This window comes from Eschscholzia californica, unplaced genomic scaffold (genome assembly GCF_041429995.1).
Source record: "Eschscholzia californica isolate CP2 unplaced genomic scaffold, dmEscCali1.0.p SCAF_6, whole genome shotgun sequence".
Classification (NCBI taxonomy): domain Eukaryota; kingdom Viridiplantae; phylum Streptophyta; class Magnoliopsida; order Ranunculales; family Papaveraceae; genus Eschscholzia; species Eschscholzia californica.
In genome coordinates, this window is record NW_028238483.1 from 19096571 (window position 1) to 19157518 (window position 60948).

At 37.1% G+C, this 60948-nt stretch overlaps 5 protein-coding genes and 1 pseudogene across 9 annotated transcripts in view; 2 read left to right on the top strand and 4 right to left on the bottom strand.

The window, feature by feature from the left end:
- LOC147532217 (F-box protein At5g39450-like) overlaps positions 1 to 6775 on the bottom strand; it is a 7669-nt gene extending 894 nt beyond the window's left edge. For 2 of the 3 annotated variants that reach the window (XM_086648192.1, XM_086648191.1), the window contains exon 1: positions 4479 to 6775. In XM_086648192.1, the coding sequence (XP_086504318.1) occupies positions 4480 to 6354 (1875 nt within the window). In that variant the 5' untranslated portion in view covers positions 6355 to 6775 and the 3' untranslated portion in view covers position 4479. Of the gene's footprint in view, positions 1 to 2725; positions 2835 to 4478 lie in introns of those variants that run through there. The other variant, XM_086648190.1, reaches the window with a different exon arrangement.
- On the bottom strand, positions 802 to 4472 carry LOC147532218 (F-box protein At5g39450 pseudogene; annotated as a pseudogene). Its single transcript, XR_015227699.1, has one exon. The product of XR_015227699.1 is annotated as an F-box protein At5g39450 pseudogene (transcript).
- A 1749-nt stretch (positions 6776 to 8524) lies between the features above and the next one.
- On the bottom strand, positions 8525 to 11088 carry LOC147532219 (uncharacterized). Of its 2 annotated transcripts, none has more exons than XM_086648137.1 (5): positions 10936 to 11088; positions 10235 to 10454; positions 10017 to 10139; positions 9218 to 9436; positions 8525 to 9116 (listed from the first exon to the last, which is right to left on the bottom strand). In XM_086648137.1, exons 2-5 carry the CDS (start codon positions 10388 to 10390, stop codon positions 8724 to 8726), a joined length of 891 nt encoding a protein of 296 aa, XP_086504263.1. In that variant the 5' UTR covers positions 10391 to 10454; positions 10936 to 11088; the 3' UTR covers positions 8525 to 8723. The 2 variants fall into 2 exon arrangements, with proteins under 2 accessions (XP_086504263.1, XP_086504264.1); XM_086648138.1 differs by having other exon boundaries at positions 10235 to 10451; positions 10936 to 11029.
- Positions 11089 to 30470: 19382 nt separating this feature from the next.
- Positions 30471 to 36355, top strand: RSW3 (Glycosyl hydrolases family 31 protein). The gene is made up of 6 exons (XM_086648139.1): positions 30471 to 32323; positions 33970 to 34243; positions 34340 to 34475; positions 34723 to 34933; positions 35053 to 35259; positions 35753 to 36355. The coding sequence occupies exons 1-6, from the start codon at positions 30701 to 30703 to the stop codon at positions 36119 to 36121; spliced, it is 2820 nt and encodes a 939-aa protein (XP_086504265.1). The 5' UTR covers positions 30471 to 30700; the 3' UTR covers positions 36122 to 36355.
- A 6650-nt stretch (positions 36356 to 43005) lies between these two features.
- On the top strand, positions 43006 to 45604 carry LOC147532221 (Protein kinase superfamily protein). Its single transcript, XM_086649017.1, has one exon. The coding sequence runs from the start codon at positions 43314 to 43316 to the stop codon at positions 45291 to 45293; it is 1980 nt and encodes a 659-aa protein (XP_086505143.1). The 5' UTR covers positions 43006 to 43313; the 3' UTR covers positions 45294 to 45604.
- A 3969-nt stretch (positions 45605 to 49573) lies between these two features.
- On the bottom strand, positions 49574 to 60353 carry UVR8 (Regulator of chromosome condensation (RCC1) family protein). Its single transcript, XM_086648140.1, has 12 exons — positions 59839 to 60353; positions 58613 to 58799; positions 57845 to 57991; positions 57338 to 57419; positions 56505 to 56660; positions 55072 to 55245; positions 54427 to 54498; positions 53053 to 53124; positions 52806 to 52924; positions 51310 to 51395; positions 51143 to 51195; positions 49574 to 50098 (listed from the first exon to the last, which is right to left on the bottom strand). Exons 1-12 carry the CDS (start codon positions 59930 to 59932, stop codon positions 50012 to 50014), a joined length of 1329 nt encoding a protein of 442 aa, XP_086504266.1. The 5' UTR covers positions 59933 to 60353; the 3' UTR covers positions 49574 to 50011.
- Between the last annotated feature and the right edge of the window lie 595 nt (positions 60354 to 60948).

Below are 60948 nucleotides of genomic sequence, written 5' to 3' on the forward strand. Positions count from 1 at the left end.
AACAAACCTAAGTGAGAAGGATAGAGTGTGACTCGAGTGGACAAGAGACACACCAGCCACAACTAACAAAACCGACAGACAAGTTATGATAGGAGGAGGCTAGGTTGGATATGTTACTGTAAATACATAAATTTGTATATACTTGATGAGTAAGGTCAAATGAATATTGAACCTTTGGTGTAGTGGTAGGGCAATCCTCTTATGCCCATGAGGTCTTAGGATCGAGTCTCGGAAGGAACAGTTTATCACCAAGATTTATGCCAAGTAATTTAGGCACTAAATAAAGTAGATGTTGTCGAACTTTAGGCTCTTTGTTGTCAGTCTTCAGGCCTCTTTAATTATTAGTTTAACTTGGACGGATGTAACCTATGTCCTTTTGGCCCGTCTCAGACAAACATTTCGTCGTTAAATTAAAACATCACTTGGTCTTCCTCTCATGTTTCAAGTCCAGTGCTTGTGTGAAACTGAAAACAATGACCTAACAACTAACGGTCAACGTCGGATTTTAGGCTAAGAGAATAGTCTTACCGGAGGAAAAGTGATTTAATAACCAAGAATATAATGTCTAAGTCTTGTCCACTCATTGCTAATTGAATTTCAGTTTAATGGTTACAAACTTAACATGGTATTAAAAACCATATGCGCTCCATGTCACCCAAAAAGAAAATATTTGTGATCTAGTAACCAACAACGTAATTGTTTAGGACATCATCACAAGGCCAAAAGGTGCAATATATTGTTTAGGTCATCACGAGACCCAAAAGTCGTAATGGTGTTTCATTCCGGACTAGAATCTCATAATTGGAGTCAATCGATATTTGTTCAAGACACGCCAAACAACAAGCTTTTTTTATGAACAACAAGCTAAAACAATGCACTTTAAACAATCTATATAGGCTGATATACTCAAGTTTTTAGGATTCTGAATGTGTGAACAAACAACTAAAGACTTCACAGAAACACACAAACGCGCATAAGTATGTATATATATATATATATATATATATAGATGGTAAGGTAAACAATTGGAACCACACAAGGAAGTTCGGCACACCAAAGGAGATACTGTATTTTGTACCAAACCTTACGGTGAGTCGACCGAATTTGCCCAGAAGGTAGCAAATATATTCGTATAAGATCTCGATAAATAGGTGAAGTTCACGATGGGAGGCAAACAAGGAACCCTTTCACCTTTCCTTAAGAGCTCTTGTAGATTGATCCTTTCTAAGGTAATAACATCCCTGGATTCTTCCCAAACAAATGCAAGAAAACCATCCTCCATCACAAATAACGAACCAGGTTTTGAGCCAGGATACCTAAAACCATAGCCATCTGCAATACCCTCACCATTATAAGCACATTTGACGTCTAAATTTAGAAAATACTTGTCCTGCGGAAATGTATCGGAGGAGAACTCGTTGATATTAACAGTAAACATTGCCGAACCATTTGGACGTTGAGCAGAACGGGTACCTTCTAATATTTTTGTTGCAGTGAGAAGCTCTTGGCCCTCGGATTCTTCGTACGAAAGTAAAACAAAGAACAAGGCTTTGTCCTCATTAGGCCTTCCAGGTGGCCAGCCAAAGGTTCCACCCCATAAACCAGCATATTCGTGACCAATTGTTGGTATTCTTGTGGGCAATTTGTATAATACATGTCGATCATCATTATGCAGGTGCGGCCAAGCTCTGTAAAAAGAAAACTCCGTCGTCAAGGCATGTAAGCTGAGACCTAGCATGTTAGATGAGCCGAGAAATTCATCAAGACGTGCATGCTTATATTCGGTACTTGATGTACTATCTCTTGAAGTTACTCGCTTAAACCTACCAAGTATCTCTTTTAGGCTATGCTTAAAATAACCAGCAACAGTTCTCTTACTCGAATTGCGAAAATGAACATTATTCTCGCTAAGAGATCCACTCGGGCGATCGAGACTTTTCTTAAGTTCGCCTAATACTAATTGAGTAGAATCGGAAGAAGTCGTGGATGTTACCTGCCAATTAGTATATCTCTGACATTGCTTATGCATTTGTAGAAGTAGTATTCTTCGCTCTGATAGAAGCGACAAATCGTTCTTAAAACTCCCGCCAGCATCAATCACCCGAGGAAATAGAGGACCGCGAGCTAAATCAGGGACCTTCATACCGACTTCAGCAACAACAAGTTCAAGTAAGTTCCGTCTATCTTCAAACTCCAAACGACTAAACGGAACAAGTGAGTCACTTGATCCAACTACCCACTGTGACCTACAAAGACTACTACTATCACTGTCTGACCTACGAATGCGTCTACAAGATTCCCGGTCTGAATGAGGATGCACAAGGCTCACACCATCTAGCAAATTACCTCCATGACTTTGGTTTCTCGGCTCAACCTCAAGAAGGAGAACATTTGATGTTCTATCAATAAGCTTAATAGACCCAGGGTACATGTAATCACCATCCTTCTCTTGTCCATGAAGGAAGAAAGCCAATGAACCATCCGAATCAGCCATGATCTCAAAAACTGGTGCCCACAGAAGACCTCCATCTTCAAGCCCTAAAGGACCAAGTTCTTGTGGCAAAATCCGGCAACCGACGACAGATAAAAATCCAGGCATAACATAAACAACATTGCCAAGTTCTGGGTTCCGATGAACCCAGATGCCCGTTAAGGGTTTCACATTAAAAAGAAACCTGCAAAGTGATTTGCTAGAGGAAACCCCTTTCCTCCATTCAAAAAGATCCTGAGAATTCACAAGACCTAACTTTTCACACTGTGTAAACCAAATCTTCTCCGAGGCAACCAGAGCTTTGTTGATACTCTTGCAACATAAACTGAGACAACATACATCTCTAGGAGAGAAAGAATAAGATAAAACAGAAAATACATCATCTGGTAAAGAGAGAAATAAGCTAGAACCACAGGATTCAGTGAACATAACAGGCAAAAATAAGAGCAACTCAGGGTTGATCAATCAAATACAAAATTAAGGAGGAACCAAACAAAATTGAGTTCACGATATTAACAAGAGGCAGGAATTGGTAGCTCAGAAGTACGAATTTTGTTTTTATTGAGTAACATCATCCATTAACAACTCAAAGAAGATTAAAACCGTGATAAGGGGGTTAGCAAGTCTTCAATAACTAGCGTAATTAAGATTCTTCTGTGACATAAGAAATCAGAAGATCACAACTTCAGAATTAAATTGATTGAAGAGATATATAGTTATCCGTCCTATCTCAAAATGAACAACCTCGCCATCTATAGAGTGGAAGAGAGAGAATTATGATATAAAATAGAAATCCTTTCAAGGGTTTGTTCATATTTTTTCTTTTTGGAAGAGGGAAAAAGGAGAACTATGCTGGAAGAAGATGAAAAGAATTGGAGTCAACAAAGACGACCAGGTAACCATCAGTTAAATGGTCTAGTTTTTGGAGAATTGGTCTATACTGACTTGGTTTATTGTGAATTTATAGTGACTTGGTTTATTGTGAATTGGTCTATAGTTTTTTTTTTTTTAATCATTTGAATCAGTAATAGAACAGGAGGTGGATAGGCCAGCTAACATACATAGAGCCTAGGGTTTATGTTACATTATACTATTTTCCCAATTGAAAACAAAATCATAAAACGACACTGACATCACAGACTTCATTCTTATGCTCCAATGGTATAACATCCCTTTGATCTCATCCTCCTTGAGTGAATTTGGTCTCTAGTGACTTGGTCTATTTTGTGACAAACTTGCCATTTTGGCTTCACAAGTCTCTGCAGTTCATTTTGGCCCCATAAGTGTCTTAGTTTTCTTTTTGGCCTTAAGTTACTTTTGACTTTCTACTTTTACCTTTCTGATTTTTTATGTCCCAAACTTTGAATTACTGGAGTTTTGTTGAATTATAAGAGCATAGCGTTTCTGTATGTCACATAAAATACATAAGCAAGAGGGAGCAAAAACTAGGCTAAGTTATACCACTTGAATAGGAGGGATATGCACCTCGCTGATCCCCAACCCCAACCTTCCAACTACTTCATTGAAAATCTCAATGAGTGATAAAACTTTATTTCAAGAGCCAAGACTCATAATGGCATTTCATTCTTGACTAGAATCACATAATTGGTGTCAAGGTCTGTGCTAGTTAGCATAATTTCCTAGTTAGTACTTTATATACATAAATTATTATACTCGTATGTTCTAAAAAGTATTGCATCCACCTACATGACACTCCAGATAACAAGCCGAGGACTCAGAAAGGAAACAACAAGTTAGAAAGTTAGCAAGAGTGGTTGACATAAAGAACCTTAAACGATCTATATACGAGGAAAATACATTCAAGTTAATTCTTGATTACACATTTGAGACTTCAGAAAGTCTAGAGAAGCAACTAAAGACTTCATATAACATATATAATATGTATATATTAATAGATGGTAAGTACCCCTAAACAATTGGAACACATAAGGAACTCCAAAGGAGACATTAGAGTTTGTAATGATACCTCACGGCGAGCCGGCACAATTTGTAGAGGAGAAGCCTGTGAATATATTTGAATAAGATTTCGTCAAATATGCGAAGTTCACAATTGGAGGTAAAGCAGGAACCCTTTCACCTTTCTGCAAAAGTTCTTGTAGATTGATCCTTTGCAAGGTCAAAACAGCCCTTGATTCTTTCCAAACAAATGCAAGAAGACCATCTTCAATCACAAATAAAGAACCAGGTTTCGAGCCAGGATACCTAAAACCATAGCCGTTTGCAATACCCTCACCATTATAAGCATATTTTACATCTAAGTTTAGAGATTCTTCATCTTTATCCCACGGAAATGTATCCGTAGAGAACTCATTGATTTTGACAATAAACATAGCCGAGCCGTTTGGATGAAGAACATAATGGGTACCTTCTAATATTTTGGTTGCAATTAGAAGCTGTTGGTCTGCGGATTCTTCATATGAGAGTAAAAGAAAGAATAAGGCCTTTCCGGGCTTGTCTTCATTAGGCCTCCCAGGAGGCCACCCAAAGGTTCCACCCCACAAACCAGAGTATTCATGATCAATTGTTGGTATTCTAGTGGGCAATTTGTACAATGCATATCGATTATCGTGCATATTTGGCCAAGCTCTGTATGTGGATAACGTCATCTTTGACGCATGTAAGCTAAGACCTATCATGTCACATGAGCCGAGAAATTCATGAAGATGTGCGTGCTTATTTGAGGTGCTTGAAGAACCATTTCTTGAAACTATTCGCTTCCCATTTAGTGAAGTAGACCTACCAAGTATCTGTTTTAGGCTATCCCTAAAATAACCAGCAACACTTCTCTTACTAGAATTGCGAAATAGAACATTGTTCTCGCAAGGAGATCCACGGCAGTTATTCGGTGAATCAAGACTTTTCTTAAGCTTGCCTGATACTAATTGAGTAGAATCAGAAGACGTCCTAGATGCCACCTGCCAATCTGTGCATCCCCTAATCCCACCTTGCTTATGCATTCGCAGAAGTAGTAACCTTCGTTCTGATAAAAGTGACAAATCGTTCTTGGCACTCCCTCCACCTTCAGTCAGTTGAGGAAATAGGGGGCCATGGGCTAAATCAGGGACCTTCAAACCCACTTCACCCACAACCATTTCAAGTAAGTTCCGTCTATCTACAAACCCCAGACGGCTAAACGAAACCATTGAGTCGCTTGATCCAACTACCCTGAGTGACCTACTAAGACCACTACCACTATCTGACCTACGAATCCGTCTGAAAGAATCACAATCTGAATGAGGATGGGCGACACTAGGACCGTCTAGCAACTTACCTCCATGACTTTGCTTTCTTGGCTCAACCTCAAGAAGGAGAACATTGGATTCCCTGTCAATTGGTTTAAGAGAACCAGGATAGATGTAATCACCATCCTTCTCTTGTCCATGGAGGAAGAAAGCTGATGAACCATCATAGTCACCCATAATCTCAAAAACTGGTGCCCACAGAATAGGACCATCTTCTAGCCCTAATGGACCAAGTTCTTGAGGCAAAATTCGACAACCAACGACAGATAGAAATCCAGGAATGACATATACAACATTTCCAAGCTCAGGATTCTGATGAACCCAGATGCCAATTAAGGGTTTCACACTAAAAAGAAACCTACAAAGAGATTTATAAGAGGAAACCCCTTTCCTCCATTCAACAAGATCCTGACAATTCACAAGACCTAATTTTTCACACTGTGTAAACCAGATCTTCTCTGAAGCAACCAGAGATTTGATACTCTTAGAGCATAAACTGAGAGAACATACATCTCTAGGGGAGAAAGAATATGATATAACAGAAAACACATCATCTGGTAGAGAGAGAAATAAGCTAGAACCACAAGATTCAGACAACATAACAGCAAAAATAAAATCAACTTGTAGTTGATGAATCTGATACACAATTAAGAAGAAAAACCCACCAAAATTGAGTTAAAATTATGAGTATGAATCAGGAATTGGTAGCTTAAAAGTAACAATTTTGTTCTTATTGAGTAACATAATTCACCAACAACTCAAATAAGATTAAAATTATGAAAAGGGGGTGGTTAGTAAGCAATCAATAATTGACCTAATTAAGAATCTTCTTCTTCTGTGGCATTAGAAATTAGAAAGATGAGAAACCTGAAAGTAAAATTGATTCAAGAGGATTATACTTATGAGTTTAATTTCTAGGGTTTGTCCAGAAATCTCTCTTCCTAATAAGGAAAGAAAGAGAATTACTCGTCCTATATGAAAAGAAGAAGAAGAAATGGAGTCAACAAAAATGAGCAGGTATCAATCTGAGTCAACATATGGGGTCTAACGCCTTATAGGTGTGGGACCCCGAGATGACGGAGATGTCCTTTACGGTAATCATGATTTGAGTGGGTACTAAAGACTAAAATCGATGAAGTGCGCCGTCGTCATGAATCGAGCATCGAAGAGTCAAAAGCACGACCAAAAATAACGTTAGACTCACGCAACACAAGAAAGGATTAATTCTACTTCGGTCCCTGATTTGTTACTAACTAGAAAATTTGGCCCTTTAACCAAGATATCTGTTACGGTTCTCTTATACTAATAGTTTGCATTTCCGAATCATAAATTTTCTTGATGAGAGAGAGAGAGGGGGGGGGGGGGGGGCATAGAGGCATCATTGCCAACAACCCTTGGTTAGAATGTTAAGAGGTTTAGTCTTTCACCTTAGAAGTCAGAGGTTTGAGACACGTTGATAATTTCTTCTATATTTTAGATGAGGGTTACTACGAAATCATACGCTTAAAATACTTTGCATTTTTTATTTGTGACCAACATACTTGATTTTGTTGGAGTACGGAAGTCTTGATTTACTCTATATTTCAGATGAAAAAGAAGAGAAAGGAAGGGAGGAGCGCTAATTCTCATAAACTATTCTTCAACAAGTCATTAGAACTCATTCAAATAATTATGAACATCAAAAGAAAACCTAATCACATTGGTACTCAAGGAACACCAACCTAGCAAAATGCATTTTTTTATGTTTTGACAAATTTGTACATATCAATCTTTTCTAGGATACATCTCAGTCGTAAGATTAAGATGTGAGCCATCTTGACAATTTTTCTTACAAGCAAAAGTCAAACCATATTAACTTCTGAACAATGTGATACACATGTCGATATACATTTTGTCGAATGTCAATGCATATGTAGAATTATCTTTTTTTTTTTTGATGAGAATGTAGAATTATCTTTCTCACTACAAACATTGTACTTAACAGCTTATAGGACAGTTATCACAAACATCACACAATCCAAACCATTTCCACATTAGCTTAACACAAACTAAACTTTTCTTGATTTCATTCTAATAGTTTTATAAATTATTTATAATGCATCGTGTACGTACTCAACTGTTGTAAATTGGTTGATGTTTTTTTCGAGCAAATCACTGTGCAGATGGAAAGGTGAGAGAATAGTCTCAAAGTCATAGGAAACAGTCGGTATAATAGTTGGTGTGGATCGACACTCTATCTATAGTATTTTTTGGATGAAAAAATGGTGAGATAGTGAAAGAAATGCAAAAGAAGTTGAAAGACTATAGAATGCATTTTAAATCGCTCAATGAAAAAAATGAAGTTTGTACATTTTAAATCGCTCAATGGAGCAAATTTCATAATGCAAATGATAATAAAAGAAAATCGATAGATAGACAAATGTTATGTGTACATCTTTCAGTTTCTAGACTACATATTTCGATTTGGTGGATATATGTATTTGATTGACGAATGATCTTGCTGTTGTATTGTATTAAGAGCAATAAATGCACTGTGAAAGGTATCTTCGTTAATGTTTACATTAAGAGCAAAAAATGCACTGTGAAAGGTAACTTGGTTTCATTCTCGAAAATTATTTCAAAAGCACTGAATTCCTTATTTTCAGGTTAGCATGTAAACCCGGGCCATATAGCATTTCTCTCCTTCACATTTTCTGTCAATCCTTCACCTGATTGCTGATAGTAATTGTTTTTTTGAAGAGTACGAAGAAAAACTTCACAAGGATAAAAATTCACACAATAAGATTCAATCTTTTATAGGTTTTCAGTAACAAAAGTTATGAAAACTCTCTAGATTCAAGGAATAAGTAAATGAACTCAAGTTCATAGCATTTACATGTTTTATCATCAGAAACAAGCTAATTTGCTACAGACAACTTTGAGATTTGTGAAGGTGGTAAAACATGGAACATAACAAAATCAACCTTGCCCTATTGTAGTTTTGCTCTTTTACGGGCAAGAAATCGTTCTTTAGCTGCAGATAATGCATCTTCACTTTTTTTATGGTTGTCTTGCTTTGGCTGATCAGCTACTGGTTGTTCAGAAACAATACTTTCTTGTACCGTACTAGTACTCGGTTCTGACTTCACGTCTGGAGAAACAACTTTTTTCTCGGAGAGTGCAGAAGGCTCAACTCGATCTTCATATGTTCGAGAGCTTGAAGGTGCATTCGTCATTGGAAGGACATCTATTTTTGGGGTGTCGGGAATGTCTTTCTTCTCTTCCTCTTTCAGTGGGAGTTTAGATTCGGCTGTTTTAGCTCCAAAAGCAACATTTTTTGTAAGGTTGTAGTAGAATTCACTAATATCACTTTTCTTAGTAACCTGTAAAGAAAAATGATAACGAACCAATTAATGAAATATTTCTGTAAAGAAGATACTCGTATAAAGGAAGAAGAATCTTAGTCTAAGGAAATTATACATACATCGTTTTTTTCCTCACGACGTTCCCTTAACCTTTCTTCTTCTAACCATTTTGCCTGCTCAGCGAGCTTCTCCTTGTAAGCCTTAGTAACAAACTTTTCCTTATCCGCATACAGATGATCCTCTTTGCTCCTTTCTTTTGCAAGTTTCCTATCATAGACTACTTCATGCTCTCGTTCTCTTTCTTTAGCTTTCGCCATCAGAGTATGGATGTATTTTGACTGCAACAAGAAGTTTGAAAATTGTCAAAAGATGAAATGCTTGTTAAAAAATTTTGAAGATCAATGCTAATGGATACTGTCTAGTCCCAAAGTCGATTTTCTTTTATGAGGTGATGTGAAGCCTCAAGGCACGGTAAGCACATATCTCCTGAATTTTCAAAAATCTAAAGAACACCCGAAGCTGACTTACCAGTCGCCCTGACTCAACTACCGAATGACTGGCAGTCTGGTAACTCGGATATCAACTGGACAGATCCAAACTTGGTGGGACACTTTTTCTAAATTTGGGCGATCAAGTGGGGCTCATGTCAGGCTAGCTACCAAACCAGACCTAAAATTCTCAGACACCATAGATAATTACTTTTCTTTTTGGAAATTTCTGGAGTCTAATTACATGCATGAAGCACCATTCAAAAGCAAGTAGTGGAGATAATATGAGCAAAAAAGCCATTTAAAGCACAAAGCAACTACCATTGTGGATGCTCTGACAAATCAGGACCCTATAGGGTGAACGGAAGAACACGGACAAGCGATTAATCAAACATTCAATAATGAAAATAAAGTGAAAAAAGTAACATACCTCTTTCTTCTGTCGGTCTCGTATGACAGGTGCGGCAGTCGCTTCTTTCATTTGATCATAGACCCCATCATAGTCGAAAACCGAGGGATCCTCTTCCAAGGCTTTCTTATGCTGCTCTTCAACCTAAAACACGAAACACAAAAGCAATAATGAATTTCCTAAATAAGAAGAAAAAAACGAAATATAAAGAACCCTAATTTGTTAAAGGAATTACTTACATCCCTGATAACCTTCTTCTTGGTAGCTTGACGAGCAATTTCCCCATCAACATCCTCATCATGATCGTCAGAAAAGATAGCCGGACGAAGAGGAGGCCTAGTTAATTGCTTCTTTTGTTGGGATGGCGGTGCCCTAAGTTGCAAACCATACTTCATGTTAGTTTCTACTTCTCAATGCCTGTCCACTAGTAGAATCCCCGCCAATCACCAAGTTATTCTTCTGGAACAGAAAGAAATTGAAACAATGATGATCAAGAGATAATATAATACACACTTTCTTTTCCAATTCATATGTAATAGGTTGTAATTTCCTTCCAATACCCAACAAAGAACAATTAAATTGGCAGCTTTTTAATACAACCAAGAAGGATTAGAACAACAGAAGATAACCTAATTTGCAGCATCCAAAACACTACAAAAGCCAAAAAGAAACCCTAATTGTTATTTACAAGTTTTCCACAAATTCTCCAATCATCTTTTTGCAAAAAACTTTGTATAATCTAGTTATTAATTGAATAAATCTAATCATTGTTTTTCAAAATCACAAATATTCTATGGTGATAAATTTGAGGAATCGATGATTCGGCTAGACTTTGAAACACCAAAAAAAGGAGAATCCAAAATACCATATACTTATATCAAACGGATTGATGTTATCTTTAAACAAAAACACAAAAGTATATCGAATTTTTAGTGCTTACCTCTCCAATTTTGAGCTCAAAACCCCCAAAAACCTAGCTTTAGACAGGTCGAAATCGCTCGATTCCCTTCTTCTTCTGCTTCTTTTCGTTCTTCAAGATATGAGGATCGAACCTAGATGTAGCCTTGTACTGAAAAGGGATACAATCTGAGCCGTCTGATATTTTCGACGGCCTAGATTATATCACATATAACCACGGATAGGGGAATAAATATGTTCCAAATTAGGGGCGTAAAAGTAAATTAATATAAGATGTAAAGAAGGCCACGAATTTGAGAAAAAAGGAAATTTTGTGGGGAACAAAATTTTCTTGTTAACCCAAAATTTTTGCCACGCCAATTTCTTTTGGTCAACGCTTTGGGGAAAGCTAAATAGTTTCCGGGGTGTGAAGACTTGGTCAAAAATTGGTCAATTTTATTTGACAATTTTATTTTATAAGTTGTTAAGGGGAAAAATAAAAACATCCACCTCACCTCCCTCCACCTCACCTCTCTCTCCACCTCACCTCTCTCCACCTCACTTCTTCTCTCTCTCCTCCATCTCATCTCTCTGCCCCCTCATCTTCTTGCTACTTCACCGGCAAAAGTCGCCGGTCGGCCAATTTTCCGTCCGGCGACCTTTAAACATAAAAATAAAAAAAAATTCATTTCATCTCTCCTCTCTCTAAAAAAAAAAATTTCTTTTTTTTCATCTCCTCTTTCTCTCTCTAAACTCCGGCGAAGGGAGTTTCCCTTCGCCGGAGTTTGTCCGGCAGACCTCCGGAACAGACCATGAAGGTCTGCTCCGAGCAGATCTTGAAGGTCTGCTCGGAGCAGATCTTAAAGGTCTGCTCGGAGCAGATCTTAAAGGTCTGCTCGGAGCAGACCTTCATGGTCTGTTCCGGCTAGGGGTGGGAATCGGTCCGGACCGGTCGGTACCGGACTCTAACTTCATCGAACCGGTCGACTCGGACATAAACTGTTGGTGACCACCTATTTACTCGGGCGGACTCGGACGGTCACTCTCAAGAATTCTTTGTCCATTGACCGTCCAAGACCGTTTATTTTACCGGTCCAGTCGGACACCGGACCGTCTCGGTCCGGACTTTCCAATAAATTTACTTAATTCAGAACTTTATTTTTATTATCACAAACAAAATTACTTACAAATGAAGATGTTTAGCCAAGAAATCAAAAGTAAATATAAAAAAGAAAAAACACAGTTGATCATCATTTGACAAGATATAATTAAGCCATGCACTAATGTTTGGTCTTCCAGAGGACTATATGACTATAGCCAACGATCATCATATATTCATATGACTATAAAGTTCAACGGTCAACTTCTAAAAATGAGGACAGTTTAGTCGGTGAACCTATTCGGTCACTCGTACCGGTCGGTCAGCGGTCGGTCCTTCGACATAGAATTTTGACCGTGACCGTCCGCCAATTCTTTCGGGCCGGTCGGACACTGACCGTTATGACCATCGAGTGTCCATGGACACTTTTTATCTCGGTCGAACGGGTCGGATAACGGTCTTCCGGATCTTTTTCCCACCCCTAGTTCCGGCAGATCTTAAAGGTCTGCCAGAACAGACCTTCAAGGTTTGTCCGAGCAGACCTTCAAGGTCTGTCGGACAAACTCCGGCGAAGGGAAACCCCCATCGCCGGAGTTTAGAGAGAGAAAGAGGAGATGAAAAAAAAAAATTTTTTTTTTAGAAAGAGGAGAGATGAAATAAATAAAAAAAACTTTTTTATTTTTTTATGTTTGAAGGTCGCCGGCCAGAAAATTGACCGGCCGGCGACCTTTGTCGGTGAAGATGATGAAGTGGCAAGAAAATGAGGTGGCAGAGAGAAGAGATGAGATGGAGGAGAGAGAGAAGAGGTGAGGTGGTGAGAGAGAGGTGAGGTGGAAAATTTCCCCATAAAATATATTTCCCTAGAAAATTTTTAAAATTTTACATATTCCCTTTAAAATTTCACACCCCGGAAACTATTTAGCTTTCCCAAAGCGCTGGCCTTTCTTTTTTGTTTTCCCCAAGTTTCCATTACAGTTTTTTGATGCCGGTAAGAGTCTCGACAAAATGTTATTGTCGACGACCATTAATCTCTTTTTTCAAATCTTTCTCTCTCATCTTCTCTTCCTCCGACCACCACCTCCTGTTAACCCAAAAATTTTCATCAGCCGATTACGATCAATAAGTTAAGATAACACCAAACACAACGGGTCAACTCGTGTGAAGTCATCAGAGAGGTTGAATCCGAAAGAGGTATGTCACTCAATCTTAAAACTGGGGGATCGACACGATTATTTGAGGCGCTTAATCCCTGTTATGACTCAAATACAACCAAGTCTGCTCTTGAGTTTAAGAGAAGGCAAGGTCCACGTAAGTGGGCTCGATACTTCAATTCCAAAATATAGTGGGTAGAAGATGTCTGATGCTTTACCGACTTACTCTTGAACCTTATCAAAGATCCTAGTCGATGAGGATATTTTGTATTTATTAAACTTGGGATACAAGAATCCTCCCAGGAGGAAATTTCTACTACATAATCTACAAGTCGAGAACACGATATATCTTAAATATCGAGTATCCTTGAATGAGGAAACTTGCCTATATTGAATATATGGGATAACCCCTAAGAAAAATCCAAATACCTTACAACTACGACATCGTAGTTCTAATATCAACCGGTGGATCTTAGCCGTCTTATCAGCACCGCTTATCAACAGCCGGCTAAAAAGCCTATAAAAGATAATGAACTCGACTCGAAAAAGGCACAAATATAATGAAGGATATGCTCTTTCGGTCTGAAGGAATGTCCTTTTGAAAGAGTGCCCTCCGACCAAGATGACAATGCGCACAATTTATCGAATAGGATAAAGATGACCTTATCTGAAAGATCATCTAATCTGATCGAATTAGGGATCGTAATGCTTAGTTAGAAGCCAACTACGATAATCAGATCACTTCGGTAATCCGCGGCTAACATAGACCGAATCCTACAATAGGCTACACCAAAGAGTGTTATCTTGAACAAAGAGAATTGACTAGAGGGAACTTGGAAAATAGATCGGTTAGATCCAGTTTGATAGGCCCAAAAGGTTCGAAAAGACCCCGAACAAAGATAGAAAAGACCGAGCCCGAAAGGAAAGCCCGTAACAAGTTAAAGGGGCGACCGATGTGATGGTCGGCTGGAGCCTGAAGGAATGGGCCGGCTAGGCCAAGCCCACTAAGGGGGTTGATCTGGCCGGCCATACTAAGGGCAAACCTTAGATGGAAATCCCTTCCATCTAGGAATCCTAGGCAGAAAGGGTTTCTGACTTTATCTTTTCTGTGGTTCATATTAAATCCTAGTTTGGATATGATTCCGACTCTAGAGTTTCTATATAAGGACTAATTAGAGAACAGAAAAGTGTGAAATTTTCTCTAGATAAAATCAATCTCTACAACATCATGTAGAGAAGGATTTTAGAGAAAAGACTCTCAATCTATCTATCTAGTCATGAAGAAAGGAGTTGTTTTTCTCAAACTTCAACAAGGTCCTAGTTGACATTAAATAAGGGAGTTCAAATCAACCAACTCGGTGTATCAAGTGTGGTGGAGCTACACTTCGAAGCTCTTTATCTTCCGAAAAGGCATTGAAATCTAGTTCGAGGGAAAGCGATTAAGGTAATCTTTTTTCTGCTTCTAGTTCATCTTTACTTCTTGCATGTGATCCAGGAAACTAGTGTTAGACGTACTAGACGTCTGAGATTCCGCTGACAACACTAGGTGATGCCAAAACCCAACACACAAACCAACAAGTAAGTCACAACTCCTAAACGCTAGATTACTCAATTATTTAACTGCAATGGCAATCTGACTGTCTTGAGCGCCTGAGAGGTTTCTGAGTTCCTTGCAAATTTCGCCCCCAAATTGATAAGAGCAAAGAGAGATTCAACATAGGGTGGAATTCTGTCTAAAAGCTCGAAAACCGATTCTGAACGCCCAGGTCCGACCAATAAACATTCAGCCAGAAACCCGACATGGGTAATTAATGCCCATCGCGCCTATATATAGTGAGCGGGCTTGGGTTTCCTTTAAAACACCCTTGCCCGAGTGTCTACCCCGTCTATTAAGACCAAGTATGAAGTCCGTCTATAGGCACCACAAAATTTTAATCCATGTATGAAATCTCACGACCAGGAAAGTAGAAGTCTTTAATCCACGTCATTGGATATAGGTCATGGGTTAATGCCTATAAATAAGACATTAACCCCCACTTTCTCCAAAACCTAATCGCCACTGCCACTGCCACTCCCACTCCTTGTTTGTCCACTCTATATATGTGGAGAGCGATTGGGAGAAAAAGAGAGATAAAGACAGAGGGGGACATAATGTGAGAAATATAAAGAGATTAAAATAATTTATTTGTCAAGTACACATTTCCTTTATCTTTCATTTCACCAAAATGTATTATTTAATCTTCATTATGCATGTCTAGAAGAAGGAAGATAAACTTGAATCGAGCATTGTTGGTTCATAAAAGAGCGAAGATCGAAAGATGCAATTTCTCCATAAGAAAGTTTCTTTTATATCACAAATCTCCACTGTAATATTTTCTTCAATCTGACTCTCTTTTGTTCTATCACCCTCTTTTTCTAATCATTAGATCTATACAGTGGTAATGTTCTTTAGATCTAGTGTTTTGTGTAAATCTTATGAATCATACTTGTATAATATTAGGTTTACCCAAATTTTATAAGTTAGATTATGTTGTGTTTATTGTGTATCATACTTGTATAATATTTGTGTATTCGTATAAATTTTTTTTTAGAACTATACGGTGGGTAGAGTATGAAGTTTTTTTTACTTGACTATTTTTTGTTGTGAGTGGACCAGAAACCCAGCTCGCCATAGCCTGAAGTACATGTCACGAACTAATGCACACAGCGAGCTTTGTGCAAGAGATTTAAGTTTGTACCCGGCCTAAGCGTACCCACATAGTTCATTGGGCATTGACTAGAGTTACCCGTAATGCCCGAGCCCGACTCGTTTATCACTCCTAATTCAACTTACTAGTCTCAACATCTTGAATGATACCAGAAGGATAAATTTTGGCATCATCACCTCCGACTACCTCTCTCTCTCTTTCGAATTCCTTTTTTTAGTCTCCTGAATCTATGTCTCTCGAATCTTTTTCTCTTTAGTCTTTTTCCCCCTCTCTCTCTCTCTGATCTCCCTCTCAGATCTCTCTCTCAAATATCTCTCTCACTCATCTCGATTGCAACCACATGGTTTCAGTCGACTAAATCCCCATGGCTTCAATCGGCTAAAACCTTCATCCGAGATAAAGGGCAAATATCTCTCTCACCCATCTCGATTGCAACTTCATGGTTTCAGTCGACTAAAAGCCATGGCTTCAATCAATTAAAACCTTCAGTCGAGATAAAGGGAGATAATTATTCGAGAGAGAAAAAGATTTGAGCGAGAAAGAAAGAGATTCGAAATAGATAAACTCGAAAGGGAAATCCGAGAGAAAGATCAAAGAGAGAAATGAGAAAATGATAATGGTGGTGGTCAAAATTGGTGACCGAGGGTGGTGGTCGAAATTGATGGTGGGAGGCTGGAGGAGAAGGGAAAGAAAAAAAAATATTTCCCTAGAAAATTTAACAAAATTCACAGTTTTCCTTTAAAATTTGACGCTGCTATAAGCAACAAATCTGTTATAAGCGGGCGACCATCTTATTGACTTGGGTCAATGATCATTGACCCGAGATTTCTACAAGCACCCGGTCAACTAACCTGGGGGAAGTTCACCTCCATCTTCTTTTATCTTCTTCTTCCAAAACAAAGCCCTATGTAAGAGGACACTATTGTCGATGTTTGTCATGAAGTATGCAACCATTCCCCGACCTAAAGAAAAAGGGGGTTCAAAAAATACGATTTCTACATCGATTTGAAGTTTTTAATCTATTTTCAGACAAGGGGAAGTTTCTCGTGAGGTATACACCTATTTCTCGACCCATTATTTGATGTTTGAATTAGGTGAAAAAAAATCGAATATGGGTTACGAGGACGAACTGGACATGCCCGTGAAGTTTCACACCAGGACGAATCACGTGATCAATCCAGTTGTGAAAGGTCACAGACTAGGTAATTCGTTATATACTTAATAGTTCCAGACTCTGTAGTCCGTGCAAATATTATAAACTGAATCCTGAAGTTCTTTTTTTTCACCTTTTGACTGATTTCAGACCTTAATATTACTCGATTTGATTTTGAAGATCTTTTTATTGAAGATGAGTACCGTGTCAAAGAAGAGAATCGACGTTCAAATGATCGGTGGTCATTTAGTTGTGATGTTGGCGAGTATTTTTTGATGGAAGATGTTTTTCATATTCGTGACGAGTTCATCGGATGGGGTTGGGAGAAGGCATAACTTTGTAGTTTGGATCAACAAATCAGCTAATAGGAAAGGTAGAGAGAACCCCCGGTTAGACTTATGTTGTGAAAGAAGTGGAACATTCCGTTCACAAGACGAGAAGGATCTGGTTCCAAAATCCCATCAACCACCCATAATAAATAAAGAATCGAGCACCAAAAAATGTCAATGTCCGTTCAAGCTCAAAGGAATACCGCGGGATGGTGACACGTGGAAAGCGACAGTTGTGTTTGCAATCCACAACCATGAGTTAGTTGAAACCCAATGAAAAGTAGGTTGAAACCCAATGAAAAAACTATTGTGAAACAACTAATGGTTATTGGTTCAAAACCATCCCAAATTCTTTCGCAAATTTGTGGTTAATTCTAGGAAAACAAATCAACATTGAAAACCATTTACAATGCAATGTTGAAGATACGTAAGGAAAATCAAGAAGGAAGAAGTTCGATGCAACAACTAATTAAGTTGTTGTGGAACACAATTACATCTACCATTTTCCAAGGAGCGTAGACACTGATGAGGTAACAGATCTATTGTGGGCACATCCTGACTCTATTAAAGTACTTCTATACCGTGTTAATATTCGATTGTATGTGTCAAACCAACAAATTTAAAAAGTCGTTACTTGAGATTGACGGAGCAACTTCTACGTTGAAATCCTTCACCGCGACTCTTATGTTTATGGATGGAGAGACAACAAACCAGTATATGTGGGCCCTTAATCGTCTGAAGGCGTTGTTCCCTCCCAACTTAATGTTAAGTGTGTTTGTTACTGATCATGAACTTGCACCAATTAACGCCATTGGTAAAGTCTTTCCACAAGCTGAAAGGTTCTATGTACTTTCACATTGACAAGTGTGTGGTAGAAAATGTCAAAGGAAATTTCAAACAAGAAGATTTCAAAGTTTTTATGACAAAATTTTGATTCATCATGTACGTTGAGACTGAAAGTGACTATAATGAGGCAGTGGAAATTTTTGTGAAGTTTTGGTCACGCAGTAATCATGTAGATGTTAGTTATGTACAGAAGACCTGGTTTGGATTGAAAGAGTGATTTGTGACTGCATGGACTATTGGAGTCATGCACATGGAAAATACTACAATAAATCGTGTGGAAGGTACTTATATCAAATTGAAGAGGAATCTAGGTAATTATGTTACGTGCTGGGAATCTATTCATGTCATGATGAAAACCGAGATAGGTGAAATTAAAGCATCTTTTGAGCATAGTCACACAAAGGTAAAGGAGACCCATCAGACAAAGTTTATGAAAAATCTATGTGGTTATGTCTCGCACGTTGCATTAGACCTTATGGTGGATGAGATCGACCGTGCAAGTGGGATTGATATTAACGTTCAAAATTGCGGATGTGTTCTAAGGTATGTCTATAGTATTTATTGTGCGCATGAGATGGTATCTTTGATGAGTCAAGATAAGGTATTTCCTCTGGACATCATTCACCTCTAGTGGACCAAATTATTGATTAACCAAACTCCGAAAATTTATAGTGATCTCCACACATCACATGAGATGGATCAACTTTATTTAATGTGGGATAGATCGAGCAGTCCTCAGAGGACAGCAATACTTAGGAAGTTGAGGGTCATTGCTTGTCCGACCACGACAAACCTGTGCGAGTCGTTGTAACCAACAAAGACAAAAGAGGCTCCTAAACAAAGAACAAATAGCAAAAAAAAAAAAGTAAGCTGCAAAATCATCCAAGAGGAACCCGTCCGCTTTCGATATGCCAAGTGTATTAATTGATGAATATGTTCCATCTCCTCGAACAGTACTCAAAGTTAACAGAGCTACCAGAGGAAGTGGTGAGGTTCCCAAAGGTCATTTTCCATCAATTATGCTCCGTTCTTGAATGTCATTATAGATGTGCCAAGCGATGCTAATTGTGGGTTGTCGTTGCTAAAGGACTTGGATTTTTCATAGAAGATGGTTGGAAATAAGTCCGTCCAAATATCATAGAAGAACTTCAGCTACGTTCCGAACTCTACAACAAGATTTTTGGACCATTTGATTACAATCGGATGATAAGTGTCGCGAACATCTTCAATGTTACATTTCCAGATGATTGGTTCCACAGTCACCTGCATACTAGTATGGCTGTTGCGATCCGTTAGAATTGCAAATTGGTTCATTTGTATCACGAATGTTCGACAACGTTCTTACCCTTAGTTAGTGGTTCATGTTGAGAGAGTTATAAAATGATATGCATTGGATATGTAGGTGGTCACTTTATGTGTATTAAACTCGGTAGACAAGTTATACTCCCTCTAATTGCATTGCAATGGTCTAAGTATGCATCGCCAGAGGCAATGGGTTGACTTGAAATTGTTAGAGATAAAATCGGTAATGGAGATAGTTTTTACCCAAATGTTTCATATGAGCCAAGTAGTGTGATAAATTTAGATGATGATACTTAAAGATACGACATACGTGGGTCGATAGCCAAGTAGACAATGATTGAACTTCTAACGTTAGGACTTTACCAGCGAAAGAGAACCACACATAATTGATCATGCTCAAAGATACGACATACGTGGGACGAGAGCTAGAAATGTATGCAGTGCTTTAGAGGTTGTCTCCGAAAACATAGTCACCTGTCCATGGCACCTAGAGCTGAATCTCCCTATGCACTTTCTTCCTTCATCAAATCAATATCAACATATTGAACAAGTATTGAGTCCTTTTTAAACAAACCCATGAAGTTACCTTTAGACTTTTTTACTTATTCATCTATACTATAGAACGAGGCAAGTTTCCACAATACAATCATTAATAACGTTTATCTGAAGGGAGACAAAAAAAATCTAGGGAGAACCTACATTACTAGTGGAACAATCTCAATCACCATGTATTAGCAACCACAATTATCTTACTAGGTAAGTTAAGACATTAAACAAGATAATAGGAAAGTTATTTCATAATTGGCCATCAGTAACCCTATTCATATTTAATTCTTAAACACTACTAAGTAGGGGTGGGAATCGGGCGGGTTCGGTCGGGCTTCGACATTTATTGCACGGATTCGGCGGATCGGTCTCAAGAATAAAATGTCCGATCGGGCCATCGGGCACTTCGGGCCGGACAGACCTAACCATATTGGTGCCCGCGGCCCGATTCTGCCCGCAAGCCCGTTCGGGCTCTAGTGGGCACGGGCGGACGGGTTACGGGTTTTTTATATAAATAAATATTTTACTTTTATTTTCAAAAAACTTATACTTCCAATTAAGATTTTTAAAGTTTAGAGTAGGATATAAATAACTACTACGTGGGTCACTTTTCTTTTGTGCCAATGATGTGGGATTAAAGAGAGAACACATGATGTCTTTGGTAAAGATGATATAAATAACCCTCACCCATTTTCTTTCTCATGTTACCCATGATGTGGGATTATTCAAACTTACTTAATTTTTTTGAGTTCACAAAACTATTTAGTGCCACATCTTTAGAGGTAAAGATAAAGAAGAAATGAATGAAGTTGCATATAACATTTTCCTTTGCTTTTCCAAACAAGAATTTTTGAAAGCCATTAATGTAATCAAGTTCATTGAAAGATTCTTTCAACAAAAAAGATAGTTCATGGGAATATAACATAGATACTCCATTCCTTTAAATCACAAAACATGTGTCTTCTTAATAGCAGAGAACTAAATGATAATAATTTACTGAAGATTAGCTAGGAATCAAATTGTTGGTTGGAGTGTTTGATCAAGAATCAAATTGTCTTGAGTTAAATCCTTATTGTTTTTTATGGAACAATGAGAGACTAGTATGTTCAAAAGATTTGATTTACCATTTTTGTTCTCTTTGTTTATTTCTCTCCGTTTATGTAAAAGTACCCAACTCCTTATTGTATTTAATGGAACAATGTGGGACTAATATGTTCAAAAAGTTTGATTCACCATCATTCATTCTCTTCATTTACATAAAAGTCTCCAACTCCTTATTGTCTTTAATGGAACAATGTGGGAATAATATATGCAAAATGTTTCATTCATCATAAGTTGTTGGCCCATTCAAGAAGGTATTGAGTGATGGGTTCAAGCTTAATGTCGTTACTCTTTCGACCACTAATAATTTTAGGGACAACAACACCAAAATTATAGGTGTCTACTTTCTCAGATAACTGCCCATGAATTGCATATTCAGGTGTTGTATATTCCCTGATCAAATTTGGTTGATAAAACTATAGAGTTGTCTATTTTGAGTCAAATATTTTCTTTTACTTAAAACTAGGTTGGTCCAAAAAACTATAGGTGTCTATTTTTCATATCTAGTATTTTGCGTCAAATATTTTGCCGTTGCTCTTCAGTTTACAAATGTAACGGACAGCAACCTGAAACCGAGTGAACATTACTTCAATATACTGGACATTGTGATAACTTTTCATGTTCAGATTGATAAAAAATTCGAGGATTGAATTCGTTTAATCATTGCATACTTTACCTTATATCCAAGAGTAGCTCTTTTACCATTAGGTTTACCCATATTTCCAGGAGTAGCTCTTTTATCATTAGGTTTACCCATATCTATATCTCAATAATTAGACCATTAGCAAGGGTTCTAACTTTTGATTGCTTTACTCTTTCCTTCTTGCTTGGAGTCACCTCAGTTGATTCTTTCTTTTACTCATCTTTCTTTTCTACGGTTTCATCACTCTCTTGCACCTTACTTTTCTTTTTTTTTTTTTTGCCCTCACTTTGGTCTTGATCAGTTACGTGATCAGCAGTATTAGTTTCATTAACTTCCTACTTCAAAATATTGATGAAGTCTTCTGTCTCTTTTCTGCAACACTAGCTACAAAACTCATCTTCTTTACCATACATGTATGCAAAATGACAGTCATGTGAGTTTTGTAAGCAATGATTAGCGAACATCGAGCAATTCCACATCAAATAGCAACCATGCATTTGGTTGGTCCAAAATACACCTTGGTTGGTCCGTTAAGGTTGCTGCAACAAGATTAGGTTTATTCTATAAAACTTGGTTGGTCCAAAATACTAGATATGAAAAATATTAAAGTGATTGCCTTTTCTTTTACTTACAATGTGCCTGCAAATTTGGTACTCAGAAGTCTTCTTTGCATATATATTAAGCAAACAGTCAAAAAACCAAAAAGTTGGAATTGATTAGCAATGAAAAGCCACCAACTCGTGTCTTTGAACTTATCATGCGTAATGATCACTGGCACTTCAGTCATATGCAGACATGATGGGTTCGAACATTAAAGAAACGAAGCATTTGGTTCAAAATATTTATTAACTAATTCCAAAAGAAGTATCAACAATGGTTTGTGTTTCAATGCTAATTTCAAGAAATAACCAACCTGTCGACCAACATGATATGTCTTCGCCTAGGAGGGTACTCTATATCACATGTGTAATTACGAGATGTCAAGTACTCTACGACACATTAAAATACGAAATAGACATGGTGCACGTGGTCATAAAAGTGTATTAAGTATTTATAATGTCTTACAAAATTTTGTTGAAAAAAATATACTTAAGTATTTTTTTGTGTTGAAAATAAAATACATCAAAGGTAGGAGGAAAACATGGTCTTAGGACCATTTGATATGGTCAATTAGTATTGACCATGTCCCATAGTTAGTCAAGGTCACAAGATCACTTCCTTTGCTTCACAATATTAGTCCCACACCTTTGGATTAGAGATAAAAAATGCAAGGGGAGAGGTTATATATAACCTCTTCCTTTGCCATTCTAGACATGACTTTATTAAAACCACATCAATGGTCTTCAATAAAGAAGCAAGGAAAGAGTAATAATCCTCTCCCTCTCTTCTTTCCAAATCTAGGCTTTTAAAGGCCTAAAGTTTTAAATCTTTAATACCATATTGGTGGTCTAAAGGATAAAGAAGCAAGAAAAAAGGTTATAAATAACCCCTTCTCTTGCTAATTAAAATAAAAATGTACGCGGGTGATCGGGCGGTCAGATGTCGGGAACCTAATGGTCGGGCATATCGGACGGGCGGATCTCGGTTGTAGTTCGGGCGGGTGAAATGGGCCTGTACTCGGGCAAGACCTTCTGCCCGAGTTCCGCCTACGCCCGCCCGAAATTACGGGCCGGGTATGCCCGACTCGGGTTGTATTCGGGTTTCAGATACTAACGGTCCGGGCGGATTGGGCCGGATCTCGGGTTCCCGGACCGTTTTCCCACCCCTACTACTAAGTAATAAAAAATATGTTCTTTCATCCATAGATGTAGTGGTGGGCAACGGGTCGTGTTGTGGCAGCATGACACGTTTGGAAGTCGTGGTATGTTAGACACGCCACAACCACGGCAGGTACGACTTTGAGTCTTGCCGTGCCCAGACCCCAAAGGTCCGGGTACGGAAATGACCCATGGCAACGACCCAACCGTTGTCGTGGCGGTTTCGACCGTTGCTATGCTGGGTCGTGGCTAATGGGCCAACTATTTTTGGCCAATAACAAATTTTTTATTTATTTATTTGTAAACAAAAAAAGTAACAAAAGAAATCACTAAATACTTTTCAAGTCAAACGTTGTGATCTTTGTTTAAGTTTTAGAATCTATGTTTGTTTTATTGATTAATAATTTTATTAATAAATAACTACTTTCAACAAAATGTCAATAATATTTTGTAAATAAAATACTCGTTTCTAACGGGCTAGCGTGGCGGGTAGGAACACCACGGGCCTTGGCGAACTATGTGTTTCGTTCCTCACGTGTCGTGGTTGACGGGTCTGGGAACTTAAAATTCTACACCGGCCATGACCCCCTTGACCCGTGACGGATCGACACGACATGCGTTGTTCCGTGCCATGTCGTTTTGCCTTATAGATGGGTCGTGCCGGTCTGTTTCTGGGCCGACACGACCCGTTGGTCACCACTACATAAAATTAATAAAATATCAGCTTTCTTCTTTTAAAGTTGCTTATTTCTTTCATTCAAATCTTCATTTTCCTTCAATGCAACATTCTCTTCTTTGATCTAATGGGATCTTTGGGGATGATTTGAATCAACTCAAACTGCCTTAACACCCCATCAAGGTGATAGGGCTCGACAATATCATTCACCACAACGCATTTGGTGTCGAACGAGTATTCCCGAAGTGAAAGTACAAGTGTACAACATCAGAAATTAAGGGACGATACTGGTACCAAATGACCTACATGATATAGACGTTCTTAAAATAACAAAACAACATTTATAGATATATTAGATAACACACAAAAATTTCGGTACTTACATCTCACTCGGTTAGACCATCTAACTGTTTACAAAGGTTTTCTAGAACACATGGCTTGTTGCCTTCATGATGTGTTCCTCCCATCTGTACATCCAGGGGATGTTGGATGTAGGAACATATCTTGGGTTGGCAACAAACAACCAAGGCTCAAGTGTTCACCGGTTTACGTCTACCAATGTAAAGTTAAAAACAAAATTATTATTCCCTATTCTAATATAATAAATAAATAATTGAGAAAAATATATAAGAAATTGCCTGAAATAAGGTTAGGTAACAAATCTGCCTATAAAGTGAGGCAAGCACCGCTGTTCCTCACGAGTAGCTATGAACATTATCTAAGTTCTTTACATAACGTAGATAAATAGCATGAACTTTAGTTGCACTCTTGTCGGCGAAATGAATACAACTAAGAAGATGTAAGAGGTATGCCCGGGCACAAACATTCTTGGCATTCTCACTGTCACTGTCATTCGACCCAACACATTTGTCCCTCAGCCACTAAAGTTGCACCGACTTAGATTTTATCTATGTGCTCTTTCACTTCGTTAAACTCTAAGCATAAAGACTTGCTAACTAGTAATATCGGCATCTTCTTTATCATCATCATCTTCTTCTTCTTTTTCTTCATTTTTTCTCCTCGACACAACAATGGGCTCACCTTCAGTTGGAAGACCACATATGCGAGACACATCCTCTAACGTGATCGTCATCTCTTTGAACGAGATGCGGAAAGTACTTGTGTCCTCGTACCTTCGCTTTGTAAATGTTGTGAGTAGATACCGAACTAACTTGAGATAAGAGTATTTGGCAATGTCGGTCAGACCTGTTTTGTGGACTCTCTATCGAACACCCTCACACACACTCCATTTCCAGGTCCCAAACACTTTTTTCTTCCCTATATAAAGGCATGAGTTGAAAAGAGAACCCACAAGTACGACAGAAGCATGGTTGTGTAACTTCAACACCAATCCCCCTTGAAAAAAAAAATTGTTTTAGATTAATGATTGACAAAATTCCTCTTATATGTACTAAAATTAGTAAAAAAATATGCCTATCGGTTTGTTCCAAATCTGGAAAACAACATATTTCTTGAAACATTTCAGCAGACTACTGTTGGACCTCCAGAATACGGGTCTGGGACAGAAGATGTTCCCCTTTTTTTTCTGATTGTGGTATGGGGGTCTATTTGACAGAAGAAGGATCGTGCGAAAATTCATTTCTCACCTCGCCCATACGGTTCCTCTCTATTACGGGCGGAAGGCCCAGAGATGGTGTTCAAACAAATGGTTCTTCCTCAGAAGGTTAGTCATCATCATTACTTTTTCTTTGTTGCTTACGAGCCATTTCGCTCGCGGTAGGAGGAATACGTGATGTCATAATATCTGTTTCATTGAAGAAGAGAAAGTTTAAAAACACAAAAAATGAAGATAACAAAAAAGTAAAAAAGATTTAATAATCGAAAACTTTTCTATTGTTCAATAAAAAAGATATTATGGCCATCCTAAATCACTCTTATATCTCATTCTAACATCAATCACGTTTATTGTGCTAATTCTCAAGTCTCGAGTGTTGAAATGAATGCACTTATGAATACGTTTAAGATGAAGCGTTCATAGTTATAAATCAAGTTCATTTGGGGTTAATGAACTAAGTTTTTTATTATATATTGAGAGATCGTAAACATCTGTGAATGTTTGTCCATATCAGCAAAGTTTATATAATGATATTCATAGTTACAAATCATCCAGATATTAGATAAATAAATATAAAAAACTGTCACTAACCCACATATAAGGCAGTCTGGGAGAATTTGAAGGCAAACTAATCGCTAGTAGTTTGTGTTCATCCCCAAACGGATTGCCCAATCTGTGACTTAGAAGTCAGGAGGTACTGAACTAGACCATCCGAAATTAATTTTAGGGCAAAAAATTCCATAAATCATCACAATAATATTCCTACTTTACTCGTAATCATATAAAATGCATCCTAGACACGTTATAGTGTATTATTTAGGTTATAAATCATTCAAACAACAAATTAATGGAAAAAATTCATAATAGAGCCTTCTTAAACCAATCTTTACTCAAATAAATGTGGGTTGATTTCGAGTCTTTCTTGGTCAATTTCTTCAAGTACAAAGGTGTCGGGGGCTAGATCAAAGAGAACGAAACTAGGAGATGTCGAATCTATGAGAAAATTAAAAGGGAATATGAGTTAGAGAGGAAGAAACGCCATCAACTATTTGATTCAGTGAGAGAAAATCGAAAGGGGGAGTTGATGACTTTCTTTAATTTTCTTTAATCCGTTGGGGCGTCAAAGTTAAGGTGATGTGAGGCCGGCCGCTTACAGCTTGGCCCCCGCTTATAGAGAATGCAGTTGTTGGGCTGGTGCTTATAGAGCCGCTTGCTAATAGCAGTTTGGCCCGGTACCTTTAGCAGCGCCCTCTAAAACTTTATAGGGTTATTTTCCAAATAGACCCAAACTTTATGACCAGCTTCCTGCCCAGCCCCCTACTTTATCGAAAATATCTAGATCGCCCCCTTTCTCAGTTACCGTTATAACTCCGTTAACTCGTCATCACTTCTCTCTACTCCATCTCATCACCTCTCTCTACCACCTCATCATCTTCACCGGCGAAGGTCGTCGACCGACTATTTTCTGACCGGCGACCCTAAACCTTAAAAAAGATATTTTCTCTTCTTCTTCCTCTCTTTTCTCTCTCATGTTCTCTCTCTTCCTCTCATATTCTCTCTCTCTTTCTTTCCCATGGCTTCCCTTTACCACTCAAATGAAGCAAACTAACAGGTTCTGGATGTAAAGATCTACAAGTTCCAACTTTATTATCACCACCAAGTCCATGTTGATTCCATCTATGATCAATTGATTCAACATCACCAGCAAAAACTAGTAAAAGGTGGAAGTGGACCTAACTCATAAATCCTCTTTTGTTTTTTGTAATTCCATCCAACTTTCAATTCTTTTCTTATAATTTCCTTCTCTCCATCTACTTAAATCCATAACCATTACACCAATGTTAAAGTAACATGGGTTTCTTCCTTTGAAACCCCTTGATAACATTGGATCAGACCAAAATCCATTTGTGAAATTTGCTTGACAATATTCAGGTGCTCCAATAGTCATTGATCCAGAGTTTTTCAATATCATCAACTACTGGTAGATCAGAAACAACCGCATCTTCCACCATTCTCATCTACGGAATTAAGTGATAAAAAAAAGTAATCACAATTTGTACCAACTAATCGTATTCAATGATAAGAATATAATTCTGAATCTTGTAGAAACAAATCCACCTGTTCATGAACTTGTAATTGAAGTGTTCCAAGTTGATCTAACTGAACTTCATAATATGTTTTTCTCTTCATACATTGTACTATAGCTGTGATAATGCACAATTCAAAATTGAATCATGGCAAAATTAGGCTTTTCTAATTCCATCAAACTGTTTCTAGTTACTTCTAATCAAACCCCAAATCTTATTTCTACAAAAGAATCAATTTGGAAATTATTTACCTAGTTTGTTCTTAGACTTGGTGAAATTGTTTGCTCTTTCAGTTTCAATTGAAATTTTCTCTATTAGAATTCGCTCATTTCCTAGTATCTAGTGAAACTGAACAAATAGAGTAATTAGAACTTCAAATCTTACTAAAAGATAGAGTAGATAATGTTGTGATTTTTTAGGGTTTTGCCTAATGGCAATCACATAAAACATGTTGCCGATTGACAAAGATTAAACCGAGTTTCGTATGAGTTTCAGTCTTTAAGATTAGGGTTTTGATTTGACTAAAAAAGGAAGGAACCTCGTCGAGTTTTTTTATAATGGGGGAGATGAAAATCTCATTTTCGCCTTACTACTGTTACTGGTCCTACTACTTCTACTGAACCATCTCTTCAACTTCAACATTTTCTTTCTCTATTTGTTTCTCTTTCTACTAAAGATGAAGATGGTGACTGAAACTTGTTCTCTGAGTTGATGAGAATCAACTACAGTACTTTGACTATCGCCAGTGAAGACGAAAGGAAAGGAAGAGAGAGAAAAGGAAAGGAAGAGAGAGAAAATGAGAGGAAGAGGGAGAAAAGGAGAGGAAGATGAAGATGGTGACTGGAACTTGTTCTCTGAGTCGATGAGAATCAACTACAGTACTTGACTATCGCCGGTGAAGACGAGAGAAAGGAAGAGAGAGAAAAGGAGAGGAAGAGAAATAAAATGAGAGGAAGAGGGAGAAAAGGAGAGGAAAAGAGAGAACAAGAAAGAGGAAGGTGAGATAGAAATTTTTTTAGAGAGACCTACCTCCGGCGAAGGGGTTTTCCTTCGCCGGAGTGTTTAGAGAGAGAGGATAGAAGAACAAAAAATTATTTTTATTTTAGAGAGAGAGAGAGGAGAAAGGGAAAAAATATATATATATTTTTATGTTTGAAGGTCGCCGTCTGGAAAATTGGTCGGGCGGCGACCTTCGCCGGTGAAGAAAATGAGGTGGCGAAAAGATGAGGTGGCAGAGAAAATGAGAGGAAGAGGGAGAAAAGGAGAGGAAGATGAAGATGGTGACTGAAACTTGTTCTATGAGTCGATGAGAATCAACTACAGTATTTAACTATCGCCAGTGAAGACGAGAGAAAGGAAGAGAGAGAAATGAGAGGAAGAGAGAGAACAAGAGATAGGAAGATGAGATAGAAATTTTTTAGAGAGACCTACCTCCGGCGAAGGAAAACCCCTTCGCCGGAGTGTTTAGAGAGAGAGAGGATAGGAGAACAATTTTTTTTTTTTTAGAGAGAGAGAGGAGAAAGTGAAAAAATATTATTTTATTTTTTTTATGTTTGAAGGTCGCCGTCCGGAAAATTGGTCGGGCGGCGACCTTCGCCGGTGAAGACGATGATGTGGCGAAAAGATGAGGTGGCAGAGGGAGGTGATGAGATGGAGGAGAGAGAGAGATGATGACTAGTTAACGGAGTTATAACGGTAACTGGAAAAATGGTCCATCTGGGTATTTTTTATAAAGTAGGGAGCTAGGCAGGAAGCTGGTCATAAAGTTGGGGGCTATTTGGAAAATAACCCAATTTTATATCTAGAAAAATTAGGCCAGCGCTTTGGGGAAAGTTAGTAGTTTCCGGGGTGTGAAGACTTGGTCAAAAATTGGTCAACTTTGTTTGACAATTTTATTTAGGGGAAAAGCAAAATAGCTTCTCCACCTCACCTCTCTCTCTCTCCACCTCAGCTCTCCCTCTCTCCACCTCACTTCTCTCCCTCCACCTCATCTTCTCTCTCTGCATCATCTTCTCTCTCTTCTCCGATAGGTCGCCGGCCGGAAAATTTTCCGGCCGGCGACCATGAAAAAAAAAAAAATATTTTTTCACTCACTCTCTCTTTCTCTAGAAACTCCGGCGAAGGGGTTTCCCTTCGCCGGAGTTCCGGACTGTTGAAGAACAGACCGGAACTGGTCTGTTCTTCAACAGACCGGATCTGGCCTGTTGAAGAGTTCCGGTCTGTTGAAGACTTCAACATACCGGTTCCGGTCTGTTGAAGAACAGACCGATCTGGTATGTTCTTCAACAGGCCAGATCCGGTCTGTTGAAGAACATACCGATCTGGTCTGTTGAACAGACCGGAACTCCGGCGAAGGGAAACCCCTTCGCCGGAGTTTCTAGAGAGAGGGAGAGAGTGAGTGGAAAAAAAAAAATTTCATGGTCGCCGGCCGGAAAATTTTCCGGCCGGCGACCTATCGGAGAAGAGAGAGAGAAGATGAGGTGAAGGGAGGTGAGGTGTGGTGGAGGGAGGTGAGGGGGAGAGTTTTTTGTTTTGAACCATATTCCCCATAAAATATGTTTCCCCGAAAACTTTTCAAAATTTTGCATATTCCCTTTAAAATTTCACACCCCGGAAACTATTTAGCTTTCCCTAAAGCGCTGGCCAAAAGTTATCTTGTTCCCCACAGGGGGCGCCCACGTAAAAATCATAGCAAAATACAGAAAGGGAGAAATCGAAGTGCTTCTTCATCCATCTTCATTTCTCATTAATAAGCTCTTCTATCCGACGATGAAATACTGATGCTAGGTTAAAACCAACAACAGATCTGATACTCCGTTAATTAAACAGTTAAGATGATCAGAAGAAAAATTGCACTTGTTCTTCTTTTACTCTCTCTTCTTCAACTATTAACCTCAGTTTCATCATGGAAAAAAGATGAATTTCGAAACTGTAATCAAACTCCTTTTTGTAAACGAGCTAGATCGAGAAAACCTGGATCATCTTCTCTTATAGCTACTGATGTTTCAATTAACGACGGAGATCTTACCGCCAAACTGGTCCCAAAGATCAAAGAAGAAATCATCACTGAAGGAGGAGAGAGTGAAGAAGGTAATAATCCACAAGAAGAACCTGTTAGTTCTAAACCTTTGATTCTTAGGTTATCTATTTATCAGAATGGAATTGTTAGGGTTAAGATTGATGAAGATCCAAGTTTAGATCCACCTAAGAAGAGATTTGAAGTTCCTGATGTGATTGTTCCTGAGTTAAACGATAAGAAACTTTGGTTACAGAAGATTTTGAAAACTGAGGTTATTAATGGTGATTCATCTCCTTCTTCGATTGTTTATCTTTCTGATGATCATGAAGTTGTTCTTCGTCACGATCCGTTTGAGGTTTATGTTCGTAAGAAAGGAGGTGATCGAGTTTTGTCAATGAATTCACATGGATTGTTTGATTTTGAGCAATTGAGGAGTAAGAAAGAAGGGGATAATTGGGAAGAAAACTTTAGAAGTCATACAGATTCAAGACCGTACGGTCCTCAATCGATCAGTTTTGATGTTTCATTTTATGGAGCTGATTTTGTTTATGGAATCCCTGAACATGCAACTTCTCTTGCTTTAAAACCAACTAAAGGACCTGAAACTGAATTTTCAGAACCTTATCGTCTTTTTAACCTAGATGTATTTGAGTATGTACATGATTCTCCATTTGGGATTTATGGGTCGATTCCGTTCATGCTTTCTCATGGTAAAGATCATGGAACATTAGGGTTTTTTTGGTTGAATGCTGCTGAGATGCAAATTGATGTTCTTGCTTCTGGTTGGGATGCTGAATCTGGGATTTCTCTTCCTTCTTCACAAGGACGGATTGATACCCTTTGGATGGCTGAAGCTGGTATTGTTGATACATTCTTTTTTGTTGGTCCTGATCCAAAAGATGTTATGAAACAATATGCTAGTGTTACTGGAACATCTGCTATGCCTCAGCATTTCGCTACTGCTTATCACCAATGTAGATGGAATTATAGGGATGAAGAAGATGTTGAGAATGTCGATACCAAGTTTGACGAATTCGATATTCCTTACGATGTTCTTTGGCTTGATATTGAACACACGGATGGGAAGAAGTATTTTACTTGGGATAATGTTCTTTTCCCCCATCCTGAAGAAATGCAGAACAAATTGGCTGCTAAGGGTAGGCATATGGTTACTATTGTTGATCCTCATATGAAAAGAGATGATTCCTATCCTTTGCACAAAGAGGCAACTGCAAATGGGTATTACGTGAAGGATTCCTCGGGTCGGGATTATGATGGTTGGTGCTGGCCTGGTTCGTCGTCGTACACTGACATGTTGAGTCCGGAGATCAGGTCTTGGTGGGCTGAGAAGTTCTCTTTGCAAAATTATGTTGGATCAACTCCTTCCTTGTATATATGGAACGACATGAATGAACCTTCTGTCTTCAATGGTCCCGAGGTATGCTGCCTAATCTTGGCTCTGTGTTTTGTCTTATTCCGTTTCCTGATGACATATATCGACCTTGTTTTGTTGTTAGCAGTGAGAGACATCTCAGTAATTAAAAATGGAAAGAATTAAAAAAATTTGGTAGTGTTATATCGAACACCTGGGATCTCTAGGAAAATACAAACTATGAACTTTGTATGAGTAGTTTTATATTCAGTAGAGCGTGAGTGATCCACAAACCCAATTGTATTGTTATATGCTTTTACTTGCGTTCTAGTAATCTGCGAAAGTTATTATCAACTATAAACAATTAAACATTATCAACTATAAACAGCGTAAGCAATCAAAGATCACTTAGTTGCTTTAATGAATTTACTTTATCAATGAAAATATAAGAGTTACTGAGTTAGTGCAAACTAGAATTACAGACCAATGGAGTTACAACATGGGACTGAGAGTCTATTTAAGACTACGCCAAATATGAAATATTTGTACACCAATATTAATGTATGATAGTTGACCTGTTAAAATACCATCTGCCCGAAAATCGTAGATGATTCTGGGTTCTCTTCTAATTTGATTGTCATCCTTACTTTATTACATATTGTAACTTCTCATTAATTGCCTAAGCTTTTAGATTAAACTAGGTTTTAACAGTATATGGACTAAAAGTCCCTACTCTCTAGAGCTAGTAATTTCAATATTTAGTGTATTTTCTAGTGAGAATGTCATTGGAGTATACCATGTTACTAGCGGGAGTTTAAGAATCTGTCGACATGGCATCGAAACTAAAGCTTTCTAAAGTTTTCGGTTCAAATATCAGTGTGACATTGAGGGAGAGTTTTGGTAAAATATACATATACTCCACCTAATTATTAGAAGCTTAGAAGTTAGAAGAAGGGAGTTTTTTTTAAGAAAAGAAAAAGAAGTGAAGTAGATATTTTCCTCCAATTGCTTTAACTAGTTGTTGATAACCAAGACGAATGGAGTGGAGAAAAAAAATGTAGGACTATAGGAAGGCATGCAATGAGCTCTATTGGCTTAAAGCACAATGTCAACTGTTTTCTTCTAGTTGCAGTCATCAGTGGTGTCAAAACCAAGAACAAATATCACATATTAGTCACCGAAGAAACAATTTACCACCTAAGGCTTTTTTTAGGAAGAGCGGCTTCCTCCTTATTCCTTAACTTTAATGGTACATCTGTTCAAGTTCTCAGAAGTCAGATCTACCTAAAAGCGGGCTGCTGACTTGCTAACATATTGTGAGGCCATGTGACAGCCTGGCCAGCTCACCTAAGTGTCGCAGTTGCTAGATAATAGGTGCCCCATAAATTTTCTCACTCAAATCCTACTTTATACAAATTATATTTTAAGGAAAATATTGATTCACTTGCGTACTCTCCTTTCCTGTATCGGTCTCTATGGAACTCTTCCTGCAGAAAATATGGAATTTTATTGAAGCGAGTCAACCTCCTGTAGAAGCCACTTAATTGCTTGCTGCATTGTCTTTTGCACACAAAAGAGAAAAAAAAAAGACTATGTGGAGGTGTTTGAAGTGTATATGCTTAGAAACAAAAGTAGGGAACTTTTTCAAAAGTAAAAAAAGGTATTAATAGCCTTAATCTGATGAAGTTGTATGATTATGTGTCTTCAACCAGGTAACCATGCCTAGGGATGCTATACATTATGGAGGTGTAGAACACAGAGAGGTACATAATGCCTATGGCTACTACTTCCACATGGCTACAGCTGATGGGCTTTTAAAGCGTGGAAATGGAAATGACAGGCCATTTGTTTTGTCAAGAGCATTCTTTCCTGGAAGCCAGAGGATTGGAGCCGTTTGGACTGGAGATAACACAGCAGACTGGGATCATCTCAGAGTCTCAGTCCCAATGGTTTTGACTCTTGGTCTAACTGGGATGTCATTCTCCGGTGAGCAGGATCGTTGATTTAATCAAGCAGTTAATTATCTGTCTCACATTCTCTTGACCCAGAATCTTTTGTTGTTGATTCTCTATGTATATGCAGGTGCGGATGTTGGTGGGTTTTTTGGCAACCCTGAGCCTGAATTGTTAGTTCGGTGGTACCAGCTAGGTGCCTACTATCCTTTTTTCAGAGGTCATGCTCATCATGATACCAAGAGAAGGGAGCCATGGTTATTTGGGTAATATACTGAGCCTTTTGGTTTGCTTAATATTGTTGAGAAACTATCCATATGTTGCAAATTGAGATCTTAAACAAATACTTTGAATGTCTATTTTATGCATACATGATACTAAATTAGATTATCAGCAGTTGTAATATTACTCCTGGACACTACATACTCTCTGTATGCATCATAGAATTTATCCATTGTTCGCAAATTGAGATCTTAAACCAATACTTTGACCTCATACAATGTGATTGTGTAGGGAGAGGAATACAGAATTGATGAGGGATGCCATCCACATGCGCTATATGTTGCTACCATATTTCTATACTTTGTTTAGAGAAGCAAACACAACCGGTGTTCCAGTTGTTCGTCCACTATGGATGGAGTTCCCTTCAGATGAAGCTACTTTCAGCAACGATGAGGCATTCATGGTAGGGAACTCCCTTCTAGTTCAAGGTATCTACACTGAGGTAAGGTTTTCTGTTACTTATTTCCTCACTTTCGTTTTTTTCTTGTTGGTGATGATTTTCAACATACATGAGTGACCTAAACGGCTAAACCTTGTACTTTTTTTCAACCTTTGGAGCAGAAAGCCAAACATGTATCAGTGTATTTGCCTCGAGGTCAGTCATGGTATGACCTAAGAACTGGAGTTGCATATGCTGGAGGAGTAACCCACAAGTTAGAGGCTTCCGAAGATAGCATTCCTGCTTTTCAGAAGGCAGGCACTATCGTACCAAGGAAGGACAGATATCGCAGGAGTTCTACTCAGATGGCCAACGACCCATACACCCTGGTACGACTTTTGTGCTGATAGATGCATTTTCCTTTATAAAAAATTGTGATGCATTTTTCAGACTTCCTTTATCCCATGTTCTAACACTAAGGTGGCGTTTGTCTGAATTTGACTTGTCCGAATTTGTCTAATTTGAATCTTAATTGTCTGACTTTAATGGATCCAAAAGCCCAAATCAGCCATTCTCACTAGTTAGACATCAAAAGTCAAAAAAATCATTCTGAAATTTGAAATGAGTCAATTCGAACCTCGAATCAGATTTCAGGTCTGACTTGGAGAAAAACAAATTGTCACAAAAGTTTTACCGTGGAGGTTGTCGAATAGTAACCTTTCTTGTACTTGGCAACTATTTCTTGAATCTTGCTAAAAAAATTTATTTGGTTCTTCCTTCATGAGTAATTTCTAGTTCAATAGAACTTGGATTCCTAGCATAGTTAGAGCATTTCATCTCTCTCTCTCTCTCTGACATTTCCGAGTATACATGTTTCTTCAGGTGATTGCTCTGAACAGTTCTCAAGCGGCCGAAGGCGAACTTTACATTGATGATGGCAAGACTTTGGATTTTCTGCACGGAGCCTACATTCATCGCCGATTTATATTCTCTGATGGTAAACTTACATCTTCAAATCTAGCAACCTCTAAAACAGGCAGCAAAAGTTTCTCTTCAGACTGTGTCATTGAGAGGATTATACTACTAGGGCTCTCAGGGGCGAAAATCGCTCAGATAGAACCTTCAAATCAAAGAGCCGGCATTGAACCTGGCCCTCTCAGGCTACAAGGGGGAAGAAATAGTCCAACTGTTCTAACTATCCGGAAACCCAATGTCCCAATTTCGGATGATTGGACAATAAAGGTTGTGTAACCCTAATTGATGATAGATTATTAGAAAGAGCAGGTGAGTTTCAAATAATTTTGTTAGAGTTGCAACATTAGATTTTAACCTTTTGATGACCCTCCATTTAAGTTGAGAGATTTATCCTCTACTTAGGAGGTGTTGTTTATTTTCTTATTGTCTGAATTTTAATGTCTTTTATTGTAATTTTCATCTAAATTACTCCAAAATATCTATTCTAGTGAATCACTTCTTTAGATTTTTTTTAATACTTGCAAAGAATTATGGTAAAATGTTTATGAATAGTATAAGACATTTTTAGTGAACAAATTTTAAAAATATTTGCTAAGAATTATAGTTAGCTAATTTTTAGAAACCGTATGGCTTGCTTCAACCACCTTCCACTCTGCTCTAGTGGCTGGACACTTGCTCCGGAATCAAGATTTCGTTTCTCTGTCGAAGCAGAAATTCATGATTTATGGAACAAGGGTCTTACTTTCTCAGTTAACTCAAACTATTGTCTCTTGGGGGTTTTGGTTTTCATTCAAGAACTAATAAGATTCTGTCTGAAGTTAAGGTTTATACAACAGGAAGTGGGCCGTGGAGAGATCGTTCCTTACCATATACGTTTTTTATATCGATCTTCTCAAGCATTGTTTAATGGAATACTTCATTTGCATGATTGTGTATCGACTTTCTGAAGCATTGGTTAATGGACTACTTTATTTGAATGGTTGTTTTTCTGAAATATCCAAAGATTTGGTTATAGCGCTTATTCTAAGATTAAATTTGAGAACCACCTAAACCTAGTTTGGTGAAAACTTGGCAGTAAGTAATAGTTTTTGAGTGTTAAAGATGTATGTTTTTTGATTGTTTACTTTCTTTCTCGTAATGAAATATAGGCAATGAATGTATATGATGTGAAAGAGTCTTGGGGTAAAAAATTCACCATAAATTCATTGGTTTTAGAAGGATTAAAGTAGGGAGAATTTGACATACACCCCAACTATTATATGAATATTAGGACTACACCCCATTTTTTGAAAACTTTTGATACATACACCGTCAATTCAGAGTTAAGTTGGCCGTGTGCGAAACACACGCGCCAATCATGACGATTTTACCCTTTTGTAGTTGTTAAAATATTTTGACATACCCACTATTATATGAATTCTTGGACTACACCCCATTTTTTGAAAAAACAAAATTTTTCAATTTGCCCTCCAGCGATCATCTTTTACCTTTCGTCTTATAAACTTATTTATCTTTTTTTTGTTTTTTTTAAACCAAGTGAAACCATTTTCATTCATAACTGATAAAATCACCAATGTTACATGGATGATAATTCTTATTTCTCTCCTCTGAAAAATTTATGAGAGTTACATAGCTCTAAATGTAAAGTGCCTCATGAAGAGAAAGAAATTGACTAGACACCGACTCAATAAATTGATCTTAAAGGTCGAAAGATGAAAGGATCCTAAAGATCACGGATTAAAAGACCCTAAAGGTCAACAAACATGAAAATAACCAAACAATAATAAAATTACATCAACTAATAAGTAATTAAACTTATTTATCTTAGACAAACTAAAAGATCAAAGCGAAAGAACTATTTGGGATATCAAACTATAGAAAAGATGGGAGGAACTATTTCGGATATCAAGCGAAAGAACTTATTTATCTTATATGTCAAATTCTCCGTTTCTCATTGCTCCCAGAAAATTGTTCTTTCTTCTCTATAAAGACAGGAACAACCGAAACCCTTTTCGTGATTGTATGTTTCTATCTCTAAAGGAAGGAACATCAGAAACCCATTTGGTGATTTAAAAATTTTGGTTTTCTTTTAAAGAATACCATCAATGGCAGAAGAAGGAAGGTATGTCAGTCATCAGTAGGTTTTTTTGTTGTTGAGTATTTCATCAATGGCAGAAGAAGGAAGGTATGTCAGTCATCAGTAAGTTAATTCCTAACTTTTTTAGTTGTTCTTATTAGAATTTTCATGAAACCCATTCTAGTACAATCCACCAAACAATTAAAACAACCACCAAGAAATGGTGCATCTACCTCCCATCTTTTCTATAGTTTGATATCCCAAATAGTTCTTTCGTTTTGATCTTTTAGCTTGTCTAAGATAAATAAGTTTATAAGACAAGATGGAAAAGATGACCGTTGAAGGGCAAATTGGAGAATTTTGTTTTTTTCAAAAAATGGGGGTGTAATCCAAAAATTCATATAATAGTGGGGGTGTATGTCAAAATCTCTCAAAATATTTTAACAACTACAAAAGGGTAAAATTATCATGGTTGGCGCGTGTGTTTCGCACACACCCAACTTAACTCTGAGTTGACGGTTTCCGTCCACGTGGGGGTATATATCAAAAATTTTCAAAAAGTGGGGGTGTAGTCCTAATATTCATATAATAGTTGGGGTGTATGTCAAATTCTCCCCATTAAAGTACTATAATACAACCTCAATATGGAATCTTCAACATGGATTCTTTCCCATTGTTATAACCCTAGTTTTACTAGAGGGTGCTTCTAAAGGTACCGGACCAAAAGGCTGTTAGCATCCAAAAAATTTATTGACTTGGATCAATGTCCATTGACCCGAGGTCTCTATAAGCACCGGTTTTTAATGTGGGTGACGTTCACCTTCGTTTGCTTTTTCCATCTTCTTCCAAAATAAAGGATCCCAGTTCATTTTTCTTCCAAACAAAATTCTAGAAAAGAGTGCAACATTCTCCGGCGACGACACCAACACCTACTGACGACCATTCTTTTATTCGGAACCATCAATCCCTATTTCCATATTTTGTTTTGATATTGTTCCTTCAGTGCCAAGTCTTTTATTTCTTGTAAATGTTTCTAGTATAGACAGGGTATTCCAGTGTGATTGCTCCCCTTGGTAGGTGTATGAGGAAGCCGCGAAGGAAGTTGCTCCTTCTGTCGTCAATGGGGTTAACTGTGAGTATATCTTTTTCATCTTTTACTTGTGTTTGTTGAGCTTCCTTATGTGTTCTATTGAAAATTGAAAGATTCCATGAACCAATCATTTCATCAGCAAGCATCTTTGCATGACTGAAGTCATTAGGCTGTTGCAGATATGTATGACTATATCCAGAGGTATTAATGAAAATGCTTACTTTTTCAATAAATTTTCTTTTGTTTTCTTTAACGGTTTCATTCCCATTAAAATAGTAAGTGGGTTTTCTACTTGTAGCACACCGAAAGAGAATACATTTTGAAATTTTCCGCAATGGAGATCAACAATGAAGCTGTCAGAGACCTATTAAGCTCCAGCACTTCTCCCCTTAGGATGTTTGATGATCCAGAGGTCAGGGTTTTTGAAAAGAATTATAAAAATTAAGGTTTTTGAACCAACCTTTAAAGAGCAATTGAAGCTTGATTTCAACTTCGTCTCCACCAAATGATGTTTGATTCTAACACTTAGAGAGTGAAAGGACTTATTCCCAGTTAAATTTGATAGATTCGTGAGATTATGAGCAATTTGGTGAGTAGAGTTCGGTTAGCTTAGAGAAAAGTTTGAAATTGAGATTTCTGGTTGGTTTTGTGAGAGATGGATGGAGGAGTTAAGGTTAACTGAGAAGGGACCGGTGCCTACATAGTTGGTTGGTGCTAATAGAGAAATGAGCGGTTGGGCCTGGTGCTAATAGAGATGGATACTAACAGCCTTTTGGCCATGTGCCTTTAGAAGCACCCTTAGGTAGGTAGGGTAATTTGTTCTTTTCCATGTTAGATCTGATTTACCTCATCTAAGTAATTGATTTTAGATTAGAAAAGTCATATTCTACCAGAGAGACTCTCGATCCTACCCTCGATCCTTTAAGTTTATGGTCTTGAAATCAAATAAAATAGATAAGCTGGCTAGGGTCCGATTCCAAGTTCTAGTAAAGGGTGCTTCTAAAGAACAAATTACACTACCTACCTAAGGGTGCTTCTTGATTTATTATCTAATTATGGAATTTATAAAGATTTAAAGAGGGATGTCTTTTGGTTGTGGGGTTCATTTGAACCAGCCAATTAGGCTGATAACTCTGGTGTTCCCAGGAAGGGCGCTTCTGGATGCACCCGGCCAAACTGCTGTTAGTAGGTAACTCTGTAAGCACCGGCCTCAACAACAAGTTTATTGCGTCCCAAAATTTGTGAGTACCCGGCGCCCTAACACCCACTTTAAATGCCATAACCACTTGCTTTTGTTCTCATGAGATCTGCATTTGACATTTTGGATCGATTCAAACATATCACCACCCACCAATTCTACACCAGGAATCTCCTGTGCTTATGCAACAACGTAAGGCAAAGCGGAAAAAAAAAAAAAAAAACATTTTACCTCTAGAAAAGCTTTAACAACATAATTAATGGCAGATCCCGTACCACCTCCAATATTAACTAATTTCATAATCCCTTTTAAAATCTTCTCACAACCATGAAGAAAATCCAGGCATTACCATTCTTGTATCACAAGCCATTCCATCATTAATCAATTCATTTACTTGTGGTACTTCTTCTGCTAATTCCCACATTGTTTTCCCATGTAATTTCACAAATGCTGTTTGAGAATCTATGGGACAAGAAATATAGGTTTTCCCATGTAATTCCCACGTTAGATGTCCTAACCGTAGAGATTGTTCGTAGTAGTGCACTCTTACCTAGAGTTTTGTTTTGGAAGAAGGAGATAGAAGAAAATGAAAGTGAACTTCACTCAAGTTAGTTGATCGGGTGCTTATAGAGATCTCGGGTTAATGGTCATTGACCCGAGTCAATGAGATGGCCGCCCAGAACCCGCTTACAATCATTTAGCCTGGTGCCTATAGAAGCACCTTCCGAGAAAAAAAAAACAAAGATAAGGCAAATGTCACGCAAGGTTGGTCAAATTTGTTTAAGTAATAGCACGTGCTTAATTGTAATTGCTATATACATATATATTGATATGTATATAATTTGTTCGCCATATATTTTCTTTTCAAGCCGATTTCTTTTATGGAGAGGCCTCAACTTTTGGAAAGATATCATTATTTAACTTTTAAAATAAAGTCTATTAGACTTGTCTTCTTCCAGGATATTAGTAGATGATTCCGTCTTAAATTCAATTCAAGTGATTTCCAAGTATGATGCCTGTGTGAGCTAACCTATCAAAATATCAGTCCCTCTACTAGTTTCTCTCTTGATGGTTCAATTTTGTTAAAAGATTCTTTTAGCTAGAAGATGTTCCTCGTGTGTAAAGAAATCACAAATGTAAGATCAATTTTAAATGTCTGGTTAGTTGGTTGTGTATCTACACTGAAATTCTAGGATCACTGATCCGATCATTTATCACTTTATGCTAAAAGCTATAAATAAATTAAATGTAAGAAGAGATTTTCATGCCCACAAAATAATCCATGGGACTTATAACTATTTATGTATTTATTCAACAGGAAATTGGGCCGGAGGCCCAATTTCTAGTATTTTTTTGTTAAAAAGACAACCCATCTTTTTAACTAGCTAGGCCCCAAGTAAGTTATAAAAATAGGCTTGAAGGACATTTTTAAAGGCACCAACTTTTTAAGAGTCAAAAATACCCTTCATTCAATTGGAAATACCTAGTAATAATCTAACTAATAAATCAGGAATTTGAGTTTTTCTCATGACCGAACCGAGTTGGATTGTCGACGCCGAATAATAATTTTGGGGTTTGAATCGATTTTGGTTATAAGATAGGTTGATGTTTTTAGGTTTTGGTGATTTAATCTATTTGCTTGTTGTTTGAAGAGGCTTTTAAGGGGTTTGATTTAGTTTTTGGTTCTAAATTCTAGAGAGAGAAAGTTTTATATACTTTCAATGGAAGGAGAAATTGATAGTGTTTCAAGGTATAATTCAACTTCTTCATTGCTTTATTTTCATTGAGTTATGAATCGAATGACAATTTGTTAGTTTTGATGTTTATGTTCAAACTTATTTGTTGGATTTATATGGAAGTTGTGAAAGTATAGTTGATGCAAGCAATGTGTTTGATAAAATGCTTGAAAGAGATGTTGTTGCTTGGAATGCGACGTTAGTTGGTTATACAAGACTTAGATTTGTTGAAATAGCTATAAAGTTGTTAGATGAAATGCTTATGAGAAATATTTTTTCTTGGACAATCATAATTGGTATTTGTGTTCAAATTGAGAATTTCATGAAAGCTTTGGAAGTTTTTCGAAGAAATGTAAAATGATGGTGCTAGAGCTTATAAAATGACTATTATGAATTTGTAGGGGTTTTAGCTAGTTTTTCGATACAACATTCTATTAGACAAAATATAATAATTTGTAACAAATTTCATGTTAAATCAATTCAAAAACTAATTTGCAAACCATTTGCATGGCTCTGCAAGGTGTTTGCAAGGCTCTGCAAGGTATTTGCAAAGCTTTGCAAGGCTCTGCAAGGTGTTTGCATGGCTCTGCAAGGTATTTGCAAGGCTCTGCAAGGTATTTGCAAAGCTTTGCAAGGCTCTGCAAGGTGTTCGCAAGGTTGTGCAAGGTGTTTGCAAAAGTCATGCAAGGTGTTCGCAAGGCTCTGCAAAGTTTTTGCAAGGCTCTGCAAGGTGTTCGCAAGGCTCTGCAATTTGTTTGCAAGGCTATCCAAGGTGTTTGCAAAAACCATGTAAGGTGTTTGCAAGGCTCTGCAAGGTGTTTGCAAGGCTTTGCAAGACAGTGCAAGGTGTTTGCAAGGCAGTGCAAGGTGTTTGCAAGGTATTTTCTTAGACTAGGGTTAGGTTGGTCTTTAGACTGAAATTGAAAATTACATAATTGCCATCAGGAAGGTGAAGCCTAAAAAACTTTGATGAATCTTTTTTAACCAAAGTCATAATTTCTTAGGGAGTTTTGGCCAAATTCCAACCTTCACACTCTTCAACAAAAAAAAAAAAAAAAATCCATACTTACCATATTAAATGTATATTAAAAGAAAACAAAGGTTAGATTGAAGTGACTGTCAACTGTCTAACTGTCTGTCAAGTATACTATCACATGTTCTATTTCATACCTCAATTGGCACAATTTCTTTTTTACCACCAACTACACAAAAGTCATAGCCATCACAAGCTTCATCTCCTTCTGTGAACCATCCTCCAACTCCACCCACCCTCTATCAAAATTCCAAGGGAGAAAGAAAAAAACATAACCAACCCCAAATGACAGATTGAGTTAGAGAGAGAGAGAAAGATAGAGTGAGAAAGAAACATGGGTCCTCTCTCAATTCTCTTTCTTCCTCTATTATCATCACTAATTATGATTCCAACAGTTTCTTCATCCACCAATAATTCTTCATGTCCAATTGATATGACCTATATTCAGAAAATCCCATGGGATACAAGTGCTTGTCAGAATTTCAATCAAAATCCAAACAATTCATCATCAAATCAACATTGCTGTCAAACCCTTCTCAGTCTTTTAGGTATAGGTCTTTCTCTTCACTTAAAACAAACTTCTCTCTTCCAACTTCCTGATCTTCAAACTTCTATTTCTTGTATTAATGAATTCCAATCCAAACTTGACTTTCTCTCTTTACCCTCTATTCTTACTTCTTCTTGTTTCAATGATCCTCAAAGATTTGTCATCAAACCTGATGTTTGTGCTGGAATTCAAAATACCCATGATTGGAATAAAACCCTTGGTTCTTCAACTTTACTTGATTCATCTTGTAAATCTGATCTATCTGATCTTACTTCTTGTGATGCTTGTGTTGCTGCTGGTTTTAAAGTTCAATCTAAATTGATTTCAATTGATAGAAATACTTCTCATGCTACTGATTGTTTTTACTTTACTGTTCTTTATGCTGCTGGTATTGTTAATGAATTTGGTCCTGAAAATCAAAATACTGCTACTTGTATATTTGGGTTATCAATTTCTTCGAACCCGAATTCGAATTCGAAAAAGAAAACCCATTCTTCTCTTGCTTTTGCCATGGCTGGTGCTTCTGTTGGTGTTCTATTAGTGTTATGTATGTTAGGTTTGTATATCTGGTGCCACCCAAAGAAGAAGAACAACAACATTAGAAGTAGTACTAATTTTGGTTTTAGTGAAGATTTGGGTTCTGAAGAAAGAAGTTCAAAGTTAAGATTAAGACCAAATACTGGATCAATTTGGTTTAAAATACAAGATCTTGAGAAAGCAACTGATAATTTTTCTCAAAGAAATTTCATTGGAAGAGGTGGGTTTGGTGTAGTATATAAAGGAACATTATCAGATGGATCTCAAGTTGCAGTAAAGAAGATGATAGAATCAGATTTTCAAGGAAATGTTGAATTCTGTAATGAAGTTGAGATTATTAGTAATTTGAAACATCGAAATCTCGTTCCGCTTCGTGGGTGTTGTGTTACTGAAGATGAACATGAGGATGATAATCATGAAGATAGAGGAAGAGAAAGATATCTTGTTTATGAATTCATGCCAAATGGGAACTTAGATGATCATCTTTTCTTGAATGAAAAAAGCAAGAGAACTCCATTAACATGGCCTCAAAGAAAAGGAATAATCCTAGATGTTGCTAAAGGACTAGTTTATCTTCATTATGGAGTAAAACCCGCGATATTTCATCGAGATATCAAAGCTACAAACATACTTTTGGATTTAGATATGAAAGCAAGAGTTGCGGATTTCGGATTAGCAAAACAAAGTAGAGAAGGACAATCTCATCTAACAACAAGAGTTGCAGGTACCCATGGATATTTAGCTCCTGAATATGCACTTTATGGACAATTAACAGAGAAAAGCGATGTTTATAGTTTCGGAGTTGTGATTTTAGAGATAATGAGTGGAAGAAGAGCTTTAGATTTGAATTCAACAGGATCACCAAGAACAATTTTGATTACAGATTGGGCATGGACACAAGTGAAATCAGGTGAAACTGAACAAGTTTTTGATAAATCATTGATGATGAATGATGGAGATGATAGTAATAATAATAATAATAGTAATCCAAAAGGAATAATGGAAAGATTTGTAAGGGTTGGGATATTATGTGCACATGTAATGGTAGCTTTAAGACCTACTATTTTAGATGCACTAAAGATGTTAGAAGGTGATATTGAAGTTCCTATTCTTCCTGATAGACCATTACCTCTCGGACATCGATCTTTTTGTAGCGATGGAAATACTTTTGGTGGGTCATCGACTTCCATGAGCGTACCTCGTTATAATAGTGGAGATATGTTAAGGTAATTAAAGAAGGCTAGTAAGACGATCAAATCGAGATACTATATGAAATCGTTAAGTTCACTATGGTCGGATGCTGTCTCTCACTGCAGATACTAGGGCTCATGTCTATTCCCTGCAGAAATCAGGGTTCGAATCTTGTTGTTTCAAAAGAAAATCGATATTATGAATTAAGTTTGGGATAGGGTAAAACTTGTGTTGTGTGATGATGTTTGATAGATATGTACTTAATGTATTTTCAGTAGCAAATTGAATAGAAATTTAAAGTGGTGATATGTTGATACGAGATTAAATCGATTATTTGATGGTGAAAAAAATATTAAAATGCATTTCAGTGAAAGCTCCCACCAAAATCAAGATTCCTCAATCTAACTCAATGTATTGTGCCACATAGGGTTGTATAACTAACTAGTTCCAGACTCATTTAGAGTTGGACTAATTCCTATTTGCCCCCCAATTAATGACAAACAGAAAAATTTAACCCCTAAAATGATTAGTAAAATCATATTTTCCTTGGTCAAATTTTTATTTAACTTCAGGTAATTTTAAAGGCATCCTCTAAACTCTAAAGTGTTACTTGCAACCCCTCAATGAAAATTTTAGAGGGGGAATGATGAAAAGGGGTGCCAATAACACTGGCACCTCCGATATACCCTTCCCCTATATTTCAAGTCTTTTCAAAGGGCAGTAGTGGAAAATGATCACCGGAGATCAGTCGGTGGTCACAGTGCAAGACCTTCCCTTTAAGGTTTCACGAGAAATAAAGAGAGGTAAATGGTGATGGTGGTGAGAGGAAGAACAAAGATTGAAATTAGAAAAATAACAATTTTTACATTGAAGAGGCAGGTAATAGCCACTGGCCGTCTATCAAAGACTTTTTTCGACAAATCCTCAACCGCATAGGAAAGAGATGATAGGGAAAGACTTTCGAAATGAGAGATTGACCCAACCATCCAAAAAGTGGACTTTAATAGGACTGAAATCCCCTGCCACCTTTATATAAGGATCAGGTCCAAAATGGCAGGGAGGGTGGGAAATTTCGTTTCCAGGCTTGACATTTTTAGATAATTACAGTTTTGCCATCCATTTAAAACCATTTCAAAATGGCAACCCTTCATACCTTCCACGTCATTTTTTTTCTCTTTAATAGGATCGTACTCCCTTGCAACCAAAAAAGTGCACGTACTATCCCCCCTTTTTCAACTTTTTCTCTTTTTCCAACCTTGTTCAAATTTTCTTCTACTCCTATTGTTTCTATAATATTATTTCCAGATCTTTTTTCTTCTTCCTATTTTCTCTCTCTATTAAATATTTTCTTTCTATAGTTTTTTTCTCTTTCCAATCTAACTAATTTTTTTCTTTCTTTTTAATTTTCTTTCTATCTCTACAAATATTTTTCATCTCTTTATTTAACTACTTTCCTTATCTGTGGTATTTTTTCTTTGTCTTTTTTTATTTTTTTCTTTCTTCACTTCCTAATTTTTATCCCATTTTTCTTTCTTTCTCATTTTTTTTTTCTTAAGATTTTTTTTTCACATTTTTCTTTCACATCTTTCTTTCCTTCCCATATCTTTTTTCCTTTCGCTTGACATTTGAAATTGTACAGGAAATTTTGAAATGTATTATAAATAAAATAATTTTCTTTCACATAATTTAGAAATGGGGGAATATATATGATATTTACTGGACCTTTACGAATTTACGGTGAATAATGTAACTTTTTTCCATCTTTGCTTCTTGTCATACACAAGAAATTTTGATATGTACTGAACATTTGTGTATGTACTATAAATAAAATAATTATCTTTCATATAATCATTTAAATGTGGTAATATAAAAGATATTTACTAGACATTTACGAATTTACGATGAATAGTAAAACTTTTTCTGTACTCTGCTTTCTTAACATGAACCGGGAATTTTGAAATGTGTGGGACATTTGCGAATGTACGAGACATTTTCGAATGTACGGGACATTTGTGAATGCACGGGGCACTTACAAATATACGATGCATAATATGGGGTTTTTCTATACTTTGCCTTCTTAACATGCACAAGGAATTTCGAAATGTACTGGACATTTGCGAATGTACACTTTGAACGCTTTCTAAACTAAGATACATCTCATGACTTAGTTTAGAAAGCGTTCCTTAGTTTAGAAAGCGTTCAAAGTGTATATTCGCAAATGTGCAGAACATTGAGAAATAAACAATACATTGGAAAATATGCAAGGGTCATTTTGAACTGGGAATTTTCTTGTGTACCGGAAATTGTTTTATATACTGGCTATTTGGTTATGTACTAGACACTTTTGTGCTGGGAATTATCTTATGACCGGGAATTGCTCTATGTACTAGCCATTTGGTTATGTACGAGACACTTTTGTACTGGGAATTTTCTTGTGTACCGAGAATTGCTCTATGTACTAGCCATTTGGTTATGTACGAGACACTTTTGTACTGGGAATTTTCTTATGTACCGAGAATTGCTCTATGTACTAGCCATTTAGTTATGTACGAGACACTTTTGTACTGGGGATTTCCTTGTGTACCGGGAACTGTTTTATGTATTGATCATTTGGTTATGTACTATAGGCTTTTGTACTGGGAATTTTCTTGTGTATCAGGAATTTATTTATGTACTGGGAATTTTCTTATGTACAGGAAACTGTTTTATGTACTGGCCATTTGGTTATGTACTAAACCTTTTTGGAAAGAAAGTATATAAAGATCTGTAAAGATAAGATACACTTTTAGAAATTTCTAGAAATTTTTTTTTTAGTAAAAACAACAAGACATTTGCGAATATATATATTTACGTATGTAACTAATATATATATTTTATGTCTTGCCTTCTTAAGTCTTAACATGCACTTGGAATCTACTAAAACAAACAAGAACAAGAAATTTTTAACTGTGTTAAGACATTTGCGAATGTATTATGAACAGTACAAATAGTTTGACTAAAGTATCCTGGGAACTATAAGACTTACAATACATTTTCGTATTTACTCACCAACATATAATGTATTGTAAACAAGTTAATATTCTCTCGTAAATTCTCTCTCTCTAACTACTTTATCTCTCTTTCTAAATTGGATCTTCACCAAATAAGGAAAAAGATAGAAATATAAGACGAAGGAAACTAAAAAATGTACAGTAAACTTGCACATAACAAGGAAACGTGGGAATTGATTGGGACCGATAAAACGTAGCTAGAACTGAGGAATGTACACTACATTTCAATACGTAAATGACGTTAAATATAACAAAAAAAAAAATGGTACAATATCTAAGAGAACAGGGAGATCTCGTCAAATCCGGATATAGTTTCCCATTTAGATTAAGATTTCATTCGCAATTTTAAATCTGATTTCACACAATTTTAGGGATCTAAAAAATCGTAAATTTTAAATCTGATTTCACACAATTTTAGATCTCGTCAAATCCGGATATAGTTTCCCATTTAGATTAAGATTTCATTCGCAATTTTAAATCTGATTTCACACAATTTTAGGGATCTAAAAAATCGTAAATTTCACTCAATCTCTTTACCCAAAAATAACAGATCTAACAAACCTCTTACAAATAAACCCAAGGTTGATCATAAATAGGAAACTGAATTAACAAAGATATTCTATCTAGTTTGATGAAAATCCAGATTTGTTATCATCCAATCCAGATTTGTTATTATCCATGGAGAAATAAAAACAAATTTTACAACTTCCTTGATTTGTTATCATCCAATCCAGATTTGTTATTATCAGGCTTCCGCTAAAGAAAAAATAGTTCACCCCTCCTATTGATTTTAGGATTATGTATCAACAAAGAAGAAAAAAAAATATGGAGAGATCGAAAAAAAAATGAGTTAAAAATTTCAAATCTGATAATAAAATGATAGAAAGTTGGAGAGAGAAAGCAAGGTAGAGAGAGAAACTATAAAGAGAAAATTAGCTGAGAGAAAAAAATTAGAGGGGAAAGGACGTGAAGGGTAAACACGGAATGTCAGAAAAATTATGGTGGCTTTTTTGCTTTGGTCCCACCAAAACTGTCAAATAGGACCTCAAACCCATTTTTTTTCTAGCTTGTGTTTTTCACTCATTAAAGGAGCTGCTTTTGGACCTTTGACTCATTTTTGCTTTCGAAATAGGGGTAAAAGAGGAAGGGTGCAAAGGGTTCATCTGACTTAAATTAGTCGAAAATAACTTCAAATCAAACATTTTCAGCACGTCAGATAGGAAGCCTAAATAGACTCGTGATGTGACATGAAAAATAGATGTTCAGGCATTTGTAAATCGTAGTATAAATATTTATTTCAAGACATTAAGGGCTAAATGTATAACTAAGTTGAAATCCAGAGAGCTGGAGAAATCTAGTTGAGTTGATACATCTTAAAACACCAGAATGATACTTCATCGGTCGTATAGAATTTCATGTTACAGATAAATAGGCTTTTTCATTGAGTAAATACTCTCATGTTGACATAGAAAAGCTCAATGACAAAAACCCTAGATAGAAAAACCCGTCATTTTAATCATTTTATTACTGCTAGACTAAATACACCATCTTCGTACAAGGGAAAGTACCACAACCGATCATTAGCTAAGACTGAGTATACCCATTCGTCAATAGTAACGTCGCTTGGTTCCTATAGGTCAACCGAAAATGCTGCAAATTTTAGAGCGTTCACGACAGTTCTAGAATGTTTCGAGCAAGTTCGTGCTTTTAGATGCGCATCCGTTTCACATCACTCTCTGGGACATTTACATCACTCATAATGCTTCTAAATGCAACATCTGCTTCCCCTTTTACCTGCATACACAATTAGACATCATTCACTTAACCTATCCAGATGATTCTTCAAGAAGTGAAGTCCATAACCGCATTGTGCTAAATATAGTTCGGTTGTGCTTGATTGTAGATGCAGTCCAAGAAATAACAACGGTCAACACTTTGGGGGAACAAGAAAATTTTCCGGGATACAAAATTTCAAAAGAACATTACGAATTTTGTCAATTTTTGGGGCAACGAAACTTTCTCTTCTTCTCCAAGCACACCTCCAACTACCACTACCACTATTTCTCTCTCTATCTATCTTCCCTTTCTTCTTCCTCCTATCCTCCCACCACCACCTCCATTTACCTTTCCTATCTCTCTTATTCCGTCTCTCTATCTCTTTGGCGAAGGGGATGGCCCCCTTGGCTGAACAGATAGAAAGAGAGGGAGGATGAGAGAAAGAGAGGAAGGAGGTAGAGAGATGTGATGGTCGAGAAGAAGAGGGAAAGATTTGAATATAAAAAATTAAATCGCCGGCAATGGCAGTTTTGCGGGCACGCATTACCGGCAAGGAGAAGGAATTGGTATTGCCGGCGACCATTACCGGCATGAAGAAGGAATGGTGGTACTGGTGGGTGTTCGGAAACAAAAAAAGACACAAGTATTTTACTCGAAATTTTGGACCCCGAAAAATTTTCTTGTTTCTCCGAAGTGGTGGCCGTAGCAATAGGAGTTCTTAGGTCGTCTTGTTCTGCCAGATCTGAAATCTGACTCCAGGTCGGGGATTGCCTCGAGTCTGGTGCGTCTGAATGGCTGATTTCGGGTCCATTTGAGTCAGATGATTCAGATCCAGACGAGTCACATTCAGACAATGAGAACAAACAAACACCACCTCAGTAACACCTGCCCATTTTCAAAATCACATCAAGTTGAAAATGATTTTCATATTTTATCCTTCTTGGAGGATGTTAAAATGATCCCCAAGAGCCAAGACAACTTCACATTGTAGTATCGTTGTCTCAAACGAAACATCTCTCTGCAAGCCTTCTAAACTGCTATAAGTTAAGATTTCAAACTTACAGTTTCATCGGGAACAATAGCATATCTCTTTGACGGTGAGACCCATATCTTCCCTGCTCATAGATCCACAAAGATAAACAAGAAAATCATAAGGAACATTTTGCAGAACAAATCAAAATTACTAATACTCTTACTTGTATAGAAGATTCCGGGAATTCAACTTTTACCTGATAAAGACTCCACTTTAGAGGATTCTATGTTTTGACAACGTAAACCATCTGTGCTCAAAGCATCTACTATCTTAGGAATATTTCTACATCACAAACACAATGCTTTTACTTGTTAGTTTGTACTCTTCCAAGCAATTAATAGTTCAATAGTAAGTGACACTCCACTTACTGTCACTCAATTGCAAAAGCAAATGGTTTCCTCCAATTCCCCTAATTAGTGGCAAAAAATGTTAAACACCGAGAAATTCAAACATTGAGGAACTTTGATGGTCTGGGTCGGTATGTATATAACCATTGTCTCATTAATAGATGAAGGGGAAGAAATCATATTAAACAATAAGCAGAGAATAATTAGTTAGATAGCACTAAAGGCGATATGAGTTACTAATACTAGGGCAGTGAAAAAAACACGAGGCGATTTTCAAGTTGAAATATGTTTCTTCGAACAACACGTGGGGAAAGAGTATTTAGTACTTTAGAAGATGTTGTCAAAGGTGACTCCTAGGAGCTAGGCAACCCAACATGCATATTTCATTTCCATGTCCAATCAATAACTTTTTGTTGAATTTTTTGCATTAAAATCTGCATACACCAGCGACATGGAACTGAAGCATATTTTATCATTATGAAAAGATAATAAGAATGTGTACACGAGAGAGGAAAAGAAGTCGTATCGCCTCAGCCATGAGTTTAGGCAGTTATCTAACCGAGGAGAGATGCTCAAAGCTTTGCCTAGTCTAGTACCTCAAACGACATAGGTTGCGGAAGTAAGGTTGTACTAAAAACGTAGCTAGAATTATCTACTAAAAAACCATGAAAGTAAGCAATAAAAGCATAAGAGAATGATGAAGATATGAAGGTACTTCCATTGAATAGTTGACTAAGTTTAAAAGAAAAAGCAAGATATAAGGTGCTATTAGAGCACTCAAATAGGACCAACACAGGCCAGATTAAGCTCCATGAAGAGCTTAATTCGACCTAAACTGCATACGCAATAATTGTAACTTATCTCTAACTTATAGTGCAAGTTCACTCACACCCAATCCAGCATGTACTAAACAAGATAAAAGATAACAACTCGTGAATAATAGTTGACCTACTAGGAATTAAACTAACCAAAATAACTCCTTAAGCCTAATTGACAACCTGGCCAAGCAATGGTTGCTGCCGGCTGCCCTTGTGGATTGTGGGTGCTCCTTCGTGACTTAAGATGCCAGTCTATTAGATGCTAATTTCCCTACACATACTTGTTTGCTTTATTCTTGTGGAGCCTATCTTCTAAGGTTCTCTTGAAACAGAACTTCAGACTAGGAGACATGAATAATGAATGACAGTTTTTAATGAGCTAATAGCATCTTGTTTTAAACATCAGTACGTTTACAACATCCCATCTAACATGCCAATCACATCCAGTGATCCCTATACCCTCACATTTAAACAATTAAAGAATAATTCACAATTTCAAATAGTAGTCCAGTTGCAAATGCAATTACCGGTCAATCGCATCGCCATGTCCAAGTTGTCCATTTGTACCCCTACCCCATGAATAAAAGTTCCCTCTTTCTGTAACAGCAAGTGTATGCCTCCAACCACAAGAGATTTGGACTACTTTCTGCAAGTGAAAGAAAGCCAAGGAAAGTCTAATACACTTGCTAATAAGATTGAAAACCCACAAATCAAGAGATCATAGCAGCCATTATTGTTTTGAACAATTTAAGTAGTCAAGGGATAAAATCGTGCCTGCTCATTAGGAAATTTAACTTGCACTGGGGAGCAGTGATCGACATTATCACCAACACCAACCTGACCAAACTGCATGGCAGAAGATATGAAAAACATTAATAATGAATTGCCAGAAGCTTTCTTCTTTTCCATTATACATTGAGGTAGTCAAACACAAAAGATCTTATATAATGCATGTACTCTATAATCTAAGTAAAGAGTCAGAAGTTCAAACATAATCATGTAGATTAGATAATTCCCCGACTTAAGTGACCAATAAAGCACTAGCTGCACTATTCATATGTGAACTACAAATGTTCTTATTGTTGATAGCAGTAGAACAATGGATTCCGGAGTCAGTTCTTGGTCTTTCCCACTCCCCAAATTTTACAACCCTTGATGGTTTCTGACTATACTAGTAACAGGTTGGAGACTGTAACAGGTCAATAAGAATAACGACAAACATGGCCATGGAAACCAGAAAAAACAGCTTTTTCAACGATTACTGTCCCTAATCTAAAATTCTCAAACTGGAAAACAAAGGAAGCTCATGTGCCCCAAAGTTTTAGGGATTATCTACCTGAAAGGTGAAAATCTCAAAATGCTAATCTCCAATCCTTTTTCATCGAATAGGATACCCTCATTTTGTCCAGATCGCTAATCCAAATTACCGCGAAATTTGCAAATGGGAAACAAAGGAAGCTCATGTGCTCCCATTTTTAGGGATTATAACCTAAGAGTTAAATTCTTAAAATGCTAATCTCATATCCTTTTCTATAGAATAGGATACCCTCATTTTGTCCAGATCGCTAATCCAAATTACCAAGAAATCATAATGTGTCTCCCTGCCACTCCCGGTTAACCTCAAATGTATGTACCATCGACAAAATATTGGTTTGACTTTCCCGTAGTCAGTTGACTGAGAACATTTGTGTATTAGAAGCAAGTCCTGTCTCTCTTTTGGTTTCTGAATGCTTTACTACTAGGCAGTGATTTACCTAGACAAGAAACAAAATTTGATCCAATTGGATTTCTTAGGTTAGTTAAGTTCTTCCCCTGTGCTAATTGTAGTCAGTAAACAGTATAGAACATGTATTTCTTCAAACCAACCATGACTATTTCATACACAATTCTTGGACGGGAATATGTGAACCTCTTCAAGGCTACGTCCTTAGGCTTTAATACTGTCATACAGATTACTTGTGAAGCTTCGAATAACAAAACTTCACAGCCAAGTGATTTTATGTTATCTTTGAATTTTATTTTCTCCGATTACGTAGACTACTAGAGAAAGTACAGCAATTCCATCAGAAAAAGTTTCTTCATCTGGTGTATGAATGGATCTGGAACTTCATTAGGAAAAGGTTTCAGGAAGAGGTATGAAGCACCAACCTTATTCCATCCCCAACCATAAAGTTTTCCACCAGTAGTCAGAGCCATAGTGTGTCGCCACCCACCTGATATCTGGAAAGAGTTGACTATTGAGCAACCAAATAGTGAAAACTTAAGAGTAAACAGAAAAATAAATAAAATCAAGGACATAATTATCACATTGAAATATGTATACATCAACGTTCAAACCCTTTTCAGAGAAAATTTTCATATTCAATTGTAGGATATAATGGTAAAGAAAAATTCTAGAAACTTTCACATTTTGACCAACTGTAATTGTATACTCCAGAATTTGAAACTTTTCTAGAGACGAATTTTAGGTAACAATAAGAAAAACTCGACAACATAATCGTACTCTCGAAGATGGGAACTACTACTGTCAAATCCAAGCTTATAAGAATACCATAACATTCCCTCAAATAGGCCCAGGATGACTTAATTGAGTTCAATCACATTCAGACTAATAAGCTGAAGCATCTTATTTCTTAAGGCATACCTATGTACCTGGAACATTCATCAAAGAAGACCTCTATTCTACTTCAATTTCGTTCCCGCTTTGTACATATTTGAAGTTTGAATTTCCTCTTTATAGGAAATATTAGAAGTGATACAACTGACCATTGTCACAGATGAATGCAAGCTAACCTGAGAAATGAAACTGTGGCGTAGGGCTTCTAACTGGTGGGGAACGAGGTGATCCTCGAAGTCCCCATGCCCTAGTTGACCATATTTGCTCCACCCGTACGTGTATAGACCACCTGAAGAGGAGACAGATATCGTATGCCGCCATCCACATGCAATGAGAATCATCTTTTGTCCCTGTTATGTTATAGACATTCATGAGAGATATGAGGCAAACTTTTTAGGCTACAAATATAAAGTTAAGAGATTATATTAACCGAGTACGTAACTACCAATCAGATTTTCTAAATGAGCAGAACATGAAATTAGTCTCTACCTAATGTCACTAATTTGAGAGATTCGCTTGTCGATCTAGGCAACTTTCTTAGGTTTGTGAACAATATTTGTTCAACTCACCTTTATCACTCTGTGTTTATTCAATCACTTAGCACTTCTAGTCAGTTTCCGTTTTGAGTTGGCTGAACATTTAAGCTATAACTACATCACATGAATATTACAAATGTCAACAACCATGGATGAAAAGTCATTTGAGATCATGGGTCCTAGATTGCCACATAAATAATGTATTTTTGTTCTTCTCGAGTACAAGGGAGTTCATCCTTAAGAATTTATCTAGTGCAAGTTGTGGGAAACCATACCCAGTGATCCTTAAGCCTTGACTAAAAACAAGATAAAAATGAAACGGTAAAACATTATACATAGCATTTGCATATTATTTAAATTTAAATAAACTTTGTCCCACTGTCTCTTAAGTCTTAAGTATCACTAGCATCAAAGAATGAGTCTCAATTCCAAGAGGAGAATCCCCTACTTTATGCTTTGCTGATATTCTATAGGTTTTATCATCTGCTTTCAATTATTTGCTTTCTAACATGAATACTTCCCAAGATAAAAACTGGTGCAATCCATCGAAGCAAAACTGACATTCTTCACCTGCCTTCAGAGGGCGGGTGCCATGTGACATTGTATTCATTTCATAACTGTATTTGTTGGGTTTGGATTTAGCAAGGTGTTAAGATCTTATAAAGATTGATTTCATTGGGATTTAATTAGTAAGAAATATTGAACTAAACCAGGGACCATCAAAATGTTATTTCCCAGCTTTGATTGAACTCCACAATTACATGATGTCCAATCCATTCATAACCCTGGTTAAGCATTCAGCATACTGAAGCAAAGAAAACTGGCCTTATTTTATGTAAAGGGCATCTGTCATATACCTTGAAAGAACAGTAACAGACCATTTCATCAGTGTACCATGTTCTAGGAGTGCATACCTAGATTATTCTATACAACTATATCTGAATATAAAGAAATACTTCAAGGTAATCGTTAGGGAGGAGGATATTGTTCATATATATTGTAAATTGGTAATACTTCGGTAACAGAAATAAAAGTAGATATGAACTAATCTAGGACAATGGTTAGTGACATACGTCAACAGCAGAAACCTTCTGAGGTACTAGGCGATCGTTTCTGTCACCTAGACCTAAGTTCCCGTATCGACCCCAGCCCCAACCAAAGAGCTCACCATCCTCCGTTATTGCAGCAGTATGTTCAGCACCAGCAGCAACCATTTTTACAGACATTCCCTAAAAACAGTCCAAGAATATTATCATGGCTAGAAACCATTAAACCAAAAAAGAACAGACCAACCAAAAGGTAAACAAATAGATGCCTATTGCAAACCAATGTTACCTAAAACACAGTGGGCTCCAGTAAGTGGTACCAGTACAGTTCCCGATGTGTACCGTGTGAGTATGCGGTACGCTAGGTGTATACCTCTTCGGTACACTATTTTAGGGTCTGGTACGTTTTGGGCTATTTTTACTGGATAATAAATACTCCTTATGATGCATATAGAATAGATACACATACACTTAGCCATACTATCTTTATAAAACCTTAAATCATGACTAGCTAAGAGCAAAATCTTGTAGTTAACAATTCAACTAGTTTAGCTAACAGATTTGACAATAGATACAGTTCAGCTACATAAGGTGGCATTTAGTTCTCTTGTACAAATGTACTCATTAATGTTCAAAAAACTACTTGTTGTAATATATAACTTAATAGTTCTTAGTTTATTCTGAAGCTCCCGGGCTGATCAATTATATGACTACTACTACATCATAGTATTATACGCATCAAACACTCTTGTTTTGTTCCAAACAACATAAAGTAAAGAGGGAAGGTAACATACATGTATACATATGATATTATATAATTGAGAAACAGAAATGAAGGAAAAAAATATATGTAAAGTCACCTCGAAAGCTTGTATCTTTTGTGGCACAAGTGAGTCCTCAGTGGTTCCCAACCCAAGTTGCCCATTTTGATTTCTCCCCCAACTTAAACAACATAGAAATATGAAGGAAATTAATGAAATTTATCTCCTCACCTCAAAACATTACAACCTTTCTGCAGAGCATTATCAGTTAGCAATCGTAATGAGCTAGACAGAATCCAGGTGAACTAGTTATAAGCCTAAGACACTCAAGTGGTCAACAAAAGTTATGTTTCACGCATTACTTCGTCAGAGCAGGAAGATGCATGATGACTGAGTAATACCGAAACAACAAAACGGAAAAGAAAGAAAGAAACTACATACAAACTGTGAGAACTAAGATAGAAAGCAACCTGTCAGATGCTTAAGCATCAGTCCATTTCCTTACTAAATTGAAACTCGAGAGGGTAAAACATTGGACTGAGGTTTATTATCACACAGATAACAAAAACAAAACAGTAAAAGTGGCAAATTAAGGAGACAACCAACCTCTGCACCTCGCCTTGCATTGTAACTGCCAAGCAGTGGCTATCACCACAAGCAATCTGCTTGATTCTTACACCTCCCAAAGCTTTGATTGGTTGAGGAGTAAACAGGTCACTAGAGTTACCGTGGCCCAACCTTCCAAAGTCACCCCTATGCACATCATCAAATTTGAGAATGAGACGAATCAAATTTATAGAGGTTGTTAAGAAAACTATACTATATCAAAGGCAAGAAAATAGTGAACTCATAAAAGATAGAGCCGTAAAAATTATTGCTTCTAACATAAACAAAGGATAGAAAATCATTGCATGCAGTCAAATCCAGCAGACTGAGTGGCAAATTTCAGTTAGTTTCTAGAGTTCCGTGACTAATGATCAGCAACCTACAAAAGCATATAAAATCAAGGAGCGACATTTTGCGAAATATTTCCTAAATTTAGATTAGGTGCACCAAATCAGACTTACAACTATTTCTTGCATAGTTTCCATTGACATGAGAAATTTTGAAATTTCCACCGATTTGATGAAATTTCGACCGACATAATTGAAATCTAGCAAAAACGAAGAAACTAATAACATATCTCTTCCTTCATCTTCATTTTCTTCTTCATTTCTCATAGATATCTTGATTTTTAGGTTATGTTTATAATGGTTTTCAAATCTATTTGAATAATTTACCCCTGATTTAACACTAGGCTTATCTTCAACGTAATTCATAAATGTATGCTTTAAAAGAAAATTGCAGCCAAAACAAAAAGTAAGAGAAACAAACCATCCCCAACTATATAACTGCATCAACGACTCGGAATATGCAGTTGCATGATCAGCTCCACAAGTAATGGATATTATATCAAGATCATCCAATGCACTCATTTGAGTAGGAAAAGGACGATCTTCAGCATCTCCATGCCCCAACTGTCCATCCTCTCCTCGTCCCCAAGAGACAACAACATGTCCAGCTGCATATACCATACCATTAGCACATGACATTGGGTTTTTACATTTTATATCAACCACAACTAGCACATAAATAAAACAATAGCACCGCCAGGCGGAACTACTGAAAATAGCTCATTTTTCATGTAAGGCGATGAATTATATGGAAAGCAAAACTGCGAGATATGAACCTCTGCTTCAAATAGAAGTAAACAATTCCAGAAGTTTAAGAGAGTTGACCTCAGTAAACCCTTACAATATAAATACGATTTGTGAAATAAGAAATTTGCAACTTTAATTCCCCCTCCCTTCTAAGAATATATGTGATACTTAAAATGAAATAACAAACTTAACCTGATCTTAGTCTTAAACCCCTTCATAAGCAAGTTGTTTAGAAGAATCTCTAAATAGCATACATACTTGTCGAGTTTCAAAATTCAGATTGCATCTGTGCCAATGTCGAAGTGCTTGGCAACTTTTGTGCATTGGACTACATTGTAGGCAACAGTGAAAGCAGATTTTCTAACCCGACCCGAGAGTTTCCATACTATTAGCAGCATGAGAAACTAGCTCAAAATGTCAGTGACAAGGTAAGCGTCAAACACAGCAACAGCCATAACCCGATATTGAGATTCAACTTCCCCGTGTCAACATTTGCCTCCAGGGAATGAACATTACAACCGTACGATTCCGAATATCAGAGCTTGAGACCCCATGATATGATCTATAGTGTACAACTACTAATCATACCCTTTACCAAGTATATTTCAAATGGTAGCAGATAATACCCCCAATGTTTCATAAGACAACCATATTTGTAGTATAAGTTTGTGATCATATGAAATCCCTAAAGTTTCAACACTAGGAAAATGGTACATAGATTTCTAAAATTAAGAATGTTAATTGAAGTGTAATACTGAAACACAGTATAACTAAGAAATCAAAGTAAAACCCTTTTCTATTTCAAAGTAATCACCAAGATCAAACAACCCTTCAGTAAAAAAAAACGATCACAAATAACACATCAAGAAAAGAAAAAGAGGGTTTGAAGATTGAACTTACAGAGCAAAGCAACGGAATGACTAGCACCAGCAGAAATGAGAAGAACTCTACGACTTGGTTTAGAAACTTCACTGCTACTCACTTCCTCTGCCATGATCTTCTTCTTCTTCTTCTTCTTCTTCTTCTTCACTAATGTCTCTATTCTAATATGTTAAAAATGAAGAGAGAGAGAGAGAATTGAAGTGGGGTGGTGTCAACATAAATAGATATGTACAGTAAAAACAGAGGTATAATTAAGAGGACTGTGTGAACATGTGCAGCAGGTGAAGAAGAGAAGAAACTAGAGAGAGAGAGAGAGTGTGGGTGTGGGACAGAGTCCATCAGAGAGACTAGTTGATGGAGGAGGAGGATTAGATCTCCTTGGACTGTAATGGGTGGTAGGCTATGAGAGGTAGACTTCACCCCAACCCCTCTGTCTTTTGGTTTCCTCTGTCTCTTCATCTGGTCTGAATTCATTTATTTGATGTTGTTGATCTAATCAATTCATTCTCAACCACTACTTTCCTTTGGGTAGTACCTCTAAAGGGCCCCCATCCTTTGTGCTCTTACCCTTCCCCACTCTTGGCACTCCTTTTGGGCCTCACACTGTTCGCATCGGAGCAGACCGAGGACTATTGGACTAGATCTAATCAGTGTTGTTCAAGTCCAACATGGATTAGGCCCCGTCCGAATGCCCTTAGACTGCCCCAATCCGTGGGACGCGAAGAGAGAATGATGCTCGAGAGTAAAATGAAGAGGCACCATAGACGCACCCCTCTTTTTTCCCTTCTTAGGAGTAATTTCTTTTATTGTTGTCCTACTATTATCGCCACTCGCCCAAATTACTATAATATGACAGCAAATTTGTTGACCCGGGTCGATTAATTTTGACCAATGGATTATATTAGCACCATAGTATGATTTTGCCTTCGGACTAACTAGTTCGATAGGTCTCTCGGACTGGTTAGTCTGAATGGTATCTTAACCTGACTAGTCTGAATGCTCTTTCTGGCTAGCCAGACGAACCAGACAATTTGAGAGCTCCAGTCTGAGACTCATATAAAGAGTTTTCCTATAAACCTAAGTTCAATAAAAACACCATTGCTACCACCACCACCCAACTCCACTAGT

Excerpts from the sequence above, each read along its gene's own strand:
- RSW3 (XM_086648139.1), top strand. The coding sequence starts at position 30,701 with ATGATCAGAAGAAAAATTGCACTTGTTCTTCTTTTACTCTCTCTTCTT. Across the intron at positions 32,324-33,969 it reads CTGTCTTCAATGGTCCCGAG|GTAACCATGCCTAGGGATGC; the intron begins GTATGCTGCCTA and ends GTCTTCAACCAG. Across the intron at positions 34,934-35,052 it reads TTCAAGGTATCTACACTGAG|AAAGCCAAACATGTATCAGT; the intron begins GTAAGGTTTTCT and ends CCTTTGGAGCAG.
- LOC147532221 (XM_086649017.1), top strand. The coding sequence starts at position 43,314 with ATGGGTCCTCTCTCAATTCTCTTTCTTCCTCTATTATCATCACTAATT.
- LOC147532219 (XM_086648137.1), bottom strand. The coding sequence starts at position 10,390 with ATGAAGTATGGTTTGCAACTTAGGGCACCGCCATCCCAACAAAAGAAG. Across the intron at positions 10,140-10,234 it reads AGAAGAAGGTTATCAGGGAT|GTTGAAGAGCAGCATAAGAA; the intron begins GTAAGTAATTCC and ends TTCGTGTTTTAG. Across the intron at positions 9,117-9,217 it reads GTCGTGAGGAAAAAAACGAT|GTTACTAAGAAAAGTGATAT; the intron begins GTATGTATAATT and ends TTTTCTTTACAG.
- UVR8 (XM_086648140.1), bottom strand. The coding sequence starts at position 59,932 with ATGGCAGAGGAAGTGAGTAGCAGTGAAGTTTCTAAACCAAGTCGTAGA. Across the intron at positions 54,499-55,071 it reads GCCACAGTTTCATTTCTCAG|ATATCAGGTGGGTGGCGACA; the intron begins GTTAGCTTGCAT and ends AACTCTTTCCAG. Across the intron at positions 52,925-53,052 it reads TTAAATTTCCTAATGAGCAG|AAAGTAGTCCAAATCTCTTG; the intron begins GCACGATTTTAT and ends TTTCACTTGCAG.